We start from the raw sequence: 72,089 nt of genomic DNA, 5'->3' as shown, positions 1-72,089 counted from the left end.
GTCTCAAGCCAGGAACGTTGTTCGTTGGTTGTTTTCAGTCATATTTTTTTTGTTCACTGTTGTAATAGTATTCATGCCGATGTTTTACAGTTTGTCGTATTAGGACGTTTTATAGCTTACCAGACGGTGTGGGTAATTATTGAAGGCTGTATGCTGTAATTATTCACACATTTGTCTTTTGATCTTTATGGATAGTTTTTCATTGGCAATTATACACCGTTTCCTTATTTGTATATTTAGCTCTCTTTTCAGGAAAAATATTTTTTTTATATTTATTTTATTTTTTCAAAACAGATAATACATAATATACAAGGATATATAGATTAGCATTTACAGTGCAGATACTTGTAATAAAGTTAATTTTAATAATTCTTAAAGTTACTGTTTTCTTAAGAACAGTTTGAGTTTTCTGCTGCAAACAAATTCATGTGTATGTTTTTTTTTACAGTTAAATTTTAAAGAAGAAAAAAAATCGAAATGAGAAATTGATAGAAAAAAAAAAAAAAACCAACAAATTTTTGTGGAAGAAAAAGTTTTAAGTTGTAGGGAACAAAAGGAAAATTTGGTCATTGGTGGTTTGCTCTATATATCAATGCATTTATATGGCATTTGAGTCAAGGCAGATATGAAGTAAAAAGCCATATTTATAGGTTTCTGTAGCAAATTTTGAGAAAAGTCTCAAGTATTTGTGTGATTGTTCTTCAATATAAACACAAAAAGTGTCAGCTATTCCATTCTCTCTCAAACTGTTCTTGTTTTTGTTTTTAAAATAGCTACAGTATTTTCATTACAGTACAGATCATTTAACTTTTGTTTGAGTGCCTGTAGTGACAGAACTTTTTTCAATCATCGACTTGAATAGATATATCATTTAATAAAAAGCAATATCTTATTTTGTACAATACAGTTTATAACATAAAAAAATACCAAATATTAAGAAAAAATATTACCTATTTTCTAAATATTTATTCCTATATATTCGAACATTTTACGGAATACTTTCCTGAAAATTAAAAATTTACATTTCATATTCTTGTCCAATTAGGTTTTGAGTTTACAACAATGATAACCAATTCTTTCCAAAAATTCTTTCCAAAAATGAAAATTCAGAAGCATTGTTTATTAAGAAAATAGTCGAAATTGACTCGCTAGGGTTATGATGCAATATAATGAAGACAACATATGTATTCAGCGATAGAGAAGCCTATCTAGAATTCAAGTTTCACAACAGAGCAGTCATAAATAAACTCATCAAAGATACCAGGATTAAAACTTTATACGCCAGACGCGCGTTTCGTCTACAAAAGACTCATCAGTGACGCTCGAATCAAATTAATTAAAAGGCCAAATAAAGTACGATTTGAAGAGCATTGAGGACCCAAAATTTCAAAAGGTTTTGTCAAATACAGCTAAGTACTACTTGATGTACCCAGAGAGATTTAACAATTTGTACAATACAGTTTATAACATAAAAAAATACCAAATATTAAGAAAAAATATTACCTATTTTCTAAATATTTATTCCCTTATATATTCGGAATACTTTCCTGAAAATTAAAAATTTACATTTCATATTCTTGTCCAATTAGGTTTTGAGTTTACAACAATGATAACCACTTCTTTCCAAAAATGAAAATTCAGAAGCATTGTTTATTAAGAAAATAGTCGAAATTGACTCGCTAGGGTTATGATGCAATATAATGAAGACAACATATGTATTCAGCGATAGAGAAGCCTATCTAGAATTTAAGTTTCACAACAGAGCAGTCATAAATAAACTCATCAAAGATACCAGGATTAAAATTTTATACGCCAGACGCGCGTTTCGTTTACAAAAGACTCATCAGTGACGCTCGAATCAAATTAATTAAAAGGCCAAATAAAGTGCGATTTGAAGAGCATTGAGGACCCAAAATTTCAAAAGGTTTTGTCAAATACAGCTAAGTACTACTTGATGTACCCATAGAGATTTAAGAATCATAAAGTTTGGTATAGCTTATAAAAATGAAACATAACTTATACATTATGTAGGCACAAATAATTGACATGGAATCATGATTGCGCTTCATTTGAACATACAAGTCTAATGATTGTTGTGTGATATAAAATATGACGCATAAGGAAAAATAACAGACACATCTGTTTGGGATTGTGAAAATATTACTGGTATGTATATTATAAACATGTGGCATGCAAAACTAAAGATGATACGTAAATTAAGGCGACAATAGTTTACCGATAAAATTGAGAATGGAAATGGGGAATGTGTCAAAGAGACAACAACCCGACCATAGAGCAGACAACAGCCGAAGGCCACCAATGGGTCTTCAATGCAGCGAGAAACTCCCGCACACAGAGGCGTCCTTCAGCTGGCCCCTAAACAAATATGTATACTAGTTCAGTGATAATGGACGTCATACTAAACTCCAAATTATACACAAGAAACTAAAATTAAAAATGATACAAGACTCACAAAGGCCAGAGGCTCCTGACTTGGGACAGGCAAAAATGCGGCGGGGTTAAACATGTTTTTTTGAGATCTCAACCCTCCCCCTATACCTCTAGCCAATGTAGAAAAAAAACCAAACGTACAACAGTACGCACAGTAAAACTCAGTTTAAGAGAAGTCCGAGTCCGGTGTCAGAATAGGAAACAAAAGAAAATAAACAAAATGACAATAATACATAAATAACAACAGACAACTAGCAGTTACTGACATGCCAGCTCCAGACCTCAATTAAACTGATTGAAAGATTATGTCTTCATCATATGCATATCAGGCACAATCCCTCCTGTTAGGGGTTTAGTATTATTAGTGTAGTTGTAATAGTTTACCGATGTTCATACCTTACTAATCGATTAAGGAAAGACAAATCATGGTAACAAATAGAAACGTAAAAGCATGTTATAATATTAATACATATTCACTAGTAACTGGTTTGTTCACAAACTATCTTTTATCGTTGCAAGGTCTTGTTAGCAGTGCGGTTTGCTCCCTTATTTCTGAAATAGTATCGGATGTGGTATCATGCTTCGGTGACTTCCACTATGGTCAGTCTCACTTACTGGAGACCTAGATTCTGTTATTAAAGCATACTGTCAGTAGTTTAAACTGTCAAATTAGTATACGGATTCCTTTTCATAATTTGATGTTGTAACAAATAGCACAACTTCATGAGAAATTATAACATTTCTGTAACAGTACAAGCTGGTATTCAATAGGATCGATTATCCTCCTTGTACAAATTGGAAGTCCAATATCTACTAGTACAAATTATAATTGAGATCCTGCAACACGTGTTTGTAATCGAAAATTTAATTGCAATGGGTTTGGTATAGGTATAAGAAATGATAGGTACAGACTGATTTTTAAAATAGGGAGGTATTTTCGAGTGAACTAATTTATGATGAAGGATATTGCCCAAGTTGATGGCATCGAGACCTTTGTTGTCAAAGGAAAGTTTAAGAAAGGATGTTTTCTCTTTTTCATCTTTTCCAATGCGAAATGGTTTGAAAAGTCTGTGACTTGCAATAACCGAAATGATAGCTGTAAGTTTGTATTGGTTTGAATGAAGGTTTGTAACTGTGGTTTCCAAACATAAGTTGTACAGAGAATGAAGTTTTGAAAGGGGTAATGAATAAAACTTTGAGCGAATGTGATGAATACCCAACGGCTTCTGTATAAATGGCAGCAGGTCATTAATAGAGACATCATGTAGAGTAGGTGATGTATAATGACGATGACCATGACTGCGTCTACGTCGAGGAGTAGAGGTGAAAATGTTCATCACATTCACCGAGCTACAGGAAGGACTAGATAGAATACCTATACCATCAATTTTGTCATTGCAACCATATGGTGTCGCAGTTCCCAATTGTCGAATCCAGTAGTCTTCTTTCTGTCTACGGAGATGTGTCGCAAGATGAGAATTTTTAGTCCTATGGTATATTTTTTCGATGATGCGGACTTGCATAGAAACGATTGAATGATCAGGCTGGGTTAAATGCTGGTAAACAATGTCGCTAGCACTGTTGTTGATGTCTGATCTATGGTCGCACATACGTTTATTTAGCCGTCTTTTCGTTTCACCGACGTATACCAATCCGCAAAGGTTACACTCTAATCCGTAAACGACATTTGTTGATTTACAATTCAGATCATCGTAGCTTCTGGTAAAATAAGACTTTTTAGTTAAATTGCTAGCGAATAGAACATATGTTATTAAAATTCAACAGGTTTTGCAGCATGTGGCTTCACATTTCGAAATGAGACAGTGTTGTTCAGAGTCATCAAAATCCAAAATGTCTTGTAGAAGAACTGAACACGGCTGCGTACGTAAATTATTGCCGTTGTCATTAGTATGATGATCTGAATGTGTCATGTTAGGGATATTTGTCATGTCTGGTGATGAGGGGACACCTGCCATATCAGACGACACCGTGTCCATGGTGACGTCTGTTTTGGACCTTTTAATACTGGGCAACGTCCGAGCCAGTATTCTGTTTGATCTTCGAAAATTCATGCGTGTAAGGCTACTGGGCGGATGATGTACTCGGAGACAAAATGTCCACCAGCAGAGACATCGACCCAGTGTTGTAAAAGAGAGGCGAAAGATACCAAAGGGACATTCAAACTCACGAGTCGAAAATAAACTGACAACGCTATGGCTAAAAAAGAAAAAGACCAACAGACAAACAATAGTACACAAAACACAACATAGAAAACTAAAGACTAAGCAACACGAACCCCACCAAAAACTGGGGGTGATCTCAGGTGCTCCGGAAGGGTAAGCATATCCTGTTCCACATGTGGCACCCGTCGTGTTGCTCATGTTAGTACAAACCCAGTAATAAGTCTAATTCGGTAGGTCACATTCGGGAAAAGGGGACGGGATTGTAGTTACGACATTAGGAACATATCCGCTATCATCTGTGAAACGGATATTCCGTAACGGTCAACCAACTCGTGATGGCGTCCGTAAAATTTACGAAGGGATGATTTCAACTTCACCACTTGGAACTCTTGGTTATATAGCTTCCTTGTGAGCAGCAACCCTCTATCAAGGAAATCATGATATGAAATACAAGCCCTGTAGTATCGTATCAACTGGGAGATATATACTCCGTATGCAGGCGCTGCTGGAATGTTGCTACATAAAAATGGAAAGTTCACAATTGGGAAGCTGAAATCATCTCTTTTGTCACAAAGTTTTGTTTTCAACCGACCCTCATTGTCAATTTCTAGATGTAAGTCAAGTTCGATGGGGTAGATGCGTTCAACATAGTCACCAAATTTTGAATTGTTTAGTGAGAGAACATCATCTCTGTAGCGGAAAGTAAGGTTAAAGGATACTGCTAACTTCTTTTCTTTCTTCCTATGAAGTTCCTGTATGAAGTCAGCCTCATATGAATAAAGGAACAAGTTGGCAAGACACAGTTGGTTTCCATGGGAATGCCGATTGTTTGTTGAAAAACACGTCCTCCAAACGTAACAAATATGTTGTCAATCAGGAAATCAAGCATCTTGATAATGTCAGTTTCAGAGAATTTTTTGTTAGAATCAGAATATCTACGTGTTGAAATTGGGATATCTAGATCTGTACTAAGAGAATCCTGGATTGTACTAAATTGAACTAGATGATTACTTAGGAAAAAAAACACACAAATAATAATAATGAAAACATTTTGATTTACTTCAATCACACATTATGAAAAACCTGTCTGGTGTGGAATTGCAGTAAAAATTCATTGTAATTTGGTCTTTGTCAATATAATTTTTGATTTAAAAATATGATATTGTCGAGATCAGTTATAATGTAATTTGAGAGGATTATATTTTTGCTACGTTTTATATTTATGTTCTTTTTGATTGGAAACGAAGGCGTTTAAATTTGAATATACAACATTTTGTTGGGTATACGTAAATGTTTACATGTATGAACTATTTTTAAAACAAAAAGTAACACTTTTCTGTGGAATTGACAGTGCTTCCTCTATTTCTAATAGCTTCTTTTATGCTATTACCATTCTTATCTTTGTACAGGTTACATATGATTCTACTGTGATTGGGATATAACAAAGACACGTTACGTGCAAACTGATTAAGTATCATATCTTTTATGAATCACCTACAGTTAAATAAGAACATCATGAGTACTGTTACTGGTACTTCTCACGCGAAGTAGAAAATACTTTCTTTCCCAACGCACCTGTAAGCACTAACAATAGACTATTTTCATATTATCGACTTTTGACTCCCAAGTTTATATTTTTTCGACAAGTTTCCTACTCTGTGGTAGGACATCCTGGTACCAAATCAAGTGAGAGCAACGTAAAGAAGTAAAATCAAGCTTTCAATCGGTACAATTTTTGGGGGAAAATCATAGGAAAACAGTAAACTTTCCCCTCACATTACATTATATGTTTGATTTTACTTATTTTGGTTGCTCTTACTTGACCGAGTATCAGGATGTCCTACCACATAAAGGTAGCACGGTAGTATTTGCATTCCAGAATTTAGGTTGCTCTTTTGTGTACCCTACTTAAGTCAATGTATCTGAACATTATGATTGGACAAAAAATACAGTATCAACTGAACATACTTTCCCAAACTGAGGGATGAATCAGGTGTAGAAAAATATGAAATAATTTTACATACAGATGAAAATGAATTTTTGAGAATTTTTTTAAATTTTGTATTCACTGCACGATAAAAGACCTAAAAGCACTAGTGGTCTTAGGTTCTTAAAGATAGCAAAAAAAGTAAACGGTCATGATACATATTCAAATTCATTTCTGAATAGTAAAATGAAAGTACTTCAGTTAACAGTGACTGTAGAATTTTTAGCAGTGTTAGAAAGTGGTGAAAATTCTAAAAAGGCTATCATTATCCCTTATGGGCCAGGAAATACTACCGTGCCACCTTAAGGGGGATATACATGTTTACACTAAATCAATGAAGGATTTTTTTTTACCTATGCAATTTGTAAGTTTATCAATAAAAAGTTGATTAAGGACAACTATGATAAAAACAGCCCTTAAATTCCACCCCTGGGAGTGAAAATTGCTGATTCAGCAAATTTTGCCTGATCTGTGGGTAATAAAGTAAAAATTTACCTAGAAAGTAGAACTTCATTATTTTTATGTAACTTGCAATACATTTTTAATTATAAATGTTCGCTTTAACTTTTCGCAGTGTCTGACACATGTGCAACCAATGGAATTTGAGACGCGACATATTTTATTTGTCTGTACATCCTATTATTTTCACCGTAATAAATAAATTGCATAATTTCTTATTTTTTTCCACACAAGTACAGCTGTACTAGTTTTCTTTAGGTTTTATTTGTAGTTCTGTGGTAACATGACACCAGTATGAGCTTTTTTGGAACCAGCAAGTGGTTAAGGGGTCCTTACTTATTCATTTAGCCCTCATATTTGGCTGAAATAGAGATAGCAATAGGGGTTTCTTTACACTGACAAGACATTTTTTTTGACAAAGAATGTAATTATGACTGTATATCAGCAAGATTAAATAGTTTATTCATTTTCCATGCAAATGTCATTAATTGTTTTGAATTTCTGACAATGAAAAGCACAATAAAGGTAAAATGATTATGTAAGGGGACATAATTTAACTTAATGCATATATGAGAAATAGACAAACAGTCAACTAAGGGATATATTCTAGTACATATATTGTCAAAAAGATTTTAGAATAATAGTTAACTGCCATCTAAAGAATCTTGTTGTGTTGCCTTCATAATCTGAGAATGCTTAAAGTAATGTAAGGCATGCTGTAAAATGTGGAATGGACTTTAATATCATTTTTCATGATTTGGTGCTTAAACAGTTTCTTTTAGTCAGATTAACTGTAAATAGAGTTGGCAATCCAATAATTCCTCCTGAATCACCATGTTTGACTTCTGTGTTGATTTGAAACATCATATATTTGGATTTTGTTCACTCCTTAAGTAAAAATGGTAAGATGATAAAAAAGTGAAAATCTGCCAGCTGGGGTAGGGGTGTAATCTTTCATTTTTTTTTGGTAAGAAATAAGTGCAGACTAGTATTCTTTATTGTAATATGTTACATAGTAAGAAGGCTATGCATCATAGGTGTCATGACTGATTTCAAGTTTGAAATGTCTTGGTTAAGGTAGCACGGTAGTATTTGCATTCCAGAATTTAGGTTGCTCTTTTGTGTACCCTACTTAAGTCAATGTATCTGAACATTATGATTGGACAAAAAATACAGTATCAACTGAACATACTTTCCCAAACTGAGGGATGAATCAGGTGTAGAAAAATATGAAATAATTTTACATACAGATGAAAATGAATTTTTGAGAATTTTTTTAAATTTTGTATTCACTGCACGATAAAAGACCTAAAAGCACTAGTGGCCTTAGGTTCTTAAAGATAGCAAAAAAAGTAAACGGTCATGATACATATTCAAATTCATTTCTGAATAGTAAAATGAAAGTACTTCAGTTAACAGTGACTGTAGAATTTTTAGCAGTGTTAGAAAGTGGTGAAAATTCTAAAAAGGCTATCATTATCCCTTATGGGCCAGGAAATACTACCGTGCCACCTTAAAGGTAACCTGTTGAAAAATTATATAATCCGGAGTCAACAGTCGGTAATATGAAAATAGTCTATTGTGGTTGGAATCCAAAGTGTCTCCCTAGAGTTCCGTGTTTAGGTTTTTTTTCCAGGACTTAGGTAAGAACCATGCAGTTCTGCACTTTAATGTCGACGAATACAATTCTTAAAACAACGCAAGAAAGACATTATATTGTGTAATACTTGAATTTAATCTACATAATTTTAGTTCAGAAATTACGTCATATCAGGGTTTTATTTTTAATTAGGGCAACGGTACTTTACCGACGATCAACTCTCATACATAGATTAAGGAGACAAATCAAAGAAACAAACAAAAACTGGGAAAATCTCGCGAAAAATAAAAGGAGTGATACGGGGTGCATCGACTGGATAAGCGTCTCCTGCTAAGCATCCATCATCGCATTGAGAACCCAAACTCAGTGAAAACGTAACAATCAGAAATAGAACACAATCGGTAAAATTACAGATTAGACGACTATTCTGGTATCTAAAGATCTAAGACTGCGAAACATAACGATAGCGAGTTGAAAAACACATACATGTATCATATCGATCAACTAATACCTGATGGCGACCGTAAAACCTATGTAGTTCCGATTTCAGTCGTTTTTTTTTCCTCAAAACTTTGTTGGATCAGTTATTGTGTTAAGACCACATCCCTGCTAATGAAGTCCGTATAATGTAAACATGCACGGGCGTAACGTATCAATTAGGATTAGTAAACTCAATACGAGGGGACAAAGTGTATGTTACTGCTTGGAAATGGGAAGTTGACGATTTGAAGTTGAAATCATCCCGTTTGTCAGAGATTTTAGTTTGAAGTCGTCCATCTGTGTCAATATTGAGGGAAAGATGAAGAAGAAGGTACCGGCATCCTTTATCTGAAGTTCACTGGGATATCAGCAAGCACTCATTGGAATGAGGGTTAAGAAGTAACAGATAATCAGCTATATATCTGAAAGTGAAATAAAAGAACTTTGCAAGATGTTTTCTTTTTGTCTTTGAGAATGTTTTATGTGAATTCTGCATCATATGAGTACAAAGACAAGTCGGCAAGTAGTAGTGAAAATTAGTACACATTGGTAAATTGATTGTCTGTTGAAATGTCAATTTACCAAACTCAACAAATATTTTATCGAAAGAAAGTCAAGCATTTTGATGAAATCATCATTGTTGTATACTGTAATGGAATGAGTGCGGTTCTTCACAAAGTATGTTTCTTCACGATCGAAACAAGAAATTTGTATCTGCGAACCCCAGTTTTGTAGAACAAGGTCTGTTTAATGAAACGATGTATTCAATATTTCAATTCTGCACGGGGAATAGTATTGTAAAATGGAGAACATCTAAAGTATAGATATAACTGCATAATTGTAAGATTTTTAAGTAGCTCTTTACAATTTTTAAAATTCCACATCTTATTGCCACCTCTGGTTGAATATACCTCATCAAAATATGTCTGAAGGCCATCTTTTACTGTCTAAAGAATGGTGGTTGGAACTTTAGAAAGATGTCTAGTCGAACTTCTTGACGACCGGGCTATATATTGTTCTTTAAAAGGATTTTTGCGATTTGACGGTATTCAGTTTAAATTGAGACGACAGTAGATTACTCATGTTGAGATCTCATAAATCGTAAAGACGAGAAACTTCATCATCCTTTTTTATATTTATACCAAATGAGAGAGAGAGAGAAACGGATTTTTGACATTCTAAAATCCGTAAATGGTGATGTGGATGATGTAGGATTCCCTGTTTAACTGTAAATTACAATTTCTTTAGTAAGACATTCTAAATAAAGAAAAAAGTATAATAAAAATACGGAACTGAAAAACAACTGCCATATTCCTGACTTGTTACAGGCATTTTCCGAAGACAATTAAGCTATAAAGAAAGATTTGAAAAAATTTCATATTATTGGATGCTTTATGAATATTTTTACCGTAAAAGCTTCATTTGAAAATGACTGGTTTAAATTCCCAAGATTGGAATTATAATTCCTCCACAATAACTCCCTATATTTGTGATAAAATCTTGATCAATTTATGTATCTATGTTACTGTTGCAGAAGTTTTTTTTTATTAATGAAAACCATTTGAGAGTGCAAATGTATGTATACTAACTTTTGATTTAAAAAAAAAAAGATATTTATTGGAAAATATCATTTAAGCTTTTCTGACAGTCCACGTTACTGATTTACCATATTTCTTGAAAATTATTTGTCCTCTAAATGTTTGGGACTAACATAGTGACATTTACATGTACCTCAAGTAGAAATATTTGAATTTTATGACTAACTAGTCATAAGTCCTGGTCCTGTTGGTTTCAGCATAATGTTGAACTGATGTTTTTTATCTGTTATTAAATAAAGAAATGAAAGAGGTAATGCGAGTAGATGACTTTTTTGTAGATATCTACAGAGAATTAAATATTTATTAATATCTGCAGAGTGACAACACATATTTTATATGTCAATTTATAAAATGAGATAGAATAACATGCTTGTAGAGTTGAAAGGAATATTTTTTTCCATCCATTTCAAATACAGCTACTTCTATTAACAAAACAATAGCTCATATTCTGTGTTTGAAATTTACAAATATCAATTTACATTCACAGAATATAGAAGAAAGAGGTTAAAATGCATTCGACGTATACAAAAGAAGCTCGTCCTGCATATCTGCTCGCAGCATTCATAACAACTGAAAAAAATAACACAGAATTAAACAAGGACATTAATTATTTGAATGCATCCTTTGCTCTTGATTCTATGGCAATACATTTACACTTAGAACTGTATAACCACAATGACTAGTATTTTCTGAATTGTATATTGATAGGAAAAAGCCCAACAAACAGACGTCAGTCAAACGTTAAAAACACTTAATGGGTATGATGAAAAGAGACAATTAAAATTTATAATTATAGGAATGAGAAATTTTATTTTCAAACGATGCATTTAAATTTTGGACCATGCCAACAAATCTGTCCTAGGACTAGACATTTCCTTGTCCTAAGTCAGGTTAACTTCTTTGTCATTTTGGTCTTTGGTGGAGAGGTGTCTTATTGGCAATCGTACCCTGTCTTAGCGTAGTAAATATGTATCTTAAGATGATCTGAAGATAGTTAGGATGACATAAGTCGAAATAAAAACTTCCAAATTGAATACAATGCATATATAATACATATATATGTTTGTTGACTTAAGCCGGCGGAAAAATTTAAACCTTTATTATTAACGTTTTTCACTCATTTTGAACCAAAGCACCTGTAATCACTGACAATTGTGGTTGGAATCCAAAGTGTCTGCCTAGAGTTCCGTGTTGGAGCTGAAGCTGGCATGTCAGTGACTGCTAGTAGTCCTTTATTCATTTATGTATCATTGTCATTTTGCTTAGTTTCTTTTGTTAACTATTCTGACATCGGACTCGGACTTCTTTTAAACTGAGTTTTACTGTGCGTATTGCTATGTGTTTCTTTATTCTACATTGGCTAGAGGTATAGGGGGAGGGTTGAGATCTCACAGAACATGTTTAACCACCGCCGCATTTTTGCGCCTGTCCCAAGTCAGGAGCCTCTGGCCTTTGTAAGTCTTGTATGTTTTTTAATTATAGTTCATTTATATGTTTTGGAGTTTAGTGCGACGTCCATTTTCACTGAACTAGTACACAATTTTATTTAGGGGCCAGCTGAGGACCACCTCCGGGTGCGGGATTTTCTCGCTGCGTTGAAGACCCATTGGTGGCCTTCGGCTGTTGTCTGCTCTTTGGTCGGGTTGTTGTCTCTTTGACATATTCCCCATTTCCATTCTCAATTTTAGGTTTTTTTTCTAGTACTTAGGTAAGAATCATGCAGTTCTGCACTATAATGTCGACGAATACAATTCTTAAAGCATCGCCAGAAAGACATTATATTGTGTAATATTTGAATTTAATCTACAGAATTTCTGTTCAGAAATTACGTATAATTAAGAAATAATTCATGGAAGCCATAGATTTGTTGGAAATTTACACATGGCCCAGGCTAAATTTTCAACAAATCTATGGCTTCCATGAATTATTTCGATTCTAATAGGACAAATACAGTTATTTAAAAAACTGAAGTGAGGGTGGGTATGTCGTGTGTGCGGCTGTTCTATTTAACCCCCTGTTAGATAAAGCTAATAATTTCGAATAAATCTATAGCTTGTATGAATTATTTCTTAAATAATCGCTAGAAAAAATGTGTTTAATTCTTTTAATTCTCAACCCCAACATTTGCCATTTTTAATTTACATTTTTCTCTCGTAAGCTACCGTCAAATCCACAGTTGACATTTCGTAACTAAGGAGAAAAACCTTCAGCTTTAGCGTTTTCATTCGTATGACGACATGTTTTGAAATGACTTTAATGCGCCAAAAGCGTTATTGGAATTTCGCAGAATTTTATTTTATTTTGATTTTGTACATTTTCCCGAGCTCTAATGCATTAATTCTCTTTGTTATGCATCAGAATAAGAATTAAGGTTCTGTAGTTTTTTTCAATTGCAATTTTTAACACAGCGTAATCGGCATAGCGTTTGCACATAGGTTACAATACACGTGGAGTTACATGGGAGGTATATTGTAACAGCCATTATTATGTACATCTCTGAGTCTGCGCTAAGTATAGATATATTGAGAATTTTATCACGGTGTTGTTTACAAAGCGAAAGAAGCACGTCATATTAGAATCACGGTTTTTTCATATACGTTTGTTAAATGAGGGCAACGGTACTTTACCGATGGTCAACTCTCATACATAGAATAAGGAGACAAATCAAAGAAACAAACAAAAACTGGGAAAATCTCACGAAAAATAAAAGGAGTGATACGGGGTGCATCGACTGGATAAGCGTCTCCTGCTAATCATCCATCATCGCCATGAGAAACCAAACCCAGTGAAAACGTAACAAGACTGCGAAACATAGCGAGTTGAAAAACACACATACATGTATCGTATTGATCAACTAATACCTGATGGCGACCGTAAAACCTATGTAGTTCCGATTTCAGTCGGTTTTTTTTCTCAAAACTTTGTTGGATCAGTTATTGTGTTAAGACCACATCCCTGCTAATGAAGTCCATATAATGTAAACATGCACGGGCGTAACGTATCAATTAAGATTAGTAAACTCAATACGAGGGGACAAAGTGTATGGTACTGCTTGGAAATGGGAAGTTGACGATTTGAAGTTGAAATCATCCCGTTTGTCAGAGATTTTAGTTTGAAGTCGTCCATCTGTGTCAATATTGAGGGAAAGATGAAGATGAAGGTACCGGCATCCTTTATCTGAAGTTCACTGGGATATCAGCAAGCACTCATTGGAATGAGGGTTAAGAAGTAACAGATAATCAGCTATATATCTGAAAGTGAAATAAAAGAACTTTGCAAGATGTTTTCTTTTTGTCTTTGAGAATGTTTCATGTGAATTCTGCATCATATGAGTACAAAGACAAGTCGGCAAGTAGTAGTGAAAATTAGTACACATTGGTAAATTGATTGTCTGTTGAAATATCAATTTACCAAACTCAACAAATATTTTATCGAAAGAAAGTCAAGCATTTTGATGAAATCATCATTGTTGTATACTGTAATGGAATGAGTGCGGTTCTTCACAAAGTATGTTTCTTCACGATCGAAACAAGAAATTTGTATCTGCGAACCCCAGTTTTGTAGAACAAGGTCTGTTTAATGAAACGATGTATTCAATATTTCAATTCTGCACGGGGAATAGTATTGTAAAATGGAGAACATCTAAAGTATAGATATAACTGCATAATTGTAAGATTTTTAAGTAGCTCTTTACAATTTTTAAAATTCCACATCTTATTGCCACCTCTGGTTGAATATACCTCATCAAAATATGTCTGAAGGCCATCTTTTACTGTCTGAAGAATAGTGGCTGGAACTTTAGAAAGATGTCTAGTCGAAATTCTTGACGACCGGGCTATATATCGTTCTTTAAAAGGATTTTTGCGATTTGACGGTATTCAGTTTAAATTGAGGCGACAGTAGATTACTCATGTTGAGATCTCATAAATCGTAAAGACGAGAAACTTTCATCATCCTTTTTTATAATTTACCAAATGAGAGAGAGAAACGGATTTTTGACTTTCTAAAATCCGTAAATGGTCCGAGGACACAGTTATCGTCCTTAGATTTTCGTTGTCAACAAATATAGTCCCTAGTGTGGACAGTGTATAACTTGCAAATTTTTTTCATACACTTTCCAAATTTATTTCTTTATATTTTATGCATGAAATATTAAGTAAGGGGATGAAATTACATGTTATAAAAAATTGGTTGCTGAATCTTTATTTTAAGTAGTGATTTGGTCCAGTAAAAAAGGTCAAAAACTAGTATGTCTGAAGCTGTCAAACTGAATTTTAGACCCCCTTAAAAATCTTTTTGAGATAGAGCAGGTGCGATTTTTTTAAATTTGACCTTATTGTCTAAACGACATGCACTACGAAATAACTGTGTTCTCGGGCCAAATGGTGATGTGGATGATGTCGGATTCCCAGTTTTACTGTAAATTACAATTTTTACAGTAAGACATTCTAAATAATGAAAAAAGTATAATAAAAATACGGAACTGAAAAACAACTGCCATATTCCTGACTTGGTACAGGCATTTTCCGAAGACAATTAAGCTAGAAAGAAAGATTTTAAAACATTTCATAGTATTGGACGCTTTATGAATATTTTTACCGTAAAAGCTTCATTTGAAAATGACTGGTTTAAATTCCCAAGATTGGAATTATAATTCCTCCACAATAACTCCCTATATTTGTGATAAAATCTTGATCAATTTATGTATCTATGTTACTGTTGCAGAAGTTTTTTTTATTAATGAAAACCATTTGAGAGTGCAAATGTATGTATACTAACATTTGATTTAAAAAAAACAAAGATATTTATTGGAAAATATCATTTAAGCTTTTGTGACATTCCACGTTACTGATTTACCATATTTCTTGAAAATAGTTTCCTCTAAATGTTTGGGACTAACATGGTGACATATACATGTACCTCAAGTAGAAATATTTGAATTTTATGACTAACTAGTCATAAGTCCTGGTCCTGTTGGTTTCTGCATAATGTTGAACTGATGTTTTTTATCTCTTCTTTAATAAAGAAATCAAAGAGGTAATGCGAGTAGATGACTTTTTTTGTAGATATCTACAGAAAATTAAATATTTATAAATATCTGCAGAGTAACAACACATATTTTATATGTCAATTTATTAAATGAGATAGAATAACATGCTTCGTATATATTTATCTTTTAGATATAAGATAAGTTACTTTGACGAAACGCGCGTCTGGCGTCCAAATTATAAGCCTGGTATCTTTGATGAGTTTTTGTTGTTGAGACAGACCTTCGATGCAAAGTTCTAGAGAAACATGTAAAATTATATGAGATTCTCTACAACAGCAATGTATTCTGCTTATTAGATTTGATGAATCTATACTTGAACGTTGATAAATATTTTATAGTGAAATTAGTTTAGCTTCTATTTAGACAATGAATCATAATATGATTTATGTGTTTCAAACGACGATTTTCAAATTTTTTAATCAATGAAATAAAATCAAACAGGCCTAGACAAATCGTCATTATACGATTGCGCGTATCTGTCCGTCTATTTATATTCATATTTATGTTCATATCGTGTGAAATGACCTTCGGCAGTCTTTGAAAGTTAAATTAGATGGCGTCTAGTATAAAATACGCACGAAAAAGAGAGGCGAAAGATATCAAAGGGACATTCAGAACGATTCCATGCATTTGTTAATTTTTCTTTTGGACTTTTTATAAAAATCTAGTACTCAGACTTTTTGATATTTTAATTCAAAGAGGTTTCAAAAGCTTTGTTATTTTTGACCCATTATGAGTGTACTGATATTTCAAGCACCACTTGAGAGCTGCTAGTGTACAGTGGAATCCGTTTATACTCCCTATTAAGATTAATTGCGATGTGTCACTAACCTATGTTCAATCCACAACCAGGGCATTCCCTAACCCAACAAGTCGGTAATTATGATAGAGGAAGACAAAGTTCACTTTGACCAACCGATGAAATTCCACTCACTAAATACTTAGTTTAGGGACTATTTTTATATTATACATCCCCCTATCTTGAAATAAAAGATACCACAGATACAGTTATACTTGCTTCCTACTTTGACCTAGACATAGACATTGAAAGTGAAGGTCTCTTTAGAACTACGCTTTTAGTCAACGAGATGACTTCAAAGTTAATACTGTTAAATGTGCTTCTTTATGAAGCATCATTTTGACAGTACCTGCATACAGTGTTAACACCTCCCATCAGTCTTTTGTCTTCTTTGAAGTGTTTTGTGAACTTAATTGTCTTTTCGACGACTTTCGTTTATTGCTATGGTGTTGTCATATTCTTTCGAAATATGAGTTTGGAATGTCCCATTGAAGTCTAACGCTTTATTCCCCATTTATTTCTTTTTTTCATTATATGGATGCATCTGCGTCTAAAGTATAGGTTTTTTTTCCAGATGGATTTAGACCAAATATACAACATTTTTATTATTATTTTCTGTTCGATGGCAGCATAATTTAATGGAAGAACATTTTCTATTCATCAGTTTCTCCGTCGTTAATCTTGTTAACTTAATTTCCGCGCATCTACTTGCCGCCAGTGATGGTGTTTTTCTTCGATTAATGATTTTTGATTGTCTTCTTTGTATATTCTATCCAATTTTACGAAGTTCATGGCTTTAAACTGGACTTTCATGAGTGTCGGGCTTAAACAAATGTTTTGAGTACTTAATCCTCCTTTTAATCTTTGTGATTGGAATAACAAAAGGTTAACTGAAAATCATGTTATCAAGTTCAGTAATTGCTCTGCCGACTATAATATCGGTAATGCAGCTAAAGAAACAACAATACTTAATAATAACGTACCAAAGAATGCCCGCAGTTACTGAAAGACATACTGTAATCAGTTGATTAAGAAATCGTGCTTTCTAGCCCTGTATTGGTAAACGGTAATTTAGACCTAATTAGCACGAAGCCCGTTATGCATTAATGGACGTGTCTAGTAAAAGGTAATCATGCTGCTTTCTTCAGACAAATATTTTTTATTTTTTGTATACAATTAAAGAAACAGTTCAGTCATGCTTAAACACGTAAGAGCAGCTTAATTAAGTTAAATTAAAAAAAAGTAATAATTTAACAGCAATAGTATATCAATAAGTACATAAACAAAAGAAAGAAATTGAGAAATATCCCTTTTATTAAATACTTTTATGCACATATAATGGGAAAGCATAATACCACAATAAATTAATGTAGGCCCTACTTATGTAAAAAAGCAAGGAAAAAGGTTTGAGGAGGAGCAATGATAAGAGCCATTACATTGCCCTTGAAAAAATAAAAAAAAACTCCAACTATATTAGTTATATTGCTAAATGAATATGATGATATAATCTTGACATTGTAGAGCTGACAGTAGAGGTGTCACTATGACGTCACGAACATATAACAGTTACCACTCTACACTAAACTTAGCTTTGCCAAAAATAGATATGGGACAAGGCCTTACACGAACAAATATTTTACTTTTATCACAGATTTTGAATAAGCTATCTATTACGGTACGAAGTCAGGAATATGACAATTGTTTTTCACTCGGTCCGTTGCTTGATAAAGTTTTATTTTGTCAGTTTTATGGACCTTTTCGAATTTAGCTTGGAGTTCGGTATTTTTGTTATACTTTTTTTTTGCAAAATATCATTGTTGGTACCTATCTAATATCTAAATATTAATGACAAGGTTTCACAATTAAGCTATTTTGACAGTTTCAGCAGTTTTGCAATAAATGTAATAAGTTTCAAGCCCAATAGCAAATATATAAATTGTACAAATATAATATAAACATTCAACCATAGTTCAACCGAATTATAAGGCACCATTTTGAATTTTCGAATGCAGAATACTTTAGGAACGGAGTAAAACCGAAATCATGACGGTAAATTATCTATTTACATATATAAGTAATGTTCATACTCCATTAAAAGTGGTTTCTTTAAAATTCTTATGAAAACACTCAAACATGGTTTGTCTGTAGGCCGCAATAGAAACCTTTACCACATGCAGACTCTTGGAATTTAGATTCCGGATCGAATCCTTACCAAAAAGTGGCTATAACATTCCATTCTAAAAAGATAATAGTATTTTTGTTGCGTACCGATTGTTTTGTTTGTTGTTCCCCCTTACCTTTTACTGCTGAACATAATAATACGCATCATCTCACATTTTGGAGAGAACAAAAATCTTAGTTTCTATATGACAAATATAAATATGTTGTTTGGTCTTATAAAAGAAACCGGCAGATTTCTGATATAAATAGGTACCAGTTGTAATTAAAGATAAAGGGCTAACAATTTTCTGATTTCTAAAGAGCATAATCATCTTATTTAGGTTTTACTCTCAGCTGCATTAATTTTCATAGACAAAAGAAGTGCTAAAATAATTCATTGTACTAGTTGTCATTTGCATGAGACTAATTTGTAAACCATATGCCTCTTAATTATAGAGGCGAAATCGAATATAATAATTGTTTATATATATATAATAATGAAATTTTGTGTAGAACATGACGCATCAAACTAGTATCTAAGAAAAATAGACCTACACTAGTAATAAAGTGGTCATATTTTTATGAACACATTTGAAATTATTTTGTTTACCATTAAAAATTATGATTTTTATAGCAGTTATCGAAAAATACGGAGAGTGGGTAATTCTTCTGACATTTGGTACTTTTAAAAATATTCGCTGATTATTCGTTATAAATAAATGCCTAAAATGGCTGTAAGAATGTTAGCGCTTCGGACGCATGAATTTATTAACGTGTTGTTTTCATTTATTTTACGGCACTGGGTAGATACCTCTGCTGGTGGACTATCAGTCCCCGAGGGTATCATCAGTTCAGTAGTCAGTACTTCGGTACTGACATGATTTATAACAAACCATTCCAAAATTGTCCGTTTATAAATTTCGAAATTATAAAGAAACTAAGGTTTCAACTCCCTCAGGCAAAGTTGACCTTAGATGAATTTGACTATTGTCTTGGGTACTTTTTGGTTATATAGCTCTTCAACTGTTTCGGTCCTTATACATCCTAGGCTTTCAAATATTTGGCTTTGAGCGTTCTTGGTGAAGGTAAATCCAGAAAAGCGCTTCGGACGCATGAATTTAATAACGTGTTGTTTTCATTTATTTTACATACTGTGATATTGCAAAAAGACTTGCGTTAAGTTATGATAGAGGGTTTCGACAGTCATGTCTACATCGAATATTTCAACCTATCAAATGTCTTCTGTTGAAACATTCCATTAAGCATTTGTTTAATTGTGTTGTACATTGTAACTTGGCACATAAAGTTGTTAGATCTTCTCGATAGGTAACTTGATCATAAAAAGAGATCCTTTTACCAGGTTAGACCAGACATCTGGTAACATTACAGTTTATTAAACTTTTGTCTATATACAAATGTACGTATTCTATGCAGTACAATAGAGTAAAATGATCAAACAAACTTTAAACATACTGCGGCTTTCATGACCTTGAACATCTGTTTACGGATATTTTGACTGACAGCTAGGTATATGAAGTAGTTTGTAGAAAATCCTATAACATTTATTAAGCCGTTGTACTGCCAGTACTTGTGAGCACAAAGGGAATAATCTTGAAACTGCGTCATAGCCAGATGAAAATTACATACGATATACATCGAGTCAAAAAGTATAAAAGTCAGTGTTACTAAAACAACGACCATTGCTGCTCGTTGAAGTATTGTATTAGTAAAAGGTGTAGCCTCTGCTTTTGGTGAATTTCTCAGACAGGTAAGTTTAACTGAAATGTATATTGTTGAAAAAAACATTGCACTCAGTGATGAGAGATTTAAAGCTAATGTCGCTTTAGGAAAGACCTGTCCGAAATATTGACTTGCAATTTTGGTATTAGAAAAAGTACACATTCCCTTGTCTTCAGAAAAGTCATATACTATTCCAATGGGTATGAATAAACATGCAATGAAAACCCAAATAACTACAATGATCACCATGATAGAATTCTTTGTGAAAAATAACTTGCTCTTGATTGGAAATAGTAGCACGATTGCTTTTTGGATGGACAAAAAGGCAGTTACTGCAACTGAAATATAGTGAAATAATACGCTAAAAGTTATGAACGTCCAAGCATACAAAATACAGAATGGATATTTAGTTCTTACGTATGAAACGCCGTCAGAGTAGAAAATGTCCTGTCTTACTAATTGGTCGAACAGGAATCCATAATGTTTTGGAAGAAAGTGGCACATTGCAGTAAATGTATCTGATATTGCTAGAGACACTAGCGGCAGGGTAGATACAGTTTTGTTTTCCTTTTTCATTAAAACATAAATAACAAAACTGTTCAGTAAAATTACAAGATAAGTCATTCCAGAACCAGTGTGCACTATCCAAGGATTCTCGGTGACGAAATAATTAAATAATATCAACGAAGAAGAATTCGAGTTAATCGTCGAAATATTCTGTTTGTTTGCTGCTGTGGTATTTTCTGACATCTTTTTAACGTTAGAAGATCTTGTTATATAGCAATTCTTATTTGATCTTAAATCTGTTTTTTTAAATACTGTATCACAAATATAAGAAGCATTTACATTCCTGCTAAGTGTTGATTCATTTGTTGAATAGTAATTATAATAATACCTTTTCAAACCATAAATATAAACATATTGTCAAGTTGTGTCTATTTATTACATATCTCGCATTCTAATAATCAAGTGAAGAACAATTAGGTTCCACATTTGCCAATAATATTAACACTTGATAAAACCTCCTGTAACAGTTTTTTTGATAAAATCTAAAAACTATAATTTATTTGCTTTCATCGAATGCATACGTAACACTAAACTATGAAATACCATGGTCCCGGATAATATTTTATTATAGAAGTCCAGCTCATTGCTATCGTTATAAAGTTTTAATGAACTAAGATTCTCTGTTGAGGTTGATTATTTAACTGAATAGTTTTTTATATGTTATGTCATACTATAGTATTTGTAGTTAAACATTAATGTTTTAAAGTTGAATTGAGATACTTTAGGGAATATTGCTTTATATTGTCGCATGAATATAAACTATTCGATTCCAATCCTCTTTCGGTTAAAATATTAACAGACAGAGTAAATTTTCTTTTAAAATATTTTTCATTTATGTTATTTGAAAATGTGAAATTAATGACTACCACCGTAATACATGCTTCTGGCTTAAAACAGGCATGTACAGAATATGGCTGGGTTAAACAAATGCGTGAGCACTCAATTCTCCTTTAACCATGCAGATAATTGTAAGGGGGCAAGAGTACAACATCAGAACATATAAAACAGATAAGTATAGTGAGCACAAGAAAAACAAGAGAACAAAAGATAAAAGACAAAGAGTGGCGACCTTTGACTAGTCATAGTTACGAAAAACTAGTTCAAACCCTATTTCAACTTTTAAATATATCATTTTCCCCAGACTAAAATATCAATTGACATTCCGGGAATGGCAATCTATTAGTATCGACAGGATACCGGACCATAAGTGTAACAACTGAGTATTAATGTATGTTTTGTTATGTACTAGTATCAAACTTTGAAATATAAAATATATTAGTACTGATGAATGCAATATTCAAAGATCTTACTATAATGTTCAATTGCTATCATATCAGAATAAAATAATGAGATGTGGTATGATTGCCAAAGATACAACTATCTACATTGTACCAGAGTTCAAATGACGAGGATCCAAGTGTATTCAAAGGACCAATACTTTCACATGGATTGTATCTTAATTTACAAGCTCTGTAAACTACGTCAATTTAAAAATAAGAATGTGATCTTCTGTTAGTAGTTTTAGCCAATTTTTCAAAACCAAATCTTTGCGGGTGTATCTATGGAAGAATTTAAAGGTTTTAAGTTATTCATATTTACGAAATGGTGTGACTCTTTAATCTACCAGTTATATATAGATTAGTACGTAAATTGAAATCTAAGGTGTCAAAACAGACACGGAGATAACGAACAAGTTGGGATATATGCATACCATATGAAGTAGGCAAATGGAAATCCATGTTGCAAACAATAGGCTCTCAAGAGCCTTAATCGTTCACCTGTATTTCAGAGGAGAAGATTTTTAAATGTTAGCAAACTTGATGAACAAATTGTGTAAAATTGTCTTTAAAGGGCAATAATTCCTTAAGGGGTCAACTGACAATTTTGGTCATATCAACTTTTTTGTAGATCTTACTTTGCTGAACATTATTGATGCTTACAGTTTATATATATCTATAATAATATTCAAAATAATAACAAAAAACTGCAAAATTTTGTTAAAACTACCAATTCGGTGGCAGCAACCCAACAATGGGTTGTTCGATTCGTCTGATAATTTCAGGGCCGATAGATCTTGACCAATTAAACAATTTTACCCCATGTCACATTTGCTCTAAAAGATTTAGTTTTTGAGATATAAGCCAAAAACTGCATTTGACCCTTATGTTCTATTTTTAACCATGGCGGCCATGTTTGTCGATGGATACAAACTTCGGATACATTTTATAAACAAGATACCATAAGGAACATTTAGTTAAAGTTTGAAGGTAATTGGCTCAGTAGTTTCAGAGGAGAAGATTTTTAAATGTTAGCAAACTTGATGAACAAATTGTGTAAAATTGTCTTTAAAGAGCAATAACTCCTTAAGGGTCAATTGACAATTATGGTCATATCAACTTTTTTGTAGATCTTACTTTGCTGAACATTATTGATGCTTACAGTTTATATATATCTATAATAATATTCAAAATAATAACAAAAAACTGCAAAATTTTGTTAAAACTACCAATTCGGTGGCAGCAACCCAACAATGAGATGTTCGATTCGTCTGAAAATTTCAGAGCTGATAGATCTTGATCAATTGAACAATTTTACCCGTCAGATTTGCTCTAAAAGCTTTAGTTTTTGAGATATAAGCCAAAAACTGCATTTGACCCTTATGTTCTATTTTTAGCCATGGCGGCCATGTTTGTCGATGGATCAAAACTTCGGATACAATTTATAAACTAGATACGCTAAGGAAAATTTAGTTAAAGTGTGAAGGTATTTGGCCCAGTAGTTTCAGAGGAGAAGATTTTTGAAATAGTACGACGACGACAGACGACGGACGACGACGGACGCCAAGTGATGGCATAAGCTCACATGGGGCCCTTCGGGCCCCGGTGAGCTAAAAAGAAAAAAAATATAAATTAGGTAGGGAGAATCGTCTTTTTTGTCGTAAATTTAAGTATAGAGCTTCCGTGCGCAAAATAAATAACCGATTGAGCTGTTTATATAATCAGAAATAATCAGAATTGCGATGATGATGATGATGATGATGATGATGATGATGATGATGATGATGATGATGATGTCGACATTTTAGACATTTACATAAAATTTCGGCTTCTTGGACATTTCTATCATTTGTACAGACATACTTAACTTTTTTGTTTCAAAAGATAAACACATGCGGATTTTTTTTAAATGATTTGGAATATCTTCTTTACAAAAGTATGTATTTAATTTGTTTAACAATTCTTTTAAAATAACTAATTTTTATTAAAAGTTCGGGATTTTTAAAAAAAAACGGCATTTTTTGCTGCATATTTATCTAATTTAAAAAAATAATTATCGGATGCACTCGTTCTTCAAGCTAACGATTAAAATCCATCGAAAAATGCATATTTTCCCGATATGTCGCAGTTTGACGTCGCGAAAAATAACATATTACGTTAGCAACGTCATTACTTCTGGAAGTAAGAGCATCAACGGTACCAATTTTACTGCACTAGATGCGTATTTTCACAATACATGTCTCTTCAATGGTACTAGAGGCCAACATATTTGAAAATACAAAATTTTATAAGTTTAGCCACAGTCATTTTTACAGTTAAAGTAAGCTATATCAACTGCACGCTCTCAACTGTTTAACTTTTATAATGTTTTCTTTTTTTAACCATTTATTAAAAAAAGGTACCACTTGTGAATCGAACCCGGAGTTTTGGATTTTTAGCCTCGGTTGATAAGTCAGTGTCTTACAGACCAAGGGGATGTCCCGAGCTTGATCTCTCGCTGGTACAGTGGTAATTATGGAAGGAAAATCAAACTATACTTTTAAATTTGCTGCCCAACCTAAACCTCACGTTGAATTAAGGTTTAGGTGGAGTTAGATGTGTATATCGTCACGGTACAATGAATAATAAATCTAGAATATAGAAGTATAGCAGTGCTTCCGTAAAGACCGTTTTCCATTTGCTGCTTTAGAAAACTGTTTCTTCATCTCTAGCGCGCACTACTGTTCCAGCAGTTCTAGGACTGATCCCCGGCTTGCAAGTTCGGTCGGCTGAAAAATCATGCTCTACTGTTACACAACCATTGCTGAACATTGCTTAAATAGCGTTGAGTCAATTCGTGTTCTTCATTGTATAATCTACATTTTTTAATTCATTATGGAGGACAAGATCAGCTATGTAATTTACATAGTACACTCTCTTAAGTAATTTTTGATATTTTAAAAACAACTCCTACCATAGTCTTTCCTTGTAAACGTCAAAGAACTTTTTTCTATAATCGATGTGAAATTCATTATTTACAGGTATCACTATACAATCTATTTTGGTCCAAATTCAATAAATATTAAAGTAGTTAGGTTTTTAATTTAACTAAAATTATTGTATTACATGTCCTATAGTCACTAATTATTGCCAATCGTTTATCTTCAAATTGCAATTGGATCTATAACAGCCAGATCATTTTTTATATATAGATTCTATAATTCCCTCTTTCACAAAAGATATTAAGAATATTAAGTTGAATATAGGAAATTCAACCTTAATTTATCAAGAGTTATGGGGATGGAAACAAAAGCTTCAAATAGTGATATAAATATTAAATGACAGAGATATATGATCGATATAAAAATATATATAATGTTGTTGTTCATACATTGATTAATTTCATAAAGTAACTAAAATAAAATAAAATAAAAACTTATTTTATAATAGTGTCACATATAATTGATTAGCATCATACAAAATAATAAACAAGACATACTATTAGATAAACCCTAATTGTTCTGTTAAAGTAGGACATAATATATCCTACATGCTTTTAAATTACTATAAACTTTGACACTGCTCCAGAAAATTCCGAGACTGCAATGAAAAAGGTAAACAGTATCTGTGATTAGGCATTCTGTACCTCTTCGTAACGACAAATTTTATCCGTGCAATATAATAATACATTAATGTACGAAAAGTCGGATCAATGTCTACAGGCATGACGGAAAAAAAAGTCCGACATGGTTAATTGTAGAATCACAATCGGAAAATGAAAGTCATAAGACTTGCCGTTGAAGTGTGTCCAACTTCAAATATAGCTTTTTGTATTTTAAATATATAGATTAGAGAACTTACATAGAATAAATATGTATTCACAGGATTATGACGATCAGATAAATGTTTTTGTGCGGTCTTAGATCTTAACATACCCGAATAGTTGTCTGATTTGTAATTTTACCGATTGTTTCCTTTTGAGTGAGTGTGGATTCGTATTGATGGCAGTTGATGCAAGCATATAGCAGAAGATGCTTACCATGTCGACGAACCCGGCCTTGCTCCTTTTTGTGTGCATGCGATTCTCCTTTTTTGTTACCTTGATTTGTATCATCTAAATCGGTTAATGTGATGTGAATATCGGTGAGTTCATCTTGCCTTATTTAATCTCCTTTCATTCAAAGACACCAATAAATAACCAATTTTATTTGAAGGAATTAATCTATGAATTAAAAACAATATAGTAAAAACATCAATGAGACGGCAACCAAAAAACCATAGACAGGTGCTAATAAAATATAAATGTCAAGCTCTCGATCTTCAAGATTCTGCAGAAGAAGTTAAATGAATTAACAAAGTCTATCAAAGATATCCCATCAACACCTAATTCCCTGAAATGATAAAACACAATATGAAATGAGAAAACACAGTATGAAATGATAAAACACAATATGAAATGATAAAACACAATATGAAATGAGAAAAACACAATATGAAATGATAAAACACAGTATGAAATGAGAAAACACAATATGAAATGAGAAAAAACAATATGAAATGAGAAAACACAATATGAAATGAGAAAACACAATATGAAATGAAAAAACAATATGAAATGAGAAAACACAATTTGAAATGATAAAACACAATATGAAATAAGAAAACACAATATGAAATGATAAAACACAGTATGAAATGAGAAAACACAATATGAAATGAGAAAAACACAATATGAAATGATAAAACACAGTATGAAATGAGAAAACACAATATGAAATGAGAAAAAACAATATGAAATGAGAAAACACAATATGAAATGAGAAAACACAATATGAAATGAAAAAACAATATGAAATGAGAAAACACAATTTGAAATGATAAAACACAATATGAAATAAGAAAACACAATATGAAATGATAAAACACAGTATGAAATGAGAAAACACAATATGAAATGAGAAAACACAATATGAAATGAGAAAAACACAATATGAAATGATAAAACACAGTATGAAATGAGAAAACACAATATGAAATGAGAAAACACAATATGAAATGATAAAATACAGTATGAAATGAGAAAACACAATATGAAATGAGAAAACACAATTTGAAATGAAAAAACAATATGAAATGAGAAAACACAATATGAAATGATAAAACACAATATGAAATGAGAAAAAACACACATTAACGAAAATCGAGACTCACGATAGGCACATGAACACATGACGGGAATAAGCTTATCTAAAAAAAAAAGCAACCGTCCTTCTATACTATCGACAAGTCTACTAGTAAAAGATTCTTCATAGAATTAAATTCTATAACTAGTATAAGAACTGAGAGCATCGGTTCTTTTTCTTTAACTATGGTCTCGAGCATCACTTTACCGTCAAAAGTATTACAAATAAAACATCACAACTGCATCGTATTTATAAAAGAATGCAAATATCGTATCGAATAAAACAATAGAAATACCGTATCGAATAAAACAATTCATATCATTTTGGGGCGCTTAATAGCTTGCTGTTCGGTGTGAGCCAAGGCTCCGTGTTGAAGGCCGTACTTTGACCTATAATTGTTTACTTTTTACACATTGTGACTTGGATGAAGAGTTGTCTCATTGGCACTCATATCATATCTTCTTATTTCTATAACACCGTATCTAGTATAACAATACACAATTCCGTATCGAGTTAAAAAAAACCACAACAATACGGAACAGAAAACGACAATACAAAATACCGTATCGAGTAAAACAATATACAATTATAGCCTTTGTATGAGGTCGATACAAGGATATATTGACCTGAAAGAAGTATATTGACTGAGGACGAAGTCCGAGGTCGATATACTTCTTTGGGTCGATATATCCTGTATTGACCTCATACATAGGCTATAATTGTTATATTATTAATTTCCGACCATATTTGTATCAAAATCGTCATTTGATTTTGTTGGAATTTTATAGATATCATATTGTCTCATAGACAATAACAACATATTAGCTGTTATTTCATTTACTTTTTATGTTGTTTTTTTTTTTACATCTTATGTATTTGAAGATTTTTTTTCTTCAAATAATCGATCATAGATATTTTTTTTATAAATCTTTTAACAATATCATGAAATTCATTACATGACGTCACAAAGTATATCGGTTTTTTTAAAAATATTCTAAAAATAACCGTGCAATATGCTTTTTGCTATCCGCCGTTTTCTAAATACCTTCGAAAATATAGTTTAACATGTGACTATCCCTGAACGAATCAAATTAGTTAAAATATACGAATTAATAATATTACAAAATACTGTATCGGTAAAAAAATGTCAAATTACTGTTTTGAGTGATACAATACAAAATATCCTATCGAAAAATGCCATTTGTTAACTTCAACATGTTAAATTAATTAACATCGAGAAGTGTAGAAATGACGATCTATCCAGTTACACAAAGTTTCAATTTAAATGAAATCTTAATAATAGCGTTAAATCACACGAATGAAGATGAAAAGAATACTTACTAAGTTTAGTGCGTCCGAAGCTCTTTTCCTAATTTACCTTTAGCAGGAACTATAAAACCCAAAAATTAAGGAGTTGGTACCTTAATTTTAAAATTATTTCTAAATCTATTAAGGAGAACTTAGGGTATAAATCATGAAAGTACCGATGTTCTAACTAATGAGTTGATGATACCCTCGGGACCTATAGACTACTTCCAAATTGTAATTGTGAAGTTAATAATATAACATACACCAAGAACTTCTTTTACTCAAATCCCTTCATTTCAAACGATATGAAATACGGAGATATGGTATGATTGCTAATGATACAACTATCTACCAGATCTAGAGGACGAGAATGTAAACAACTACAAGTCACCATAGGGCCTTCAACAATCAGAAACAAGGGCATCTCCACCAGTGTTATTCGCTGTGTAAATGTCTTTATACTATCGCATTAATGAATACCTCACATCTCCTGATATTCAAAAACTACATTTTGCAGTAAATTTGATCTGTCCAAAAACATTAGTATTTTAAAACTGTATACCAAACATCATATCGTGTTGGATATTTCTTAATGATGATATCTTTAATGACAACATCTTCTTATGTAAGACAATATGAAAAAAGAACTAAATTTAGAAAAAAACCAATATACCAATAACCCGAATAATTCAGTCGTTATATTCCACTGCTCTATGATGGCTACATTAACGAGTGGGAGAGTCGATCACGGGGAGGGACTGAATTATTCGGGTTAATATACCAACGATATATGATTGGAGACGATAACGTGAACAACGATTAACGCCATTTTAAGCACGTTTGGCTATATCATGGCGGCCTGTTTATATTGTTAAAGAAAGCTGTATTACCCGGAGAAATCCACCGACCATCGACAGGAAATGCAACGTTTACAAAAATACATTGTAGTCATATTTTAAAATTCCATCAAAACACATTGTTTACTTATATTTCATCACAACAATCTTATCTTCATCATCATCACCATATGCTTGTACTCACAGAAGTTTTGTTCTTTGATCATAAGCAACATATCGAGGTGATATAATGTCACCACATGAAGCCAAGATCCTACCATATCCATTGAGGGTGTTTAGTTGATAAATAGCATTCCGCCGTTTACTTGCAAGTATCAATTTGTCAAGATCTTGTAGAAAGAATAAACCTCTTGGACTTGTAAGCTGTTCAGACCATTTTTTCTGTCCCTTAAAATCTATGCACGTGACTGCCCTTTTACTCATTGCAGAAATGAATAAACGCTGGTTTGCTTTGTCCAAGGCAAGTCTTATAGTATGTCCAGTAAAGTAGGCATATTGTTTAGCCTGATGTATTTTATGAAGGCAGACACCGTCTATCGTCAGGATGAGTATGTAGCCATCTTCGCGTTCATCTATTTCTACTGCAAATATGTCTTGATTATAAGTGATACTGAAAGGTTTTCCATAAGAATGCATATCAAGTTTGTCTTTCATTGAACTCGAAGGGTCTACAGATGTGACATCGAAAATTTGTATTTTCCGATCATGTGGAAATGTGACAGCAAACCTACTATCGAACATCCTAGCTATTCCTCTGGGTTCACCAGCTAATATGATCGGTTCAAATTTCTTTCCAGAATTAACCACTGACAATACTCTTAATACCCTATTACTATAATCAGCTATGACAATCCTTTCTTCATCTAGGATGACAAAACCACAAATCCTAGTTGGAACATGTAACTTGTCTACTGGTATCGGTATTGTAAAACACCGCTCAATATCCTCATCCATTTTAACAATGCAATGTTCACAATCTTTTTTATTTATAGTTTCATTTTCTATAAATAAAGATTTATGTACATGGTTACATAAACATTCTCTACACAAAAGTCTTTTGCACTGAAAACAAACTTTAACAGGATTACCAGTACTGCATGTCATACACTTTACACTGTGACTGCCTGTTTCAATGTGTTTTACTTGAAAAATTGTATGAGACGGTGGTTCCTGGCCATGGTGCTCGGAACATGATTCGCAATAAAATTCTTTACACTCAAAACAAAATGAAAAGGCTGTCATTTGATCACATGTTTTACAGCAACAACTTTTCGCGATCAGGATTTCATCATTCGAATCTAAAATGTACAATTATATATATATATTCTATATGTATAATTACCTTATATATATAATTACCTTACATGTATGATTCATTAGAATCCGTAATTTTTGTTGGCTGACATCAATCGAGAGGCATCCTACATGTAATATCAAATTTTATTTCCATATAATATACAACAGCTATGACTGCACGTGCTATCCGTGACACTGTTAAAATAATGCATTGAAAAACAAACGAAAAGCTTGATTTAATTCTTTAATTTCTTGGTTGTAGCATAAAATGTAATTAAAAGAATTTAATGCTTCTGAAAATTAAAATCCTGGCCTCGTAAGAGCTAAAAATTAATAAATTTGCATAAGACAGTATGAAAATGAATATTTTGCAAAACAAATTGCAGGAATCAGTTGTGCACAAAAGTGAAAATAAATAATAAAATTGCATTGCGACAGATAAAAAGTCAATTCGCAAAGTTCCTTCTGCCCTCCTCCCCGGAATATCAGATGGTCGCCCCCTAACAGACTCGCCAACATACACGGACACATTATTCTCAATTTAACGTTAAATCATAGTGCATGTCATTCTAATTATTTATGTTCGTAAATGTAACGTTATCAAATAACAAAATGCACATCTTATCTAAAAGGCCAACATAAAGTCTTTCAAAATAGTTTGAACTAAACTTACCCAACAATGAAAAATAAAGATTTGTTTGAGAGACATGTTTTGTGATATTGTTTCAGTGACGTATGGTACACATCTTGTTTTGTTCATACAGTCAACGTTGTCATTTTGAGTATTTATAATACGTCATATTTAAATGTTAGTTCATATCCTAAAGAATGATTATATTATGGATTATTCTAAAATCCTAAATCGTATCTTCAGCCTATTTGTATAAATTTTACTAATTCAGAAGGAAATTATCGAACTATGAACAGCATTCATAACTTGCCAATTGTAAAACCACTTTATAGAGACAAACCACAGTCTTTGTTTCAAGTTAGAATAGCAGTGATAATTATCTTATGATAAGTTATCATCTGCAATCATCTAAGACGGAAAAATAAAATTGAAGATAAGTATACATGTGACCATGTTATATGTGTTCATCTCATGCCTGCTAGATGGGAATAATAGGATTTCATTTTATTTCAGAGTGGACGGATAGATTTTGTTTGTTTATTCTTTCTGGCTGTTATATGTTTGAAAAAAAAAAATACTTCAAGTAATGAAAGACTACCAAAAGTTTCAGCTTCAGAGAAAACTAGAAAGACAACGTCACTTTTTCATTACCTTATTATGCGACATCGTATGAGAAATCCCCTTTGTGAGGTGCAATTGTCTTATTAATATAAAAATAAGGAGATGTGGTATGATTGCCAATAAGTCAACTATCTACAGAAGCAATTATAGGCAACCGTACGACCTTCAACAATGAGAAAAACCCATACCGTGTAGTCAGCTCTAAAAGGCCCCGACATGAAAAATACTAAACAATTTAATTGAAAAAACTATCACTTCTTAATTTTTAACAAAATTTACGAAAAACAAATATGACAGACATAAACCAACGATTATTCATCAGATTTCTCCATCCCATTATAGAATTATCTAAGGAATCAAGTCCAGAAGAACTTTTTTTAGAGACATGGTTTCAAAAAGCAATTGAAGTAAGAATGGGCTCGACAGCTTGTCGTGCTAAGCACATAAATTGAAGTATCGAGAAACAGTAGGTGTCTGACAGATCCACAAAGCGCTCACACGTTACGGTTAAATAAAAAACCATTTGGTGAAGTTATTCCAAAGAAATCAGTCACGAATATATTTGTTGGACGAATGAACAAACGGACGGAAGGACATAATGACAAAGCGATTGCAACATGACCCCAATTCTAGAGTGGGAGTATAATATATCATAAGTTAATAAATTCAAGACAACATTTACTTTTTAGATATTGTTACCAAAACATATCAAGACCAAACAAACACTTTACTTTTGCAAACCAAATTAGTGCAATGCCATTTTATTTGGTAATATGTAATTAAGATTGATATAATAAAAAGCCAAACTGAATTAAAGACACTATTCTCTCAATTTTGTAGTAAAAGATATGTGAACAAAAAGGTTTAACGACACATGTAAAATTATACTAAAATGTAAAAACAAAACCACCGAAGAACTATTAACAAGGCTTGTATATTGACCTCTGATCGTTTTGTTTATGTTGTTGGGTTATTGTCGCATTGACGCACACCTTTACTCCTCTTTCATTTATATTTAAATGTTGAAATTTTAACAAACACATTTTTTTTGTTCAATATAAATGGTACGTTAATTAAGTTTTTACATTTTTACATTATGTCTCTTCTTTTAAGTGTCATTTTGATTTTCATAAAGGTTGTTATATTTTTTCAATGTTATCAATTCAGTCATGCTTTATCTCGAAAATGTCGGAACCGTATGGAAATGTCAAAATGATGCATTTGTTTATTCTACCACATCCAGTGTATTTACATCTTATTTTACTCCAGGAAATTATTTGGACTTCAGGAAATTATTTGGAATTAATGACGAATGTTTTCATAATTGGGTATGTATTTTTGAAATTGAAAGCATATGATTTACATGTTCAGAGATATATTAAAACAGAATAATATTTCATTTCAATATTTCGGTCTCTCGTTTAAAATAAATCAGTCTACAATCAAACCTACACACCTTTGAGTAAGGGTTTTCCATCATCATTTCTTTGAGAACTCTTTTTAAAGAAATCTGAAAAATATTTAAAAAGAAATAACTATTAACTGTTGTGTGGTGTTGTTCTTTCACTTAAGGTTTTTGTGTGCTCCCTTGGTATTTTCTAACTTTTTTAGATTACAAAAACTCGATCCTTTCAGTTAAAAATCATAAGACTATTAACCCTAACGACTTGTTTAACCTGTACTAAGGTCAATGTTCTCCTTAAACTGGTAGTTGGATTTAGTATTCCCAAACCACAGACAAGAAAAAAGATTACATGCTGCACAGCTAACCATCTGAAGCCAGTTTTGTGCAACAAAATATAAATTTTTACCCTGGCATTAAAGAGAAATAATTTTTATTCAGTCATTGTATATTAAAAATTTAATCAGATACCTGACCAGGCTTACAATTTTGCATACAAAAGATTCATCAATACGACTCGAATTAAAACATTTGAAATGCCATGTTATTACGAAGTTGAAGAGCATTGAGGAAACAAAATTCCGAAATGTTTTGCCAAATACTGCTTATAAGTAATCTAATCTTCGGTGGTAGAAAGTTATTAGTATTTTGAACAATTCAAAGGTTTGCAAAACAGATAATCTATAATTTTGACCATATCAATGAAAATTCATGTCAACACAGAATTACTGACTACTGGGCTGGTGATACCCTCTTAATTTACAGAGGAATCTGTATGATTTATGAGGGGCCTGATGGGGGGGGTCTCATCACGATTCACGAATTGATTTTTTTGTCAATCACGATTCACAGAAAATAAATTTCCATGATCACGGATCTCGAAAATATAAAAAAAAAAAATCTGTAGAAAAACGGATCACGATAGCGAAAATGCGCCGATCACGAAGAACAAAAATAACCCATCAGGCCCCTCATTTATAGAAATTTGAATGTGTCCCATAATATGTTTTTAACAGTTTTTAATCAAAATTTTAATCATATTAAAAATAAATTTCAGTGTTCTTTTCAAAACAGAGGACAATAGTTTAATAATCATGGAAATAATGTTACAAACAAATTACTTATAAAATGAAGGAAGTTGATAGTTGACAGTACAAAATTTTGCTGATTTTACAGTAAAGTAAATTATTTCCCTTTAATATTAGCAGATTAGTAATTGCTTTAGAAAAAAATATCCACATTACAATTACGCACTAACTTGCTGTTAGAAAACAAAGCTATAAATCATTGACCTACAAAACAATGTTTTGAACTAATTATTTTTAAAATTTATTTAGGATGGAAGTTTTCATGTCAAAGTTAGACCTTTTTAAACCAGTGACTCATATAATAGTAAGTCATTATTTTGTAATAATTTCATGACATAGACAATAACTAGCTGGAGTTGGATGGTAAGTATGACTTTTTCTCTAATTCTTTGGCAATTTAACCCTCTACGGACCCATTGTTTAAAAAAATTTAGTCAACGTGTGGTAACCGATGATATCAGAAGATGATTGGATGAGTTTAAGGGTCATAACCTTTATCAGCTCATAGGATGGATCAAAATGTGCTAACAGGTGATAATGAAATTGACAACTTTGTGGAATGCAGAAGGCACTCGAAGGGGATTTTCGTTTATTAAAAAAGAAAATGTATTTGATAATCATTAGAGAAACAGATTCTTACACAGTTACTAGTGGATTATCGGATTTATCCTATCTCGATAGTTAAATTATCAATTTTAACTATCTCGATTTGATAAATCCGATAATCCACTGGTTCCAATGTAAGAATCTATATTTATTTCACTACACTCATTTCATACTAACAACCTTTACTTGAAGCAATTTGTTAAATTATTTTCTCTAATTCTGTGGCAATTTAACCCTTTCTGGACCCATTGCATAAAAAATTTTAATCAACATGTGGTTGCTGATTATCTCAGAAGATGATTGGATGAGTTTATGGGTCATAACCTTTTTCAGCACACTGAATGAATCAACATGTTCTAACAGGTGTTAATGAAATTGACCATCTTGTGGAATGTGGAAGGCACTCGAAGGGATTTTCGTTTATCAAAAATGAAAATTTATTTGATTATCATTAGAGAAACAAATTCTTACATAGTTACTCGTGAATTATCAGATTTATCCAATCTCGATAGTTAAATTATCAATTTTAAAGTCTTCGCTAAAATTCGATAATTCAACTATCTCGATTGGATAAATCCAATAATCCACTGGTACAAAAGTAAGAATCTATTTTTACCAGTTGATCAGTTTGTGGGAGAATAATTCAAACTGCAATTTGTGAAACTGTTTGAGCAATTGCCATTGTGATACCCCAAAGCCTACTGAATAAGCACAGTAACAGACTACAGACAATTCTAACATGTACTTATTTTTTATAAGACTATATTTAAAAAGTATCATTTTACAGATTATATTTGAATACAATAGTTAGTTCGTAAAGAATTCATTTATTATAAACTTCGCCTGCAAAGTAAACATGATAAGGACATTTTGATAAACAATCTCCCTTACCTTTCCATTTTCTGCTCATATAAGTGTACATTTTCAGTCTCTGACCAATGAAAAAGATGACAGTAACAATATATATAATTGTTGACGAAACTGCAATGCCTAGATATTTGCAACTTGTACTTACAACATTTTAGGAATTGTTTAATTATGTTTATAATTTTTATTTATGTGAGTACTTTCTCTTTTGATCGCTTTTTGTTTTCTTTTGTAATTCACGAAATGAAAACGTAAAATATCAGTCTCTTAAAAATCAATTAAAAAAACATCTATTTTCGAGAACAGAAGAACTTGTGAATTAAATTTTTGATGACGACTATGGTAAAAATGTAATAAAAAAAGACATGGAACAGTTGAAAACTTTTGAATAACTTTAGACATATCACACAATGGGACTGTAAAGCATTTTAAATATCAGATAGTCTTAAACACATAGCTAACCCATCATACCTGGTGGCTTATTATATGTAGTGACGTCGTAATTGTCCTGGACATCAAATAAATCGAAATCACGATTCGTGCCATGACTGCATTTCCATGTACCAGTTATGTTATTTTGCTCTGTTTTATCGACAGTTAAAGTCGTTATATTGGTGGATAGATCTTGGGTCGTTCTCTGGTTTGTGCACAACCCCTTAAGTTCGGTCCTGACTGGTGCCACACATTTTGCTACCAATTTGTCTGATGGATCGGTTATTTCAACATCAAATTTCAGCTCCGAAACATAACATGACATAACTAACGTGTTGTTAATAAACGTTCCTTTCAGGCACACATGTATCTTGTTAAAGGTAAAACCTATAATGATTGAAACATAATGTTTGTACAGGATTTGCATCAATAAAAATGAGATTTAATAAAGCAGTAGTCGTTCCTTTTAGCAGAGTTCTTAATTTATCTTCCACCTGTCATCTCATGGTGTGCTAAAAAAACGAGGAGATTTTTCAGAAAAACTTCAGAACCACACAGATTTCAATAATTGATACACCAAAGATGATGTTATATCAATGCTGAACTGTTTGATCGATTACGTATTTGTTGAGTTTGGTGGATTACTATTTCAACAGACAGTCGGTTTACCAGCAGGTACTAATTGTGCATCCCTACTTACCGACTTGAGTTTGTTATTTTATTATGTTCATTCAAAAAGAGAAAGAAAAAGCATCTTACAAAGTTCTTGAAATTACTTTCAGAATAATTGATGATGCCATGTCACTTAATTACCCACATTTCAGTAAGTGCTTACATCTCTTTTTCAATTGGAACTTCCGAAACTAGAAGGTCTGCTTCTTAATTTGTTTTTTTTTGTTGGTCGATATTGACACAGATAGACGACTCCGAAGAAGTATATATCTATGTCGCTAGAGAGTTGAGACACAAATACTTGGTATCGGTCAACCAATTTGTGATGGTGACCGTGAGACTTAGGTAGTGTCAATATCAGTCGATTTTCCTTATAACTCGATTTGGATAGTTGTTATGTCAGGAGCATACCCTGGTAATAAAGTCTGTTTAGTATAAATATAAACATGCCTAACGTATGTATTGATAAAGATATATAAGTGCCATACAATGGATCAGAGGGTATATTATTGCTGACAATGGAAAGTTGACATAATTGGAAAGTTGAAACATCCCGTTTGTCGTATATGAAAATGGGAAGTTGACATAATTGGAAAGTTGAAATCATCCCGTTTGTCATATATATAGATGGGAAGTTGACATAATTGAAAAGTTGAAATCATCCCGTTTGTCATATATGTCAACTTTCCATTTTTCAGCATTTTTCAGTATGTGCGATTTGTTTATTCTTTGTGAGATTTGCTATAAACAGAACAATTATCCGAGGAGTAGTTTGATTCGATCATCGCTGGCGTACAAAATTATAAGCCTGGTATTTATAATGAGTTTATTTACAACCACTAGGTCGATGCCCCTGCTAGTGGAGGGTTCCTCCCCGATGGTATCACCAGTCCAGTAGTTAACACTTCTGTGTTATCATTGTTATGGTCATAATCATAGATAAACTGTTAACAAAACATAGAATTGTTCGAAATACTAAGATTTGTCAACCCTAGGAATAGAATACCTTAGCTGTATTTGGCAATAAATTTCGGAATTTTTGGTCCTCTACTACGTACGTTATTTGGCCTTTTAACTTTTTGGAATCGATCATCACTGGTGAGTCTTTTGTAGATGAAACACGCGTCTGGTGTACAAAATTTAAAGTCTGGTATCTTTGATGAATTTATTTAATGCTTGACATTAGGTTTCAAAATTTAAAAAAATCGTTAGCTTTTATCTTGTCACTTGGTACAATTTAGTTGATAGAGCCTTCTATTTATCATTGAAAGTAACGTTGACGTAAATATTGTAAATGTAATTTATCACGTCTTGCATTGGAATTAGAGTTGTCTTCGGTTTGTCATAAAACAAATTTTGTCTATTGAAATGGTTAAACTGAAATACCGTGATTTCCCAGTAAAAATAAAATTCACATGTGAAAATCATCCTGTTATATCACTACTCTGACTTAATACAGCAATATGTGTTGTCAAAACGTTGGCAACGCAGTTGTATGCAAACGAGGTACTTGAAAAAAGTTATAGTTGCATTCTCTACTTTATTTTCATTAAAAGTCAATGTAATAAAAAGAATAACTAATCCAAGAATTGATTTGTACTGACAAGATCTATTACATACATTTCTAAAATTCCCCATTGATAAAATCAAGACATTATTAAGAAAGTACGGATTCCAGATTTCTCGATCTTATTTAAGAAAAGCGCTTCGTTTTTGCATTGAAAAAAAGATTATTGATTAAGGACTTTCAGTTTTGAATTTTCCTTTGATTTCAGTACTTTTGGTATTTTACCTGTTTTTTTTCGGACGCACATATTATCATTTGTTATTTTCGTTTTGTAAATTATGGCTAAATAATGTGTTCCTGTTCCTGTTTATCCATACTTTGAATTTGATTAGGTGATTTAATTACAGTAGGCTCATATTGTTTATAAATTGCAATGTTTTAAAAAATAATATCCAATGTATTTATTTACTTTGTTCATATCACTTTTCTGATTAAATTTAAATTGAATTTAAAGCCAAATAGTACAAAAAAGAGGATACAAAAAAGGACAATGGAATATCGGACGTCCATGAAAAATAGACAACACCATGGTCATTAAACAAATGACCTTTCACAAAATACTACACAGAAACCTACTGATTGAACAACATTATTAACCCGACCAAAAACCAGGAGAAAACTCAGGTATACAAAAAGAGTAAGTAATTCGTTTTCCATTAGTAGCACCCTCATATCAGGTAATATTTTTTTTACATTTGGTGATGTCACAATCAAGGAAACGATCTACGACCACTGGAAAATACCCGTGGGGTCATCCATGACACATATATTTCATATCAGTCATCAAAAGCATAAGCATGTTGGCGTCCAAAAAACATTTGAAATAACTTCAAGAGGGTGTTTTGTTAAATAGGTGCCCTTGTCAGCAGCAACCCTCTGTCAATGACAGCATGATATGAAACTCAAACCCTCGAATATCGTATCAACTTGGAGATGTATAATGAATACTCATGCACTGCTGGAATGGTGCTACACAGAAATTGAAAGATCACAATAGGAAAATTGTTCAGTGGTGACCCTCATTGACATAGCCTATGATTCAGTCTAGATATGAAGCAGACGTAAATGTATCTGTGGTATCAATTTTTAAAAGTTAAATCAATAGGAAAGGTTTTATCACCAAGCATTGAATCATTGACTGATTCAGTGACAGGACATTATCTATATAGCTGAACGAAAAGATGAAGGAATATGAAATCTTCTGTTCATTCATGATGACAAACTGTATGATGTGTACCTGAGATAAAATGTCAACACGGAGATGAGAATATAAAAATGAATAGATGTAGTATGATAGCCAATGAAAAAATTATCCACCAATGTTAAAATGAAGTGGAAGTGGTAGTATTTTGCCATAGGGAAGCAAGCTGTCATTTAGAAACACGCCCAGGTAACAAATGTAGTAGTTTGTTTAGTTCACACATTGTTGTCAATATAATGGAATTGTATGCGACTGTCGTACAATTTAATGGTTTAGCTAGCTATATAACCAAGATTAATCTACCATTTTTTACCAAGTCAGGAATATTACAGCTGTTTTCCATTCGTGGATGTGTTTGAGCTTTTGATTTTGCCATTTGATAAGGGACTTTCCGTTTCGAATTTTCTTTTGAGTATTTTTGTTATTTTACTTTTTGCCAATGAAAAATCTAGCATTTGTTATGGTAGATTTGGGTTTCTTTGTCTGAGCATCCCTTCTGGGCATGTTTCAAAACATTCTTTTTGGATTTAAAACAGAAACATGTAAAACTTGAAATCTAAGGATTAAACTATCAAAAAATAAAGTGTCTTTAAGTGTATTTAAAAATAAGAAAAAAATACTTTTAAAATCAAAGGAAGATAATTACATTAGATTTGATAGGACATTTGTATTTTGTATTTTTCAAGAATATAAAGCCCGTGACCCACTAATTTTATTTGATGTTTCGGAAGTATTTATGAAAAGCAATTATTTGATTGAATTCTATCGTTTAATGTTTCCTCAATAAAGATAAATTAAGATACCCCTATATAATTACCCACATAAAATAACTATAATTTCTTTAATTTCAATGTATTTTAACGAAAAAACAAGGTACGTGACCGCCTGTCTTTATTTGAAAATTGAAAGTACATTGACCTAGAAGTCTTTTACAAACGTTCAAGAAAAACCTATAATAAAACATTTAGATACCCCAGTTACCTTAATGGCAGTTTCAGAGATATTTTTGTCGAATGCTTTTACACAAAGTATGATTAGTCTGCTCTTAAATCGAGATATTTGTATTTACTTTGTCATTATAGATTGATTATCCCCTTCGTGCAAATGTTCTAATATGTTTGGAAATGAAAACGTGGTATAGTTACATAGAGTGCTATATCAAATAATATAATAATGATGAAAAGTGTCAAATATAAAAAAAAAAGAATTCTAATATAAAATAGAGTCAAATGTGTTCTGAATTATATTTAAGAAGTAAAATAACAAAAATACCGAACTCCTAGGAAAATCCATAACGGAAAGTCCGTAATCAAATGGCAAAATCAAAACCTCAAACACATCAAACGAATGGATAACATAAATGATTGAAAATTCGAATGCGAAAATGTATATAAATGATTTGAATGTGGTTTAACACCATTAGTAATGTGAATATAAAGTATATACATATTTCTAGCCTCAAAAGCCATTCAATCTGTTAACCCCGCCTAAGTCAGAAGCCTGTAATTCAACGGTTGACATATGTTGCTGTATATCATATTGTATTTTTTTTGTTTATTTTATTGAAAATAAATCAGGCCGTTAGTTTTTCCCGTTTGAATTGTTTTACACCTGTCATTTCGGGAACTTTTATAGCTTACTATGAGGTATGGGTTTCGCCGTACGGTTATCTATAGTTGCTAATTTCATCGTCATTTGGTCTCCGGTGGGGTGTTGTCTCAATGGCAATCATACCACATCTTCCTATTTTTATATCAAACGCAGTTTTCTTTATGCTATGCAGGTTTTGTCACCATTGATTCTTAATTCGAATAAGTTACAATTTATATGTTGGATGACGAAGACCCACTTAGGCTTCGGGTAAAATATTCTAGCAAGATAAATATACTTCTAACACTGTTGGTTAAATCAGTGCCATATAGGATAGAGATCAATTTGTGATTTTTTACTCCGGAATTTTCCATGTTAGATCTGCAGAGTTTGTCATTCTCTAAGCGGAATTTAATCCCATGCTTATATGACGGTGTGGCTACTTCGCCTGCACTGCGTCAAAGTCCCTAAACCACATGATTGACTAGCTTATATAAAATATAGCTTTCTTTAGTGCACTGATGTGTTTCCTCGTTGGTTTCATCAAGGATTGTTTATATGCAGTACATGATGCAGTGCATAGTGGCATACAGATGGAATATATCTTGCAGATATATCTTATATATATTTGGTGGTTGATATATTTTTTTTGGAATTCAGTACTATGTTTTATGTAACCTAAACTGACAATCAAAAACAGCATAAGTTATATATAAGATGGATTTAAACAATAAAGAATTAATTTATATCGACCCTCAAATAATTGATTTTCAACTAGATGTTAAATGAAAATCACAGAAGCGTGATGTAAACAAATTCATCAGTGTCATATCATGTGTTTGCAGTAGTCTAACAACAAGTCATGGTATAGCTTTAGACATGTTGAAAACGACAAGTTTTTAATTTTAATAAATCTTACCTAGAATTATTGGCATAAGAAAGAATAAGAATTCTGATTTTAACTCCATTTTCATATATGTTATACGACCTTGGCCGACAATCATAAGACGTAATTTAAAATTGTAAACATACCCGATCACCTCACTATTGATTTTATAATACACTTGACATAACGCACATTTAAAATAGATACGTAATTATATGCAGATGTAAAGTCAATTCTTTTTACACGAAACTATTGCAATATAATGACAATCAAAACCAAAAACTTTTAAAGCCAATGACAAATACATTGAAGTAATAGCACTTATACATATATATAAATATATAATAAAATAAAGACTTAAACAGAACAGCCCAAAATCGTACTTTTCCTAAAAGAATTCCCAACTTAGTTTTAGTTTGACAATTAAATTGAGTTTGACACTCACTAGCAGCGGCATTGACCGGATGGTATTAATTTAATATACAAATGCAGTAGCAATTAGAAAATTCAGTTTTTTATATACTTTACGTCGCCTCAGTATGTCGTAATATCTTTCTAGAAATAAACAATGATTTCATGGTCTTATTTCTATCACTGATTTCCACTATTATCTGTTCAGTAGCACTGGTTAGAAAGAAAGAAAAGAAGTAAGCAGTATCATTTAAATTCACTTTCCGCTATACAGATGATGTTCTTTCACTAAATATTCAAAATATTGTGACTATGTTGAAAGCATCTATTCCATCGAACTTGAGATAAAGGATACAACAGATACAGTTAAGTTTTGCCTCATATCTTGACTTACATCTAGAAATTGACAATGAGGGTCGGTTGAAAACAAAACTTTACGACAAAAGAGATGATTTCAGCTTTCCAATTGTGAACTTTCAATTTCTATGTAGCAACATTCCAGCAACGCCTGCATACGGAGTATATATCTCCTAGTTTTATACAATACTCCAGGGCTTGTATTTCCTATCATGATTTCCTTGATAGAGGGTTGCTGATAACAAGAAAGCTATTAAACCAAGAGTTCCAAGTGGTGAAGTTGAAATCATCTCTTCGTAAATTTAACGGACGCCATCACGAGTTGGTCGACCGTTATGGAATATCTGTTTCATAGATTAGGATGGATGTGTTCCAATTGTCGTTACCACAATCCTGTCTTCTTTTCCCCGAATGCGACATACCGAAAAGACTTATAACTGGGTTTGTACTTATACGAGTAACACGACAGGTGTCACATGTGGAGCAGGATCGACTTACCCTTCCGCAGCACCCGAGATAACCGCCTGGGATTCGTGTTGCTTAGTCTTTAGTTTTCTATGTTGTGTTTTATGTACTGTTGTTTGTCTTTTGATCTTTTTCTTTTTTAGCCATGACGTTGTCAGTTTATTTTCGACTTATGAGTTTGAATGTCCCTTTGGTAACTGTAGCATCTATTTTATTGTCCTTGCGTCCTCAGATTCAGGAAAGTAACTTAATTTTGTATAGAATCATTCATTGTTGTACATAGATGAAATGTCTTTAAGCTTATTACAATTTCTGGCCTGAAATGTCACAGCGTTCACTCCCAGTTTTTTATGTGGTTTATGTTACTCTGTTTTCTGTATTGTGTTGTTTGTCTTTGTCCGTTGTTTTTGATCTCATGTGCTCCGAAAGGCAACAGTTCCTGCTCAATTTCTGACACCCACCCTGTTACACCTTGTCCAAAACACATACTACTCTAATGTTTAATGATTGTTGAATACAATTGATATGCTTTTAAATTGTGCTTGTTTTGCTTTTTGTTGGCGTATTTGTCAAATGTACTATCAACTACAACCGCCTTTTTGTTTTCGTTATTGTTAGATTTATTTGTATGTTTGTTTGAATTTTTTAGACAGTTGTGATGTATCTTTACACAATTTTGGCGGCTTGTCATTATTTCTGTTTGGGTTGCTTACCCAATTTTGTCAATATAACGGAACTATGAACAACTGTCATACAAGTGGGAGGTTTAGCTAGCTATAAAACTAGGATCAACCCACAATTTTCTTCGGAAAATGCCTGTACCAAGTCAGAAATATGACAGTTGTTTTTCACTTGTGTCGTTGATTGATATCGTTTGATTTTGTCAGTTTTTATGGACTTCTCCTTTTTTGATTTACGTTGGAGTTCGGTATTTTATTTTTGTTATACTTTTTTGCAATTTCTTTTTTTTTTTTTTTTTTTTTTAAATTAATCAATTTTATTGCACCTTTGCTGTTAACAATTTACTCAATCTACAGCTTCAATTAAGTATCCCTTTAAATTAGTTATTGAATATCTAGGGAAAGATATTCAATTAAGTATATATCTATAAAGTTAGTTATATTAATACATAAGAACAGTTCTACATAATAAATTTTTTATTTACCGGAATACGGTACGTTTCTTAACCTATACTGTATATGGTTTTTTTTATTAAAGCTTCACTGAACCGCGAAATTGATGATGATCTGTGATACTGATAGCATGACTCTTCAGCCGACAATAGCATTTTGAACTTAAAATTTGTTTGTTTTGTTTACACCACTGAATTATATAAGAAGTCTTGGATGATGTTATGTGTACAGCTTCATTTTTTAACAGTAAATGTTAATTTCTATGATAAAGCCAAAGATCGAAAGTACACGTGGTCTTCTTCAAATTATACATGTATGCAGTAACGTTGCACTGTGTTATTTATTCTGCTCGCTCTCCTGCTCATTATAATTTTGCATTGTGAACAGGAATAAACATATTTAATAACAATACTAATTCAGTGTAGCTGTAATAAATTATAAAAGAGTAAAATTGCGAATTTCAGTTAATGCACATCAACTAACTGGACACACACATGTGTAGTAATGTATTAACGAGGTCACATCTAGAACATGTATCTAATAATTATCATTTCATTTAAAGGAATTCGAAATATTCCCATGTTTTAATTATTATTTTCTTGGTTTTTTTTGCTTCTGATTTTGTTTATGTTTATAATGTCCGAGATTTCATTTTTGAAGATTTTAAAGATATCAATGACCTTATCTTTCGTGTCAGACATATAATATGCTTTATAGATGGAAAAGAAAATTATAGTTAATAGATAGTTCATATCAAAATAAGCTTCATCTTCAATTTTATAGCCGGTTACTAAACTTTCAAGACTAAGTATATGCTTATCAATTCTTAAAAATGCTAATAGCTGGTCAACTTTATGCCAATAATAAACATTATATAAACAGGTAAAAAAGAAGTGTTTATAATCATCATGTTGCTTACAATGGAAGCACAAACTGCTTGGTTCTATTTTCCATTTATAAAGTAATTTATTACAGGCTAATATATAATGTATTATTTTCCATTTAAACATTTTAAATTTGTTGTTTTCAAGGTAGTTAAAGATAAAGTTAAATGTGGACTTCAATTTTGTAGTCATTTTTTTATGAAGAATTCTTTCCCACATTAAAACTTCTGTCGGTTTATCATGTGTAAATTGACTTTGCAAGAAAGTATATACTTCTTTGTTACTCATATCTGGTGAAATTTCATGTTTTAGTAGTATATTTAACTTCACCGATTTTTTTATATTGACAACAGTTTTGTAAGAGCTTTCTTGTTTTAAAATATTTTGCCAGTGCTTTCCCCATATAAGTTGTTTTCTAACTTCAAGAAAGTTTCTTGGTATGATTGTTTGACCTCCTTTTATTTCTACCCATGTTTTAATTAATTGTTTATAGAATTCAGGTAAAGATTTATAATTTATTTTATTAAGCAAATTAACATTTGTTAAATTCATTCTGAATAAAAGAAAATCTTTCCCAAATTTATCAAGGTAAAATCTTGGAATAATTTTCCAGTTCTCATTTTCCTTTTTTAATAATTTTAAAACCCATCTCATTTGTAATGACTTTAGATAGCAATCTAAATCAATCAATTGTAATCCTCCATCAAGATATGGTTTACATAATATAGTACGTTTAACTTTATCTTTTTTCCACTCCATATAAAATTATATATTAAATTTTTGAACTTTTGTTTTATTTCATGTGTTATTATCATACTTGATGCAATGTATGTCAGGTTTGGTAAAATTAAAGACTTAACTACAGTAATCTTTCCTATTAATGTTAAGTTTCGTTTGTTCCATCCTTGAATTAATTTTTCACATTTATCTATTTGCTTTTCTGTGTTTAATTTATGACATTCTTGATAATTGTATCCAAAATATATTCCTAGACTTTTAATGTGGTCTCGTTTCCAGTTTGTATTTTCCAATTTATCTTTTGAATGTTTAAGTTTCCCAAGCCACAAACCTTCTGTTTTATTTCTATTCAATTTAAGTCCAGAAAGGCTTCCAAAAGTTTCAATAATATTAAGGGCTATACTTATATCTTTGATTGTTTTTAAAAACAATTGAGTATCATCTGCTAAATGACATATTTTTAGCGAGCAAGATTTTCCATCTAATTTGATTTCAAATCCTTTTAGTTCATTATTTTCCCTTAATTTAATTGCCATTATTTCAACAGATAAAACGAAAATTAACAAGGATAACGGACACCCTTGTCTAATCCCACGAAATGTGTTGTTGGGGGCAGACACCCATCCATTGTTTAAAATACACCCTTTTATATCTGTATACATAGTTTCAACCCATTTTATGAATTCCTTTTTAAAACCGATTTTTTTTTAAAGATTCAAACTTGAAACACCACTCCAGTGAGTCTAAAGCTTTAGTAAAGTCTAAAAATAAAATTGCACCATCTACTTTAAATTTTTCAGAAAAATCAATAATGTCTTGGATTTGTCTAATATTAAATCCTATGTATCTGTTTTTTATGTAACCTTTTTGATCAGAGTGAATGATTTTTGGAAGAACTGATTTTAATCTTTGCGCTAAGGCATAGGCTAATAATTTAACATCATAATTTAATAATGTGATAGGTCTATAGTTATCAAGGGAGAGGGGATCATTTTTTTTTATACAAAAGAGATATAGCTCCTAAATTTGGGAGTTGGTTAATTCACCTTTTTTAAAGCAATAATTGAAAACGGGTACTATCAAATCTTTTAATTTGTTCCCAGAATTTTCTATAAAACTCAACATTTAGTCCGTCCAAACCTGGGGCCTTGTTCAGTTTCATTTTAAATATAGCCTCTGTGCATTCACTTATAGTAATTTTTCCTTCACAAGTATTGCTTTCATTTTCATAAATTTTTTTACATTCTTTGATAGTTTCAAAGTATTTTTTTAGCTCTTCTGTGCCAGGTGTTGTTGAAGTATATAATTTAGTATGATAATTAACTTCTAGATTTATTATTTTGATTTGGTCATATGTTACTTGTTCATTTTTATCATACAGTTGAGTTATAGTTTTTTACTTTGCCTTGTTTTTTCTAAGCCAAGAAAAAAAGATGTGTCTTTCTCCCCTTCTTCTAGCCATTTCACACGTGATCTAATTTGATTTCCTTGAATTTTTTTATTATATAAGCTTGCTAATTGTTTTTCTATGTTTTCTTTTAGGTTAATTTTCCTGTCATGTGTATTGCTGTCACAATCAATTTCAGCAGATAATGTTTTTAATGTGTTTTCTAAAATTTCAATATTATTAATTTTTTAATATTTGCTTTTAATTTACAGTATTGAATAGTATAATCCCTTACCTCAACTTTAAAATTATCCCATAAAATATCTAAGTTTAGAGATGTTTCTGCTTTTGTTTTATATGTATTAATCAACTTTGAAATAATTTTTAAATACTGGTTATCATCTAGGATGCTACTGTTTAATTTCCAGTAACCTCGCCCTTTTGAGTTTCTATTTATGTTGATTTTTAATGAAACAGCGTAAGGATCAGTGTGTTGTAAAACTATTGGTCTTATATCGCATGAAATGCAATTTTTATTAACTTTATCGCTTACTAAAAAATAATCAATTCGTGTAGATTCTGATAAGTTTTTTCTTCTCCAGGTAAATTGGGTTTATTTATGTTTTTGCCTCTCCAGACATCAGTTAGTTTAAGATTCTTAATCAATGTCTTAAGTTTATGAACTGGTTTATAAAATTTTTTATTTCCTAATTTTTTCTTTGTATCTTTTATAGATAATATGTCGTTGAAGTCACCCCCAATTATTAACTGGCCAATACTATGATTTTCAATTAATTGTTTTACTGATTGAAAAAAAAAAGTATTCCTTGTTTTACAATTATTAGGTGCATATAGGTTCACTAAGGTGTATATATTGTCATCTATTTCTATATTAACTAGTATAAATCTACCTTCTGAGTCTTTATATTGGTCAATAATCTTGTAGTTTAATCTGCTTTTTATTTTTCCATTTAGCTACCCCTCTTGCATAACTTAACCCATTACTTAAAATTAATTCACCTTTGAATTCTTGTTTTAGCTTTGATTCTAAGGTATAAGTAAAATGACTTGTAGGAATACTATATTACATTTTTGTTGATTAGCCCATTCAATAATTCAGTTTTTTTTCCAGATTTTTGTAACCCGTTGGTATTTACAGTGCAGACATGGATACAGTTTTTATGTATCATATTGTATTAATATTAAGAAGGTGAGCTAGTATAATTAAGGAGTTCTGTTCAGTTTGAAATCAAGTTGAACCTGTAAATCAACATGAATTTAAATTGAAGATTTTATCTTTATCCTTGCTTTGTTGGGTTTTTTTATATGACATTTTTATCAGTATTAAATTCTTTATATATGTACATTTATATACAACCATAATTATCATGATTATTAATGTGCAAACATTACACAACATATCAATTATTGACCTCACTATATAGGTCGTGATTTGGGTCAACAATGTGACTTGAAATACAGACCCCTCTGTGTCCAAAAAAAAATATTTTGGACTCATTAAATTTGTATACATACATGCAAATACAATCAATAGAAAAATATGTACAAAGACGATTAATAGAAAAAAACATGACTTTAAACTCAACACTATATAAACAAAATTTTTAAATGTTTTTACATGTACTATAAAAATACATACTGGACTACTATTTACATGATATTTACATAGCCAATGTTGTATAGTATTGCTAGCTACTTGATAAGCTAAGTGAAATACTAGTATGTTTATGATCAATATTTGTATTGTATGACTTGTGAATGTTTTTGTGTCAATTATAATAATCGATCTTTGTTTTGATTTTTGTAGGTGTGCTTTATCCTTTTGAGGTTTGGTTTATGGATTCACAGATGATAATCCCATATCCGCTTTAGCCAAAACTATTGAAGGAATTATTACAATTATATATGAAAGAGTTGGTTACCGACAAGCTTTTTGAAAACATAAATGTGAAGTGAATGTACATGTGCAGCTATGCAACAAGTGACAAAAAAAGACACAAAGAATTTTAAAAATAAAAAAAAGATCTAAAGATGTTGATATTAGGCACACGCTGCTTACCACTGGACATGAGAATTTTTTCATAGTTTCAAAAGGATTGTTAATTTCTTTTAAGAGAGGATATATGTAGCTGTTGTTATGTAGACTGATAATTAAGTGATATAAAATTAGATGATGACTTATAGTTTTATGGTCAACTAATTTTTGAATTGTGGATAAATGGTACATGTAATGATAATAAAATATTAATTTATACATCATTATATTCATATTGTTGTGTTTTTGATTCTTATACAAACACAGGTAAATTAACTACATGTATGTATATAATTAGGTATCAGTTGTTTTGGACCTCTTGGCAGTAGAATCACTCTCTTTGTCGTGAAGCTTCTCAGTTGGTGTTACTGGGGACTTCAGAAAGGTAATACTAACTGGTTGTTTTGATGGAGTTTGAGATTTTTTGATTGATTCTTGTGTGCTCTGATTACCGGACATGAATGGGATTATTTGAGCTTGACTGGGATCATCTTTTTTATTACTGTTCTTTTTTTTAATTTTCTTTCGTTTTTGTGGATCAGCTACAGGATTGATAATAGATTGAGACTGTCCATTGTCATCTTCACATCCAGTAGTTGATGCACCTTCACATCCAGTAGCTGATGCGCCTTCACATCCGGTAGCTGATGCACTTTCACATGTTACAGCATTGTTGGTTTGGACGGATATTTGTGTTCCATCAGTGCCAGTTTCAGATTCGGAAATTTCATCATCCGCATCACTTGTTTCATTGTTTTCTTTTTTGTTTTTTTATCTGATTGTTCAGGTACGTCTGAGAAAGTATCTTTGGTATAGGCATTTTGTTTGTGTCCTTCTTGTTCACATGATCTACATACCCAATCATTGGTACAATCATTTTTTTTGTGACCTTCTTGCAGACATTTCGAACATTTCTTATTTTGAAAGTTGTTTGTAGGCTGATCACGATAGAGGATGGTGGCTCTATATTTGCCAATGAGAATGGATCTTGGGATGTGCTCTGTTAGCGGTCCATCACAAATGATGATCCTGTCTCCGGTTAGGCAGTTGGTCAGTTTGTTGTTGTATCTTAATCGTTCTCGAAAGTTGCTCAAAATTGCGCAACCGTATTTTTCCATCTCCCTAATAAATTGTCCGTCGTCTGCGTAAAGAGGTACGTCTTTTACTCTTATTCGTACATTGTTAATGTTTTCATGTGCAGTCACACGTGGACTTCTTGAGTAAGTCCAGACTGATTTACCACGAACTGTGATGGATTTGGATATAAGGATACCTCTTTCAGATTCGTCATCAATGTAGATTCTCCATAAGCCTCGGATTCTTTGAAGACCAATAATTGTTCTATCAGGTACAACTTCGCTGACAGCTTTGTACATTTCAGTGTGTGTCAGGTATAATCTGATTCCAATGTAAATACAGGTTTAACACTAACCATGTCTGAGGGTTCAATTGTTTTAGGGTCTGTTTTAATTTTTTCTGCATAGGACGCCATTTTGGGTTCACTTTCTTCATTAGATTTTGCCATAACTTGCCTGAATTCAGCTATTCTAAAGCTGTTTTTTCTACAATTAGTCACTTAAAGACTAGAACTACATACAAGCAAGCAGCTATATACTATGAAGTGATTGTCGATGAGAAAACAAAGTTTATTACGTTTTTTGTCTTTAAGTAGTTACACATCCGTTACCTTAGTCAAGGGCCGTAACCCATACCTTTTTTGCATTTTTGCAATTTCTTTAAGTATCTTTAGGTATCTCTTTCAACTGTTACGCTTCATATACATCCTTGGTTTTCAAAATATTCAGCCTTAAGCGTTTCTGATGAAGGTTAATCCAGAAAAGCGCTTCGAGCACATGCAGTTTATATAGAGTTAGTTTAATTTTTTTTCTGAAAAAAGAAGCATTCAATGACTTCAACTTAGAATGAGATATTGATTAAAAAATTCTCCCAAGTGATTCTATTAGTTTTATAGTACAAAGTGACATTTTGCTTGCAATATTATTTTACACATCAATAATCTCAGTGCACAATATAAATCTCAACATTTCAACTTGTTTGCATTAACTTTTGTACATAAGTTTTTCATTAAAATGTAATCCCCAAGTACGCCTGTTATTCTTATGTTACAAGTATAACAGAATTTTACAACAAAGTCGCGACCAACAACGACCATCAACATAAAACGACATTTATTCCACTTTTTCATAATTATCACTACTACGTCTTGAAGTATCCATATCCATACCAGCCTGTATTTCCAGGTACCCGTGAGATGTCTCATACACTCTGGTCGTTTGGTAAGGTACAAGCTCACTGTATGGTCGGCTACGAGCTTCATAGAGATGGACATCATGTTGGGCATTTGGTTCAATGTACCTAAAACAATAAACAAGTCACGTAAGCTATACATTTTTTCCTCAACATTTCAGGGCTTGGAAAGAAAATAAATACATTGAAGTTAAAGCTGATACAGGGTTAAAACAGAGAAGTTAAAATCAGGTAAATTTTGACATAAGGGACTTGGACGTAAATCGATATAAGATTAAATAATGTATAAATTTTGATTTTCTGTTAATTGTATCTAATAAATCGTACCAGAACGAAATTGACAAAGTTAAATGAGAAACGGCGAATCGTAAACAGGTCTTGTTGTATGAATTTTGAATAGGGAACCAAAATATTCAAACTGACAATACAATTTCCGTTTTTAAAAGATTTAAACCATACTGAGTAAACAAAATTTGACGGACAATGAAAAACAAAAAAATATAAAATACTGAACTAACTTGAAGAAGATTTAATATTGTTATTAGTTCTTATAACTTTGACTCTGTTTGAAATTTGAAATAAGTATTTTCGTATTTATGGTGTATTAGTCCTTATTTTGTTGCAATCAATGCAGTTTTTGTCTTTTGCTTACCATGGGTATGTTTGCAACTATTACCACTAAACAAACACCAAGTTAACATTTTCACGTTGCTTATCTTTAAACAAAATTTTACGAATAATTTCATAAATAAATATGTTAAAATATATTTCCTTTTCTCACTTACTGATTCTCATTTTCTGATAAAACAGCGTTTCCATTAGAACTTTCTATTCTATAAATTACTACAAATAGATAAAAAAAAACATTTATCACAATACATGTTTGTACCTTGACTGATTTCAAGTTCTAAAACAAGTACAAGTAAATGTGACATGCACCAAATCTTTTTGTCAATGTCATAATCCTAATATTTTCACTAATTCAATAATACTTCTGTAATTTACAAAACAAATGTATAAGCAAAATTTTATATACAATCATTCCGTTTTGTACATGTTTTATGATATGAAAAATCAGAAACATTATACTAATTGCAAAACGACTCCTACATCTTTCAGTCTGTTTCTTCCTTTTCATAGATAGAGAAGCCGTCACTGTTATCAGTCCCGATACAAGTACAACTATGACAACTCCTAACATTATCCAGAAAACATTCAAGCTACTTTCCTCTTCTGTAAGAAAAAAGCATTATCACACTAAATAAGTTCAAGTAAGATGTTTTTTGTTGATGACTGCGTTACGTGCAGTGGCGCATATGCATATTCAGGGCGATATCATTTTGATGTGATACGAAAATACATTGTTTTGCACTATTAACTATTAGCTTTGATTATTTTATTGCAATAAAAACAATCTTTAAGACTTAATCCTTTTTGAACGAATGTTAGAACTTTTCAATTACATTTGTACTTTAAACTATACATGTACATGTATTATCAGTTGCCATATAAATTGTTAAAAAACACAGAAAACAGAAAAACCCATTTAACAATTGTTTTTACTATTTGGTAATAGATTTTGTTTGTTCATCTAAACACCTTTCAATTCAATCATATAACGCTCATAACACAATTTATTTTTTTAGCACATTTCACTGGTATCGTTCCTGCAACTCCCTTACTTTTTGTTAATTATCTTGATTTGTTTTCTTAATCGATTTATTAATTTGGACATCGGTAAAATACTAATTCCTTAATCTTTAAAGCAATGTAAAACTTCAAGATACCCTTTGTTGTAACCGTTTAACTATCGAGTTACTAGTAACATTGCTTATATTTTTTCCTTCGGTGAATTTATTGAAACAACTAATTTGAGCAATCAATCTGTCCTGGTTTTGAAATTTCAGTTCTTCATAGACACTCTTCAAAACATTACCTGATACTAAATACCAGTAAAGGTAACACATTACGTCCAAGTGACTTAAGAACAATTATTTAAAATCATGGTCCGCTAATGGTTTAAAATTAATGATCGTTTAGGAACTCCCGAACTTGGTTTAACCTGGAGAAGATGTTTTACCAACAAAAGTTATAACAAACTTCAACGTACTTTCATTGTACAGTATTTCTTCGCACGTTTTTCCATATATGTTCGTTATGCAAATAGCTTTTTTTGGGGGGAAGTTGTTCACATTTTTAGTCAACATCTCACTTTTCAACCCATTCACTTCAACTGTTTTTCCATGCATGTTTATGTAAACAGACATCTGCATTATAATGAATTCGTTTGATGGGTACGGGAATGTGTTGTTTTCCTGAAACCACTCCACGGACTGAATTGGTGACGATGAATAGAACAGCACTGAATACATAACATTAACAAGATTTGACCCTTGACGACGTGCAGATTTTTCTGTTATAACTGCTTTATCTGAAAAATATTGATTCTACAATAATGTAGGAATTAGTGAAAACTTGTACGATACGAAAATCATGACATGGTTTATTCGGGTTTTTAATAATAAAATAAAATAACAAGGAATAGAACATTTTGCATGGGTAAGTCATCCTCTTTATATTGTGTTGATGTTATACAATTGTCTTTTATAATGGTATCATATTTTATTTTTGTATTGAAAACATTCGTTTATATATCGTTTATAATTTTCTTAAACATTTGTTGCAGTGGCCTTCTGAATCTTTCCCTGTTATCCACATCAACAGTGTCTGTCTGTTTTATACTTTTAAATCTGACTTAACAGCTATACTTATAATAGAAAACTTGATAATTTTGATAGATCAAAACACAAAATATGAGTCTTCATCTAGGATAACAATGCAATTATTCACTAGTTTCAAAAGTCTGTTTCTTGGAATGAAATGTCTTTCAATTTTAGATATAACGACACCAATGTTAAGTTTATCCTACAATACCATCTTGTACTGTTTGAAGTATTGACATAGTAGCATAGTTTTATCATCTTATGCATATACATTTAATACTAGATTGATGATATTTGATGTAAAGATATTCAGACCAGTATAAACACAGTTAACATTATTACATAAATTGATAATAAGACGCTAATTAGTCAAATGAAATTGAACAAGCTAAAGCTATATTACCTAAAATCGATAATGTTGTACTTTTATGTACCGTTACGGTTTCTTTTTGTACTTTATACCATACAGAACAAACATATTCACCAGCATCTTGGTAACTGCACTGATTCAACAAAAGAAAAAAGAATCTTCCCTCGTTGATTCCTTTCAAATAACGGACGAAAGTACCATTAAAAGAGTGTTTCCAATCTATAAATTCAAATTCTGCAGGTGTTCCTTCAAGAGAGCATACTAATGTAACACTTCCTGGTCCTTTACAAAGGAAACTGCTGTTCATAATCAACGTTGGAAAATCTGCAAAAGATCAAAGGTCAAGTTATTGAATAAACAGTTAATATTTACTCATTGTATATTAAAGAAATGACACTATGCAAAGTATAACTTCGTATTTTGTTTTGCCTTTTTGTTTGTTTTATTCGAGCGTCAATGGTCAGTCGTTTGAAGACGAAACGCGGGTATGACGTACAAAATTATTAGCCTGGAATCTTTGATGAGTTTTTTTTTTTTTAAAACTTAAACATATCCTTTATTTCAGTTTGTTTTAAAATATATGTTATACTTTAAAGGATCATTTCTGATACACATTGTATATAAAGATATTAGCGACGATATCGAAGAGGACACACAATTTCTCTGTCAGAAACATGATACGTGACAAATTAAACAATCTCTTTGAACTTCAATTTCGTCGCCATGAAAGCTTTATGACGGAAGCTTTTTTTTAAATATTTCCTATTAAAATTATTATTACCTACCTATTATTGAAACACTGACAGCGTTAGAAACAATTACCATCTCATTTGGGAAAGTCATTTTGCATGTAAAGCTTTCGTTAGCAGTTTTGACATTACTGAGTTTGTGATATATAGCGTACGATCGACCATCTAAGGAACACCGACACATCCCGGTTCGACATTCGGTTCCTAAAGCAGTGTTAAAACACATAGTTCTGTGACGTCTGATATAAGTTAGTGTTTCACCATTTACCAAAAATTCAGCAGACTGTCCAACAGGGGCAATGTTTGAAGAACAATTCAGCTGAAATGGTTGACCTTCCGGTGTATGTTGTGGTGCAGACAATATTACGGACACTGGCGAACCTATAAACAGAAGAAATGTGAAATATCATCTTGTAAACAATAAATCATAATTATTTGATTTGAAAGAAAGCACAAATATACATACTTTAACTTTAAAAAAAAAAAATAATATAAAAAAAATTAATAAATATTTAATGCATATTGCATCTTTTATTATTATATACAAGATAAATAGTGATTACCATCAATGCAACGAAAAATGGACAGGTACATTAGGATACAATTGATTTCCATGAACACCATAATGATACTGTTGGTATTTTATGTTTACAAATGATGATGAAAAACTGTATTTACCAATTTATAATACTTAAATTATATATAAACATGGGTCAAGTAGTTTCTTCCTGGCAACGTTTGAGTCCATTGTTTTGATTTGATTTTTGATTTTTTACGATTATTTTTATATAAAAAGAGAAAACACATAAACAAATAACATTGCGAAAATAGTTAAACAGGAAGAGGTTTGTCATTACTGCGTTGTCAATTTAGGTACCGAGCAACAACATATATTTTCAGAAAGTTGTAATTTCATATCCACTTTTAAATTAATAAACAACAACGAATCATACATACTAGTAGTTTATCTATTACCCTCATGGTTATTTCATCGGCGCTTTATTTTGTTTTTAAAAAGAAAGTTAAATTAAAAAAAATTGACAGGCGCAAACATGACTTTGTATGAAATTGGTTTACTCCTGGTTATCCGACTTTTAACTACACCAATTATCACTTAGTTAGATAAAAAAAGGTTTAATGAGCACACAATTGTATAGTATATTCCAATTTAAAAGGTGAATTGCAAAAAAAAATAAATAAAAATAAGACAAAAAAAAAAACAACAAAAAAAAGAAAGCAAGGTGTAAACCTGCTTCAAAAGCATAGGTGATTTTAGATGAAACATAAACATGCTAGCTTGGATGTAGAATACTGCTCAAATTATGTCAATTATTAAACTTGGTTACTGAACAGTTGTATGCAAGTTACATTTAGACGAACCTTCATGACATTTTTATTTGAAACTTGGATAAAAGCTTTTTTTCATCATTAAAGACAGTATCCAGAGCAAACTTATATGTACAAGTATAAAAAAAACATAAATTATCAATAAAATAGACTTATTAATAATTTAGTTTTGCAGTTATCATTTAGTTACAGTCTTGGATTAAACTTTTTAAAATTCTTGATACATTTGTTATTCCTCAGTTGAATTTTATGAAACTTTGACAGATTAAAAGATTGATAAATTGATTGATTGGTGTTTAACACCACTTTCAGCACTACCAGATTAAAGATAAAATATGCCAAAAGCATTATCTAATAAAACTATGTTTATTTTTTTTTCAGTATTTTACAAAAAGATGGAGGTTTTTGCAGGTCAATAATTACAAACAGTCTGTTCTTTTAATTATTAAAACTTAATCCGTCATAAAATGTAAGGATTGTGCAAAGTTTCTTCATAATTAAGAAATAGCATTGAAAAAATTGTTTCCATATATTTTTGATAAATGGTTTCTTAGATGAGTTTTTACACTGACAGGAGCACTCGTAAGAAAAGAAAATGTGTAAAACAAGGTAATTTTCATTGTGATCAGAAACTGAATATTCAGACCCAGAGTTTCAGAATTATTGTGAAACTGCCTGGTCCAGGGGCTCTGTAAATCGGGTGTGGATTATACAAAATGTCAAAGATACGTTAGAGAGAGACAAAATATACCAAAGGGATAAGCAAACTCAAAAGTGGGAACGAACTGACAATGCCATGACGAAAAACACCTGTATACAAAACACAACAAACAAAAACATAGCAATACAAACCTCGCCAAAAACGGATTGGTACAATGTTCCTCCTGCATCGATTGGATTGATTGAGATGTCTAGCAGTTGATGTTCAATCGTGATCAATCGAATCTATTGTTACGATCCAGGCTTTGCAATTTTTTATTGAGTTGATTGCAACTGAATAAGCAGTTTTTGTTTAGACGTAATCAACCGAATCTATCGTAACCATCGAAGCTTTGCAATTTCATCGATTTGATTGAGTTGACAGATGTTTGAAAAAAAACTGTTGTTGTATCAATCTATTGTCGAATACTGTACCTTATGGTTCATGATTTCAAAGATACAAACATAAGGTTTGGAAGTTTGGCTGTACCTGTAAAAAACTTGTTACAAACGGGATACCACATCCTATTTTTTTACAGTGATGTTGTTTACCGAGCCCGTAAATTTAGATACGATCCGGGTACATTTATCGATCCTTTAAATAATAGGTTACAAATTAAAAAATGCAATTAGATCTTTCCATATTGCTTTTATCGGTATAAATATTGCTTTTGTTATTAATAAATTAAAACCCAACTAAATATTACTGTAGTACACATATGTACATTCACGGTCCTACATTCTGTCATCATACAAGTTTAGCTAGCTATAAAACCAGGTTGAATCCACCATTTTCTAAATAATATAAAGGATGTACCAAGTCAGGTATATGACAGTTGTTTTCCATTCATTTGATGCGTTTGAGCTTTTGATTTTGCCATTTGATAAGGGACTTTCCGATTTGAATTTTCCTTGTAGTTCAGTATGTTTGTTATTTTACTTTTTACCTATATTTTGGCATCGCACAAGGTCATGATTTTCTCTGACTAATGTATTGTTTAAGACTTTATGTTAACCTCTAGACGTTTTTTTTTTATTTTGGTTAGTGGGCTGCTGTTTCATTGACATACCCCGAAACATTTTTTTATTCAAATTTTAATCTCTTTAAAGAATTCCCCGTTACTCATAAAATCAAACTAATATTCCGGTGCATGACAATAGTTGAAGAAAACTTAAACAATAATTTTGAAATTTTTCTTAATTTTGATCTAGCAAAAATGATTGAATCTAGAAGATGGGATATGTTACCTATACTTCCCCCATAACTTTGGTTATGGTTTTTGTGCCCTTTTTATTCATCTCTCAAATTTCAAACCTCAATAAAATTGAGAATGGAAATGGGGAATGTGTCAAAGAGACAACAACCCGACCATAGAACAGACAACAGCAGAAGGTCACCAACAGGTCTTCAATGCAGCGAGAAATTCCCGCACCCGGAGGCGTCCTTCAGCTGGCCCCTAAACAAATATATATACTAGTTCAGTGACAATGAACGCCATACTAAACTCCAAATTGTACACAAGAAACTAAAATTAAAAATAATACAAGACTAACAAAGGCTAGAGGCTCCTGACTTGGGACAGGCGCAAAAATGCGGCGGGGTTAAACATTTTTATGAGATATCAACCCTCCCCCTATACCTCTAGCCAATGTAGAAAAGTAAACGCATAACAATACGCACATTAAAATTCAGTTCAAGAGAAGTCCTAGTCTGATGTCAGAAGATGTAACCAAAGAAAATAAACAAAATGACAATGATACATAAATAACAACAGACTACTAGCAGTTGACTGACATGCCAGCTCCAGACTTCAATTAAACTGATTGAAAGATTATGTCTTCATCATATGAATATCAGGCACAATCCTTCCCGTTAGGGGTTTAGTATCATACCATCATAACATATATGAGAAGAACATAACCCGTGTCATGCCAACAACTGGTTTTTAAATAAATGTGTTTAGTTCCGATGCAAAGACCCTATAAGTGAATCAATATTAACGCCAAAATATGCAATCTTTAATGACCTGACAACAGTATCGTAACGATATCCCTTCTTAATAAGTCTATTTAAAGGTTTTGTTAGCTCCAGAGGTGAATACTGACATTTTTGTGTTTTATAAAGAATATTTCCTTAAAAAATTGGATGTGAAATACCTGAACGTATAAGAAGTCTGCATGTTGAGCTATATTTACGAATGATGTCCTTATACCGATGATAAAATTTAGTAAATGTTTTGACTAGTTTGTGATATCGAAAACCCTGGTGTAATAATTTTTCAGTAATACATAAATTTCTCTCGTTAAAATCTAAAACATTGTTACATACACGAGCGAATCGAACAAGTTGAGATATATAAACATCGTAAGATGGTGACAAGTGAACGTCACCATCTAAAAATGGATAATTTACAATAGGAAATGAAAAATCATCTCTTTTATCATATATTTTAGTATTAAGCTTTCCGTTAATGATATAGATATCAAGATCGAGGAAAGGGCAGTGGTCATTGTTAGTATTAGCTTTATTTAAAGTAAGTTCAACAGGATAAATTTCTTTAGTATACATACTGAAGTCGTCATTATTGAGAGCCAAAATATCATCCAAATATCTAAAAGTATTATTGAATTTGTGTATCAGATGTTGTTTCGATGGGTCTTTGCTGATTTTTTTCATAAATTGTAACTCATAGCAATACAAAAAAAGGGTCCGCAATAAGTGGTGCACAGTTAGTCCCCATTGGAATTCCGATAACCTGACGATATACGGAATCTCTAAAGCGAACAAAAATGTTATCTAGTAAAAATTCAAGGGCATATATAGTATCAAAGCATGTTCAATTGACATAGTTTTTTTGTTTATTGCTACTAAAAAATGATCTAAAAGAGTTTGAACATATATATTCACATTCTGACTTTTTAAATGCCCATTTAATTAGGTGTGTGAATTTTTTCTTAATGAGAATGTGAGGCAATGTGGTATATAGGGTAGAAAAATCAAAACTTTGAACAGATTCAAAATCACCAATATATGCATGCAATTTATCAAGTACTTCCAACGAGTTCTTGACACTCCAAAAGTAATTAATTCGACTATTTTCGAAGGCCTTATTTGAACAATTTATTATCAGGTTTTTGATTGTACCAAGTGTACTGGTAAGAAGAATAGACAATTTAGTAGTGGAACAATGGCTTGAAGACGAAATGAATCTATATTTGTAAGGTGTTTTGTGTAGCTTCGGAAGCCAATACAAAGTTGGGACTTTCATTGTATTTGGTTCTGCTTGTAAAGCGGTAGCTAAAAGTTTATGTTTGTTACAGATGTCGTTTTCTGAAAATGGAGTCAGTTGGAATGTTGGTGAATTTGTGATTTCTTTTTTCAGAACCTCAATGTATAGCTGTGATGAATTTTGTACAGATTTAAAGACCTTTTAAAAAATCCCATCAATGCGTAATAAATTTATGGAAAACTCATTTCCGTTGTTTGTATACCAAAGATTTTGGGAACTACAACGTATTTTCACAGATAAAAACACAGAAATTGCCCATACCACTTTTAGTTTTGTACTATTATATTGGCATACTTTCTCCTCGTAATAACCAGTATTTCATGGGTTTTTTGGGGGGTAAAAATATCGGTTAAAATCAGAATACCTTCCTTATAGCGTAATTTTGTTAATAAATAACTATATGTATATTTTTTTAATAGTTGTATCATCGTTAATAATGGCGACATACCATTATTACCGGGTTCTCTCATAATTGACATAAATAAATGGAATAAAATGTTCCGTGAGGAAATTTACTTCTTTTGAAGTGCAACAGCAATTTTTTTATACAAGGAATTACCATAATCAAACTGGATTTTTGCGCTATTTGAAATTTCGATTTGAGGTTTTTTAAAGATCATTGACACAAATTGATACCGACTTTGCTTGTAACTTAAATGCGCTGTAAAACTTTTGTGTGTAAGACTAATGGGCTGTCAGAAAATCTGATCCATATCAAAACTCGATCTGGGATGAATGATAGTAAAAATGATAATTGGCATGCATTATGTTAACAAGAAAAGGGACAGTCTACCTGAGGTTGCTCACTATACCATTCTTTATTGACTTCTTTGTCGAAGACCTCTCAGAAGCTTCAAGCCGAGAAACAGTAATATGTGTGTAATTTGTTATTTCACTAGACTTTTATCCCGTGTATATATACCGGTAGCCTTTATGTTAAAATCAAATGCACTTATCTTTAAAATGCGTCAAGGTTTAACTCATCTTGAAACTGTATTGTATGTTTTACATTAAATCCATTGGATGTTGGGTGTGTACTTATTGATATTTTAGTCTTAGATACTTGATTTTTTTTTTTATTAATTGTTATTGGCTTTGAACTAGCTTTCAGTAATTACGATTATTCTATGATCTGTACTTTGTGTCTTTTGTGTTTTTGTTGGTATTTTTGTGCTTTGTATCACTCTGACGAGTAAAGCCCTTTTCAACTGATTTTTATAATTCGTTCTTTTGTTGTGCTGTTACACCGCTGCTCCAGGTTTGGAGAGAGTTTGGTGCCAGCGGGCATGTCTCATCCGCCTTTTTTTTCTCTGTGTGTCCGTCCCAATTAAGTTGGGGACCTGTGAATTAGTGGTTGTCGTTTGTTGCTGTGTGTCATATATGTGTTTAATGTGTTTGTTGTTTTGTACATGGTTATTTTTTTTATTTGTTTTACCTTTTTTCATTTCGGGGCCTTTTTTGGCTCACTGTGTGGTATGGGTTGTTGGGGACCTTGTGGTGACCTTTGGTTGTTAACTTCAACGTCATTTGGTTTCTGGTGGAGAGTAATCATACGATATCTTCTTATTTTCATTTGATGAAATTATGCATACAGCTTTCGTTCGTTGAACTATAACGGAAAATCGAAAAATAATACATTTATCTCTTTTGTTATCTGAAATTTTACTGACTCAATTCTTTCAAAATAGATGCACACGTGTTTAAATTCATCAAATCTCAAATTACCATTGCATAGATATTTATAATTCCCCCCTTTTCGTTTATAAATGATCAGTCCTTAATGAGATTATTTGTGGGTTTTTTTGGTGTTATATTAATATTTTTGTAAACGACTAACAATAAACATGTAGTTTATAAACTTGAAGAATCCCTGAACTTATGTTACTTATGAAACAGGGACCTTCACTGAAACAGCGTGTGCAATAATGTTGTTGAAAAAAATACAAAAATAAAAAAGATATTTAAGTTGTTGGTACATTAATTTCCTTTGTAATGATGTAAATAGTTATCAAAGGTACCAGGATTATAATTTAATACGCCTGACGCGCGTTTCGTCTACAAAAGACTCATCAGTAACGCTCAGATCAAAATAGTTATAAAGCCAAACAATTACAAAGTTGAAGAGCATTGAGGACCCAAAATTCCAAAAAGTTGTGCCAAATACGGCTAATTAAGGTAATTCCTATTCCTGGGATAAGAAAAATAATAAAAGGGTCACCGACTTCGTTTTTATGGTATGCATCATTCTTAAAATTAGACATATTAAAGGGGCATTAGCTACAAGATTAGAATATCATTTTTTTTTTGTTCAATCATTAATGTAAGTGGTACATTGAAACAATAACTCGCATTTAACAGCCAATTTGGTTCAATTTTGTCAAAAAAAAAGCGAAGAAACATCGCGGATGAATTATTCACCTACAATTGAATAATTCGACCTCATTGAATCCATATTCATGTGAACTTCAAATTAATCCTTTAGCTGGAGATGAGTTAAGCACGTATTCAACTATTGAAAGGAAAAGAATGTCAACATCGAAAGTGAAACAAGGATGAACCATTTGGTTGACTGATTTGATCCACAAAAAAAACCCCATTCTTCTACAGATAAAAACGATGATAAATATTCTTTTTAACCTACAATATGAAATCAAACAGACCTAGAAATATCCAATTGCACGTGGTCGCTATCTGTTTATATTTATATGATCGTCGGCAGTCTTCGGAGTTCATCTCGATGGTTAATTAGATGACGTCTACACAAAAATACAAACGATACATATCATCGAGTCCATGCATTTTTAATTGATTATTTTAGACTTTTTGTAATATGGAGATACGTTTTACGCATTGTTGTCAATATAATGGAATTCTATGTGACTGTCATACAAGTGAGAGGTTTAGCTAGCTATAAAACCAGGTTTAATCCACCATTTTGTACATAAGGAAATGCCTGTACCAAGTCAGGAATATGACAGTTGTTTTCCCTTCGTTTGATGTGTTTGAGCTTTTGATTTTGACATTTGATAAAGAACCTTCCGTTTCGAATTTTCCTTGGAGTTCGGTATTTTTGCTATTTTACTTTTGAGTATGTTATAAATCAAATATGAGAATTTGAGTCAAATCGGTGAACATGAATTTGACAGCTAATGTTTGACAGCTAATGACCCTTTAACAGAGGTTTTGGTTTTATTAAAGGGCATAAGCTACGAGATATACAAAAAAAAAAAAAAAAAAAAATGAAATAAGATTTTTTTTTTGGGTTCATCATTAATGAAAGTGAAATAGTAAAATGGTAATTCGCTTTTAGCAGCCAGTTTGATTCAATTTTGTCAAAATGAGCTAAGAAACATCGCTAATGAATTATTCACTTACAAGTGAATAATACGACCTCATTTTTTCCGTATTCATGTGAACTTCAATTAAAACCCTTAGCTAGAGATGGGTTACGCATGAACTAGGCGAGTTAAGCTATTAAAAGGAAAAGAATGTCAACATTGGAAGTGAATCAAGGGTAAACCATATAGTTGACTGAATCGATCCACAAACACGTATTCTTATACAGGTAAACACAATGGTTAACCTATTTTTTTTTAACCTATAATATGAAATCAAACAGACCTAGAAAATTTCCAATTGCACGAGATCGCTATCTATTTATATTTATTTCTATGTTTATATCGGGTTATATGACCGTCGGCAGTCTTCGAAGATCACCTCGATGGTTAATTAGATGGCGTCTAGGCTAAAATACACACGAAATGTTGTTACTTCTTCTTTTTCTTCTTACGGAAGTCCACCCTATTTGCAGGGTCACCACATTAAAAAATATTTTAGTTTGTATTTTTAAAAAATTCGTTACTTTAAAAATTTGTTTGATTAAGATATTTTATCTGTTAGGGTTTAATAAAATAAAATAATAAGGATAAAAAGGATAAAAGGTAAAACTTGTATAGACACTGTACATAACAGACTGACATAAGCTCAAAACATTATATTTTTAAAATGGATAAAACTTTAATTACTGTGTTAAAAGTGTCCAATAGTTTAAAAATAATTAACGTGATAAGGATTATTTATGTCAATAATGATAAAAAGTTCTAAAAATCACGTGGGGTTCCATACATTAAATATATTGTTAAAATTTAAATTCTTGTCAAGGACCCAAGTTATTGGTTGCTATTCGTAAATGTTGTTATTTATGTGTAAAATAGAATGCAGGGGTCATATAGTTTATATATTTACTAATCAACAATAGGTTTAAGTCTCAAAGAGTATCCAGATATTATCCTTAATTATTTCTTTCTAAATTATTTCCATTCTCATGACCGATAGTAGCCAGCTTTGTATAGGATCTTATAAGGTTCCAAGGGTCGAAAATGAATATTCATTATATTTTACTGCAATAATTCCGCTCTCTTCGTATGCAATGCATATACCCAGTCTTTGCATATCCTTTCTATAGCAACTAGGTGAGTCACAGGTATGCGACGTTTGCTGGAACAGTCGACTAGTAATTGAAGCAGATCGTCTTCAGATTCAACGATGTAGTTGTAGTTGATCTAAAGTTCAGCCATCAAATGTTTAAGTCTGATGTAGTAGATTTTTCTCACTGATTTAAGGCTTATGCAGTTAACAAGAAAGTGCTTGTAATCTTCTTTTGCTTCCATACAAAATTTGCACTCTGCAGATTTTGTTGAATCAAAGCGGTTGTTAATACTTTAAGTTTTATATGTACCAGTCAATATTCTGGACTTTATTATTCCTTTAGCAACATCTCGCTTGTTGTCTCTGACACTGCCCAACATGTATTATGTTTTCGGAAGTTCCAATTGCTTACATCCATATGATTCAGTGATGTTTTGGTTTCAGCTATCTAATACCATTTTGTTGAATCTATCATATCATGAGTCAGTTTTTTTTTCCAGTTTGGGTTTAAGATTATCTCATGTGCAGATGGTAATTCATATGACTTGAGAATATTATCTTCTTTTATATACCAATTGTTGGAGTTACCATCTTTTGTTGCTAATTGTCTTATTCCTATTTTATGCTCAGTTGAATTTGTATCTTTTGAAATTCTAAGGAACAGAGAAATCGTTGCTTTGTAGATAAGTTGTTCTACGGATTCTGCCCCAAGCAAGATATAGATTGCAGCATCTGCTGTCCGTTGTGGTAGAGACAGTAGTTGTTTAAAAGTCTTTTTCTAAAAGTTTTCTAGTTTTAAAATGTCCGTCTTGGTGAAGTTAAGAATTTCTATACCATATAGCATTCTGGGTATGACGTATGTTCGCCAAAGTTTGTACGATATCAATGGATTTATTCCGTTTATTCCATGTAGACCTGCTCCCATGAGTGAGTACATAGTTGCTCTAGCAGTAGAGATTCTCTTTACTACATTTTGGCTATTGCGGTCCTGTCTTTCAATACCCAGGTGCTTTATGTTTTGTTTTTCGCTTATCTTCTCGTTAAAAAGTTCAAGGTTAGGTTTTTTGTTCCTATTGTTGATCAACAGTATTTCAGTCTTTTTACTATTGATCTTAACTCGGTCATTTTTGGTACAACTTTCAATAATGCGGAGTTGAGCTGATGCATCCTGTTCCGATGTTGCACAATCCATAATATCATCTACGCATGTTGGGCAACCCAAACAATTGGTTCCGATCTTAAAACCGATATTTGTTGCTTCGTGTGTATCTAGAATATTCTTATTGTAAGCTTTGTAAAAGTTAGCAGATAAAATACCTCCCTGCTTTACTCCTTGCACGTTAGTAAATGCTTCTGAGTTACGTCCGTGAAATTTTACTTGGGTTGATGTATTATTATTTAAGACAGACAGCTAGATACCATTATCATACTATGTATACACAGGCCAGAGTCTGAGCTTGATTTGCTATATGATATAAAAACTAAACTGACGAAAAAAGGTCATTTATTCAAAATCATAAAATGCAAAAAATACATTTTGCAAATAAAACATTTGACATAAAAGTTCATATTTAATATGAAATAATAATACATAATTAATACGAAATTACATCAACTAATATCATATCAATTGAATAAATGACAAAGAATAGCAAAGGTGGGGAGAAAAATCTGCCCCACAAATAAACATATATACATATCGACTTCAAAAGATAACATTAAGGGAGGTATGTGGGTGGGAATTTTTAACAAGTTGTTTGATAAGAATCACAAGTTAACACATCAAATGCTTATGATAAAAGGAAGTGACCACAACGCACTTACACGTGAACTCGTGCTGACCCCGCAAGATCACTGACCAATAAAAAAGATGTAATTCAATCATGCACTGGTCATAAGTGAAATTTCTCTGCACGTGAAAATATGTTATCTAATTTCAACAATTTATCGTTTGGTTAAGTAGGACACTCTGACCCTTTGACCAGACATCATAAATTTACAGTATAAATAGCTCACTCTTTATTTAAGTCTTAGAAATAAACAATTAAAACAGAATTATCTTCTCTGCTGCCTTAAATTATTTTATTCAGCTTAATTTTCAATTAGCAAATAAAATTGGTTTTAAGACAGACAGCTAGATACCATAATCATACTATGTATACACAGTCCAGAGTCTGAGCTTGATTTTCGATATGATATAAAAACTAAACTGACGAAAAAATGTCATTTATTCAAAATCATAAAATGCAAAAAATACATTTTGCAAATAAAACATTTGACATAAAAGTTCATATTTAATATGAAATAATAATACATAATTAATACGAAATTACATCAAGTAATACCATATCAATTGAATAAATGACAAAGAATAGCAATGGTGGGGAGAAAAATCTGCCACAAATCCGCTCTTAAGCTGAAAGAGTGGATTCCAAATCCACTCTTAGGCTGAAAGAGTGGATCCCCCACCCGAGGACTCTGGCGACGTGAATACAATTTAAATTAACTTGAAAAATTTACAAGCATGACATTCACATACATTTACACCAAAAAATAACACTTTATTTTTGTAAAACGTTTCCACATTGAGCAGAAATATTAAAAGTTCATATGATCATTTACCAAGATATTACTTTTAAATTATCTCTTACTGATAAAAATTATTAAAGGTGTAAATCTTAATCCGGTCAGGACAACAGCAATAAAATTACAATATAATCGTCGTTAAGTATATGTTTCAGAATTCATATTTCGTCTTACATCTAGACATTTAATAATAATATCCCCTAAATATTTTAGTACGGACAATTAGTACATTAATTAACCGAAACTTTATCTTTAATCTTAAATCTTCAAACAAAATAGAAGTACATTTTTACGAAGCCCTGGATTTTTTCTAAATACGAAGTTTTATATCTGACTATTTCTATATGGGATCATGAGCAACTGATTCTCATACTACACTTGACATTTTTTAATCAAAATTTTATAAAGATCATAGGTTTATTAAATTTCTTAAGGAAAAAGGTTTTAAATTGAAATTAGTAAATAAGTATCAATGTAGACCTTTTTAACTCTCAGTTATTTTTGTTATTATTGATATGAGACTTTAGAAATATTTTGCGAAACTCGTGATTCGGTAAAAAGTTAAGCTTTAGTCATAATCTTGAATATACAGCTTTTTAGAAATTTAATGACTGGTGAATACCACCATTCAATATTAGTAGTAATAATTTATATCGATAATACCACTATAAAAATAACGGGAATCCACCAAACTTACTTATCCAGCACGGATAAGCTTGGGGACTTTTAATTTACACTTAAAATATACTTAATATATATCGTGAATTTGATTTTTCTATTGAAAAAAAATAAATAATAATAATAATAATAATAAAAATAAATAAATAAATAAATAAATAAATAAATATATATATATAATAAATTCATATTCATTTTCTTCCTGGCATGTTACAGAACTTATTCTGAACATACTGATATTCCAATGCAATACATTTTAAAAGGTTTATATTGTATATGGTCGTAATAAAGTTGTAAAATGAAAAATGTCTTTGAAATAATATTCCAGCTTTTAGTGATTTTTCGTATAATTTTTATTTACCTTGCGATGAACATGATGAAAGTTAAATGATGTAAATTTTAACCGAGTAAATATTTATAACTTTTGACACATTCTCTAAATTTGTTCTCGAAAGAGAAAAACCCATTTTATTAATAACCAGTTTAGTTAAATATAAAAACTTTAGTTTGTGATGGGTTTACCTCTAAAGACAATAGCATTTAGCCTACATAATTGGGATAAACCATAAAGTCCTTTTATATATATATATATATATATATATAATTTAAATAACTACGAATTTGAATTAAATAGGCAACATTAAAAACCATAACATGATTTACGAACAATTCATGTGTACATACAGGAAGTTAAACCGAGCCATGAAATTTAAAAAACAATTTAATGGTAGCCTATCCAATGTCCACATTGACAGTCTGAATAATGTATAAAGACAGCATCGGCAGGAGGGCAGGCAATATAGACCCCAATCGTATGAAATAAAGATCATAAACGTTTTGGCTGGCAATACTGGCCCAAAACAAGATACGGTTGTAATTATATGAAATAAAGATAATAAACGTTTTGGCAGGCAATACTGACCCCAAAACAAGCATAGCATTTTATTACTAAAGATCATATACTAGTAAACGTTTTGGCAGGCAATGCTGACCCAAAACAAGACATTTGTAATTATATGAAATAAAGATCCTAAAACGTTTTGGCAGGCAATGCTGACCCGAAACAGAAGCATAGCATTTTATTACTAAAAATCATATAAACCGTTTTGGCAGGCAATGCTGACCCAAAACAAAATAGTTGTAGTTGTATGAAATAAAGAGCATAAACGTTTTAGCAGGCAATACTGACCCAAAACAGAAGCATAGCATTTTTTTTTACTAAAGATCATATACTAGTAAACGTTTTGTCAGGCAATGCTGACCCAAAACAAGACAGTTGTAATTATATGAAATAAAGATCATAAAACGTTTTGGCAGGCAATGCTGACCCAAAACAAGACAGTTGTAATTGTATGAAATAAAGATCATAAAACGTGTTGGCAGGCAATGCTGACCCAAAACAAGGTAGTTGTAAATGTATAAAATAAAGATCATAAACGTTTTGTCAGGCAATACTGACCCGAAACAGCTGAAGCATAAAGTTCTGTAACTAACTTAATTCTTTTTATGCTGTAAAATTCCATAAACGCATTTGACTTCAATCCTTGAATCACGGATAGGACAATTCCATCCATGAACTGCAGCAGAAGTCTTTGTTTTTTCCTTCTTCTAAAACTAAGTGCGGTATAGTTACGAGAGTCCAAGACAATTAACGACATAGCCAACTTTAAAGAGATGGTGGAATAATAGCAATTGGTGCTTTAGACTTTCATTGGAACTAGGGTCCAGTTGTGTATCCAAATGCTGATCGAAGTCGTATTTTGTAAATTTGTATTTATAAAACAGTCAAAGTAGGCTTTGGTAAGTCAATGATTCTTGTTGATATGACTCGCACGTCTTGATCAAAATTCTAATCTCCAAATTAGGTATGTGTCATTAAATAATGTCAGTGAAACAGCAACCCATCAACATTCGTATGTTTGTATTATCGGAACTATGTCATACCGCTGACATATGAAAGTATATGTAAGTTGTTGATATCACGCTTTATTGCACATTTCCTTCAATGGGAAAAAGTTCTTTCGTAGATCAATACCAGACTCAGCGCTCTTTGTCCATAGTTAAAGCATGAAATAAACAAAATTAGAATGGAAAAGAATGGAAAAACTTAAATTCTCATTAAAAAACAAACTTGATCTTACTCTAGGACCACAAACATAACGCATGTTAAGGAATGGTATGCGATGATTTAATTATCATAGTTTCTTCTTCTTCAATAATCAACCATTAAACAGACATGATTTTTATATATTATGTATTAAATGAAGAGAATGAACTTTAAAATATTATCAGTATGTCTTGTCCATTGTTATTTTTAATAATAAATCTAGTATAAAGTAAAAGCAAACGACCTTACAATGCATAAGTATTGGCATAAACATTATCAATTACGTTCATCGGAACCCAAACTATATCATGTACATGAATTATACTAGTAAACATAATTATAATAAAATAATACATTAAAAACATGTATAATAAACTGACAAACATGTGAATCTAGCTACATGTCTCAAAATAATCGCAATTTTGTATGTAGCAAAAGGATTGATTACAAAAATAATTTATTCCAAACCAATCACCATGACGAAATAATAATTAAAAGTAGCATGAGTTTCATGACGAAGCATAAAACAATACAGAGATCATAGACCAAGCTACTATACGACCTCTGCAAAAAAAAGTAGCATGAGTTTCATGACGAAGCATAAAACAATACCCACTACATACTAACATATTTACAAAAGCAAATACACAGAGGTCATAGACCAAGCTACTACGACCTCTGCAAAAGTAGCATGAGTTTCATGACGAAGCATAAAACAATACAGAGATCATAGACCAAGCTACTATACGACCTCTGCAAAAAAAAAGTAGCATGAGTTTCATGACGAAGCATAAAACAATACCCACTACATACTAACATATTTACAAAAGCAAATACACAGAGGTCATAGACCAAGCTACTAGACCTCTGCAAAAA

At 31.7% G+C, this 72,089-nt stretch overlaps 2 protein-coding genes across 5 annotated transcripts; both read right to left on the bottom strand.

The window, feature by feature from the left end:
* Positions 1–26,521: 26,521 nt before the first annotated feature.
* On the bottom strand, positions 26,522–42,680 carry LOC127730322 (uncharacterized). 4 transcript variants are annotated; one of them, XR_007995041.1, is made up of 5 exons: positions 42,571–42,680; positions 36,661–37,008; positions 33,683–33,736; positions 29,712–30,976; positions 26,522–26,721 (listed from the first exon to the last, which is right to left on the bottom strand). XR_007995041.1 is itself a non-coding variant. In XM_052238686.1 (5 exons), the coding sequence occupies exons 3-5, from the start codon at positions 36,944–36,946 to the stop codon at positions 29,859–29,861; spliced, it is 1,458 nt and encodes a 485-aa protein (XP_052094646.1). In that variant the 5' UTR covers positions 36,947–37,008; positions 37,457–37,705; positions 42,571–42,678; the 3' UTR covers positions 29,084–29,858. The 4 variants fall into 4 exon arrangements, 3 of the variants coding, with proteins under 3 accessions (XP_052094646.1, XP_052094645.1, XP_052094647.1); XM_052238686.1 differs by lacking the exon at positions 26,522–26,721 and adding an exon at positions 37,457–37,705 and having other exon boundaries at positions 29,084–30,976; positions 42,571–42,678; XM_052238685.1 differs by lacking the exon at positions 26,522–26,721 and having other exon boundaries at positions 29,084–30,976.
* A 7,772-nt stretch (positions 42,681–50,452) lies between these two features.
* On the bottom strand, positions 50,453–56,725 carry LOC127730325 (uncharacterized). The gene is made up of 7 exons (XM_052238699.1): positions 56,642–56,725; positions 56,115–56,459; positions 55,363–55,653; positions 54,347–54,667; positions 53,347–53,469; positions 53,022–53,079; positions 50,453–52,344 (listed from the first exon to the last, which is right to left on the bottom strand). The coding sequence occupies exons 1-7, from the start codon at positions 56,700–56,702 to the stop codon at positions 52,158–52,160; spliced, it is 1,386 nt and encodes a 461-aa protein (XP_052094659.1). The 5' UTR covers positions 56,703–56,725; the 3' UTR covers positions 50,453–52,157.
* Between the last annotated feature and the right edge of the window lie 15,364 nt (positions 56,726–72,089).

Source organism: Mytilus californianus, unplaced genomic scaffold (assembly GCF_021869535.1).
Source record: "Mytilus californianus isolate M0D057914Y unplaced genomic scaffold, xbMytCali1.0.p SCAF_2, whole genome shotgun sequence".
In the NCBI taxonomy this organism is placed as follows: Eukaryota; Metazoa; Mollusca; class Bivalvia; order Mytilida; family Mytilidae; genus Mytilus; species Mytilus californianus.
Note: the sequence above shows the minus strand (reverse complement) of the source record. Positions and strands in the feature narration are given on the sequence as shown.

Coding starts and splice junctions, on each gene's coding strand:
- LOC127730322 (XM_052238685.1), bottom strand. CDS start 42,655: ATGATTGTCGGCCAAGGTCGTATAACATATATGAAAATGGAGTTAAAA. Junction 37,009..42,570: donor TCTTATGCCAATAATTCTAG/GTAAGATTTATT, acceptor CAATCATTATAG/GTTTTACCTTTAACAAGATA. Junction 33,737..36,660: donor TACATATAATAAGCCACCAG/GTATGATGGGTT, acceptor AATATTTTTCAG/ATTTCTTTAAAAAGAGTTCT.
- LOC127730325 (XM_052238699.1), bottom strand. CDS start 56,702: ATGGTGTTCATGGAAATCAATTGTATCCTAATGTACCTGTCCATTTTT. Junction 54,668..55,362: donor TACAACATTATCGATTTTAG/GTAATATAGCTT, acceptor AATATTTTTCAG/ATAAAGCAGTTATAACAGAA. Junction 52,345..53,021: donor TTATCAGAAAATGAGAATCA/GTAAGTGAGAAA, acceptor TTATTGTTTTAG/GTACATTGAACCAAATGCCC.